Consider the following 70,010-nt stretch of genomic DNA (forward strand, 5'->3'; position numbering starts at 1 on the left):
CAGGTCGTGCTGGGCTCCCTGCACCCCCTGCAGCCCCCCTGAGCACGCGATCCTGGGGATCGTGCCCCTGCCTCCAGGCTGCCCCTGCAGGCTGTGGTGTTGCAACGCCCCAGTTCGAAAAGCCCTGGGTTAAAGAACAGTGGGTATGAAACAGAGTTAGAAAATTCCAAAGAGAAAATGGGAGAGAGGCAGAAGAAGAAACCTATAGAAAAATGGACCACAATAGCATCCTGCCTGGGGGCATCCAAATGTTTAGGTATAGCAACATCTCTGGGCAAAGAGCTGGCAACTAAGATGTGTCGGGGAGAGGATTTGGGTCCTGTGTCTCATAGTTAATTGTACTATTCAAAGTCATGGTTCAGATACAGACTTGGTCCAGTACTTGTTGGACAGGAGAAATGAGTGCCGCTCATCAAATGTTGCAAAATATTTATTTAAGATACTGTCGAGGCGTAAATTCCTCTGTATTTCTATGCCTGATCAGTGACTGATGGCTACCTTGAATGTTTTAATTTTGTTTTCTTGATGGATTGTTTATGCCAATAAAGGTGGAATGAATGACTATTCAAAGCCCTCATTCTCAGTGCTTCACAGCTAAGAATTTCAGGCCTCAAAAAGCTATGTCTAGGCAATCTCCAATCATGTTAATGAAGCTGGTGCTGGTACAGCTAATTAGCTGGAAGGGCCCTAGAGAAGCCACCTCAACAGATGGTTGCTGTATCTTTAAAGGTGGCAAGTCGCATTTGCAGCTGTGATGGAGGAGCCCTTCCTAAATCAACTTAAGCCATTTCTGCCCAACATTGCATATACGCAACAGGGATCAACTGGGTACACCTATGGGCTGGGTAAAAATGGGTTAATAAGGAGAGGAAAATGAACAGATCAAATACCTTGTCCTTTTAACTTCAATTTGCTTAACCCCACATAGTGCCAATTTATACAAAAAACAAAAGCTGCAAGCAAAATAAGTGACATTTACAACTACCAGGCTCACTCTGAAATCAGTTGCTCCAGCATCAAAATAAAGCTATTTCCTGGGCAAACTATGGAACAAGTTTACCAGTCTCAGCAACATGCTAGTCCCAAGCACTGCTGGCATAAGCTAGTTGAGTACACTGGTAAACCACCACCAGCAAGCCAAGCAATGTAATTATTACAATAATTGCCAAGGATTGTAAACTTGCTACTTTTATGCCACACTGCTATTTGGCATACAGACTGATTTCTAGCTGATCTCTATGGTCCTGGGAAGAGGGCTTGCAGCCCCCAAGGTGAACACAGTTAATGAAATCCCCATCCTTTGATTCTTAAAAAAGACAATGGAGCAAGCTGGCACAGCCGAGTGGCTAAGAGACAGAGCTGCACATCACAACTTCTCTGGTCTGAATCTTGCCACTGCCTGGAGCTCACTAGGTAGTCTCAAGGGGCAAGCCACTGTCTCTCAGCCTCAACATTCCCATGCGCAATATGGGGACAATAATCCTTACTTGACAGGTTGCTGAGAGGACATCAAGATAATACACGTGAAACACTTTGTATAGATAGAAAGTGCTACTCAGATGCTAAGTAGTCTTATTAGTTAAGCAGAATCCAGTAGCTGGTCCACAATGAAGAGCAATGAGCCCTTCATTATGTTTTGGTTTCTGTTTTGTTAAAAAAGATGATTAAGGGTTTATAAAATTGTGCAGGGTGTGGAAGATGTGGTGATGGCCACTGGCTTAGATGTCTTTAAAAAGAGAGGGAAATAGGGCTACTTTCCATGAATTTCAACACAATCCTATGCTGGTCAACTCAGAAGCAAGTCCCTCTGTGTTCAATGGGGCTTGCTCCCCTGGAAAGTGTGTATCGAATTGCGGCCTTAGTCTATTAGCCATGACAGCTAAAGGAAAACTCCAGTTGCAGACACAGTATGTCTCTGACTACTAGATGCAGGTGTGGGAGAAATCCGTGAGGGAGGGTTGTTGGCTTCATGCCCTGCTTGAGAGCCTGCTGTGCTAGATAGCCACAGATGGAAGTAGAAAGCTGGCTGAGGTAGACCCATGGTCTCAACCTACAGGGCTGTTTTGATGATCACCTGGGGCATCAAAGTCTGCAGGGAGTTCTGGCAGTGGATCCCTGCAAACAAACAAACAAACAAACGATTTTTTTTAAATGGCAGAGTAATACAGATTCATATAAATAATCCAACAATTATTTGCAGAATTCTGATCATGTTAACAGTCCATTCCTTCCCTGCAATAACAACTTCATAGCAGATGGCAATGACATAGTATTTCTTGTCTAGCAGATGACAGGACACAGAGCAAGGACTAATTCTGGAGGAGGAGGCAGATGCAGGCTGGGCAAACAGAAGCCATAGGTTAGAAGGCTTGGGGTCTGGTGGCATCCAGCAGGTACTCACTGTATAGTGGGCAGCAAGGGGAAGACTGGGAAGTTATGGTGTGATGCTTTGTGCAAGTCATCCCTGAGATGTGGGAAACTGATGTAAAGTAAGTCCTGTCTGAATGAACTATCTGGGTACCTCTTTCCAGATGAAAAAAAAGAATATAAGGATCCCATACCAGACTGCAGAGGATATATGGGGTTTCTTAAGAACCCATGTTTTACCCTTTCTCCAGGGAACTCAAGACATACAGGATTCTCCTCACCTGTTTTTTCCTCACAACAAATTCCAGGGTGAAGGGCGGTTGGAAAAACAGTGACTGGCCCAGGGTCACCTAGTAAGCTTTGCAGGATTTGGACTTGGGTCATTCCAAGGGAAGCCTGAGCCCCCATCTGCAATCAGAAGTGGTCAGCTCAGTGAAAAGGTTGGGTATCAGGCGTCATCCGAAAAGACCTAGGCAATAACATTCCCATCTCAGAAGGCACTAGGCCCAACTCTCAGACTCAGGGCCCAACTTTCCAGCACTGATGCAGCCATGCCAATGAGGTGTCCACAATATTCTGCAGTGGGGTGGAAGGACATGGAGGCCTTCTCAACATAACAAAGCATTTGTTTGCTTACCTCAGGGATGCATTGGCACTGGGAAGTTGGATAGGATTAGGCCCTTTGCAGCATATTTTGCAGAGTTATTGTAAGAATTACTGATTTACATGAAGCACTTCAAGAGCTTAGAAAAAGCAGCATCTGAATTGTGCAATGTTGACTTATTATGGTGGTTTTACTGATTTTTTTTTTTAATTTGTAAGCCACCCTGAGAGGTTGCCCTGTTGAGCAGGATATAAAATACATAGAGTATTAACTGCTGTTATTAAAATCTGCAGCTCATAAACAAAAGAGGAAAGCATGACTGACAGGTATGAATGGGCTGGCTTGGCTTGTTCTGATTTAAACTCATCAGTGTTTTCATCGGACAAAATCCTTGTTCCCAAATTATCATTTGGCACAGAAGATGTTTACTTGGAAGTCTCACTGAAGTCAATCCGCCTCACTTCCTAATAAGTGTATTTAGGGCTGCAGCTCACAAGCTGATTCCTATCTAGGTCTATTAGCTGCCTGTCACACCAGCTACAGCACAGGACTCCCCTACAGGTGCAATTCCACCACAGCTCAACTCTAAGCCAGGCTGCTGGAGAAGATGAGAGAGAGAACTAATTGCTGTCTGCCCCATGTGCTTCCTTTTATCAGCACACCAAGTTGGTGCAGGTGATTAAGGACTTCTGGTCTATTTCCTCCTTGGTTTGAAAAACCTCCCTTGAGAGAGCTCCATAATTACCAAGAAGGGCTTTCCCTGCCTGCCATCAAGGATCACATCACACTTGAAACATATGTCACTTTGGCGGATTTCAAGAAGGGGCAAACTCTGTGGCAGAGAAGGGAAAGAAAGGAGCCCTGAAACACACACACCTCAGGGCAATGATGAGGTGTCTTGAGACAATGATTGCCAGCACATGTCTCCTTTTCCTTTGCACCTTCACACACACACTTTCCCTCGGACATTGCCATATGATCCAAGCCCTGCACAGGTTCACTTAGAAGCAGGTTCCATTCCATTTCATAGGCATGACTCCAAATAAAGGTGCATTGTGCAGACTTACAATCATGTCTTTTTGGAGCCCCCCTGCTCCTCACTGATTATAAAAGAAAAAGATGCTATGACTCTAACCTACCTGAAAACCACCTCCTCTCCTGTGTGTGTGTGTAGGATGGCTGTCATTATTCAAAGGTACAAGGAGAACACTCTTGATATGCTCAGACAAATTTGTTGCAAGCTTCCAGAGCAGAGTGAAGACTATAGACTTTGAATTTCTAACAGCACAATCTACACACACACACACACACACACACCCTTTTTCTCATCCATTTTATGATGCAAACATGATAATTGCTTTCCCTGAATGGGATAATTGCTTTCCACCAACGGATATACATGGCTTTTATTTCATTTATTTATGTATTTATTTTTCACATTTTTATACTACCCTTCATCCAAGGAGCTCAGAGCCAAGTACATGGTTCCTTCCTTCCTTTTGTCCTCACAACAATCTGAGGGCAGGTGAGGCAAGACAGAATAGTGACTGGGCCAAGGTTACCTAGGAAGCTTTGTGGCTGAGCAGGGATTTGAACCTGGATCTTCCCACTCCCAAGTCCAACTCCCAAACCATGACTGTAATAGAATACAAAATACAGCAACCAGATAAACCCAATTCACAACCAAATCCATCATTCTTGGGGAGGGTGTCACCCTTTGAAATTTCTGGGACTTGTAGATATAAAGACAGGGGGCAGTGGGTAAGTGAGATGAACTGCTTTTTCCTAATGGTAAAGGCATAGGTGGTGGCTAACATGTATCTGGACTGCACCACTTCAAACTGCAGGTGCTCAAATAATGAAATACATCCATTTTTTCTTCCAAATTCCTGCACCTAGAAACATAACAAGCCAGGAAGAAAGGTTCTAGCCTAGCATGCCCTTTGTCATGCTAGTTTTCTAAATGAATGGTGTTGTGTTTTTTTTCTTCCCCCCTCCCACTCAGATGTGTGAGCCCTTACAGCCCAAACACAGAACTAGTTTTAAAAGTTTTTAATCCTACACACACTTACCTGGGAGTCAGTCCCACTGAATGCAATGGGATTTACTTCTGAGTAAACCCACCTAGGCTTGCACAGTAAGGCTGCAATCCAGTATGCCCTTCACTTGGGTGGAAGCTCCAGTGAACAGTGAGACTTACTCCCAAGTAAACTTGCACAAGCATGCACTGCCCCTCTCCTCATTGATTTCCACCCAAGCTCTAGCAGGGATGACATTCCACCTGGGTTTAGCCTATCCTTGCCTCAACATCCTGCCTCCTGCTGCCTGCCAGATCTTTGGATCAGGAGTCCACATTTCCTGATAATGAAGCAGCTTAAGCCATTTTTTCCCTATGTTGCATATAGGCAACAGGGATCCAACGTGGACACCTGTAGCTGGGCAGGAATGGGTTTAACTTTGCAATCAGAAACTTTTAAAACAAAACCAAGAAAGATGGTCCTTCCTACCAGCTCTCTCTCAAAAGAGACATATGCACTGGGTTACAATTTGTACCTCCCCTGAACTTTTTGATTGGAGTCTGGGTGGGAGGGGGGCTTTGACAAATCTGCCCAATGGAAATGCATTGCCCTGCAAAAGAGCTCAGTTTGTGTGCTCCCCCTCCCCATTAGAGGAGGACTCTCTGGCACAAAAAAACACAAGAGCCTTGTGGTACCTTCCAGACTGCACAAATTTCATGGGGGGGGGGCATGAGGTTTGGTGGAGTGGATCTCACTGCCAACACAAGCCTCTGCATGTCTACTCAGAAGTAAGGCCCACTGTGTTGGGGGGGACTTAGGGCACAATCCTATGCATGCCTAATCAGAAGTTATATTCTGTTCAGGGGGGCTTACTCCCTGGAAACTGTGGATAGGATCCCAGCCTCACTTCCAGGAAAGTGTGATTGCAGCCTGTGTTAGATGCATGAAGTGTTCTCTTAGTAGGGAGGGAAATGAGGGAAAACTGGAGCCAAGTGGCCATGAAAGGCAAGGGGATGCAGGTGGGTCTGTGTGTGGCAGTCCCTAGAGGAAAGGGCAAGAAGAATGGGCAATGGGCTGGTGAAGGCTGAACCACAGTCCATCTCAGATGCCCACTATCAAATCTTCTAAGCATCAAGACATTAACCCATTTCTGCCCCGCCCACATTGGATACCTGTTGCATATATGCAATGTTGGGCAGAAATGGCTTTGAAGGATGAGGATGATGATCACAAAAGTTCCTTCTTCTGTTTGCAAGCAACACAGAGCCCAAGCCTATGCATGTTCTACAAAGAAGTCTCATTATAGTCAATGGGGCTTACACACAGGCTGCAATCCTAGCCACACTTTCCTGGGAGTAAGCCCCATTGACTCAAGTGGGACTTACTTCTGAGTAGACCTGCACAGGCTTGGGGTCTTTTGTGATCCCCATCCTCATCCTAGCCACACTGCTGCAATCCTAGCCACACCTTCCTGGGAGTAAGCCCCACTGACTCAAGTGGGACGTACTTCTGAGTAGACCTGCATAGGAATGGGCTTTGTGCTGCTTGCAAACAGAAGAGGGGTCTTTTGTGATCCCCATCCTCATCCCTAAAAGCTGCAATCCTAGCCACACTTTCCTGGAAGTAAGCCCCATTGACTTACTTCCGAGTAGACCAGCCTAGGCTAGGGCTCGCAGCCTGTTGCACAGCCTAGTAGAGAAGCTGTTCTGACCCTGATCACTGATTCTCTCCTCACCCTGTGGCCCAGCTCGGATTACCCACCTGCTTCTGCTTTGCTCCTGCAAATCTCCCTCCTCCTGCGGGGTGGCTGCTGCTGGCCCGATGCTCCACCTCTTGTCACCCTTCCAAGGAGCAGCCAAGCCTCTCCAGGGAGCCAAGGCGGTTCTGCCGCTTCCCTTCCACCCTCCTCCTTAATGCATATTAATAGGAACGCATGCGCTGCCTGGCTGCTTCCCCCTCCTTCTGCTGTGGCCATGGGCTAGCTAGATGCAGCAGTCAGTTCAGTGGGGCTCCCAGCACAGGCGATCGCTTCCCTCTTTCCCTGGCTGGCTTTTTTTTTTTCTTGGATTGCTTTGTTGGCTTGTGCAAATTTTTTTTTTGGGGGGGTGGTCGCCTTATGTGTGCGTGTGCGTCGGGGGGGTGGGGAGGGGGTGATTGTGTGGCCTTGTGATCGAAAGGTGGGAAGTGATCTGCAAAGAAAGAAAGAGAGAGGAGGAGGAGGAGAAAAAAGAGACCAGAATAATAATCATTAATAACAATAAAAAAAAAAAGCCAAGCCAAGAGGGGGGAGAGGGAGGTCAAGGAGAATAAAAGGAGGCTGGGCTGCTTTGCATTGAAGACCGGGGCGCGATTGAAAAGCTTTTGAAAAGTGTTGTCTTCCACCCGTGCGTGCTTCCATTGGGGGAGTATATTAGAGCCGGACAGCGGCTTGCAAGAGCAGCAGCTTGGGAGCGTCTCTGAGCAAAGGGGACTCTGCAGGCAAGAGGCATGCTTTTACCAAGGAGACCTCAGCTCACGGAGTTCTCTTTAAGTCTTCTTCTTGCTCTCCTATGTTTGCGAGTCAAGGTACGTTGCAACCATCTCCTTTCACTCTCTCTCTCTCTCGAGCTTATATCTTTTTTAAAGCAGGCTCTCCATTGCACTTACTTTCCTCTCCCTCCTCAAGGCATCTCCCTCCCTGCAGAGGTACAATCCGTTTGCTGCGCTGATTTGTCTTGGAAGCAGTTTACTCCAGAGGAAGCCTCCCTCTGGAGTAGCCTACCTCTGGAAGCCACCCTCCAACAGCAAGGGAGGCTGCTCTTTCCACCACCCCCCCCCCCCACTGCCTCCTCTTTGAGGCTGCTTTCGTGGGAGTGAACCCCATTGACTATTATGGGACTTCTGAGTAGATATGCATGGGAGTGCGCAATCCTAGACACACTTTCCTGGGAGTGAGCTCCATTGAGCACAGTGGGATTTTAATTCTGAGTAGGCATGCATAGGATTGGGCTCTTAGGCTGCAATCCTAGTCACACTTTTCTGGCAGCGAGCTCCATTGAACACAGTGGGATTTTACTTCTGAGTAGGCATGCATTGGATTGGGCAATCCTATACATACTTTCCTGGGAGTGAGTTCCATTGAGCACAGTGGGATTGACTTCTAAATTGGTGTGCATAGGATTGGGCTCTCAGGCTGCAATCCTATACACACTTTCCTGGGAGTGAGCTCCAGTGTGCACTGTGGGACTGACTTCTAAGTAGGCATGCTTAGGATTGGGCTCTCAGGCTGCAATCCTATACACATTTTTCCTGGGAGGAAGCTCCCTTGAGCACAGTAGGGCTTTCTGAGTAGGCATGCATAGGATTGGGCTCTCAGTCTTTTTTTTTTTTTAATGAATTTTCTGTAACCAGATTTGAGTTGTAGCTGATAATTTCCCAAGGAATGCCCCCTCCCCTTGCAGATTGCTTTCTTTAAGGACCAACTTTGCAAGAACTTGTGCCTTTTGCTTCCCCCCCTTCTCCTCCCTCTACAGGAGCTCTTCTTTAGCTGACTTGAGAATGGTGTTTCAGTGATTGATAGTTTGCAGGGCTGCATCTGGCTTGATTAAAAGTTGTGGGTTTGGTCTGACTCTGTGTGTGTGTAAAAAATAGTGTTCTTGGGTTAAAAATAAGGTCTTTTTTAACTCGTGGAAGAGAAAGATAATACTAATTTCTTTGTTCCTGTAAATTAATTGCTCCCCCCTTTTGGTTATGGGGGGAGGGAAATGCCTATACTGTACTAGGGCTGTACTGTACTCTGTAAATTCTCTTTACCTGTTGAACTGGGTAATAGTTGAAGTCTTTGCACCATTTGTGCTTAAGTTGTTACTGCTCCCCTTCTTGCAGGCCATGTGCTAATGCTGTTCCTCTCTTTTTGGGGGCTTGGATTTTAACAGGTGACGCTAACATCAGGCCAGTTCGAGTTTGAGATCTTGTCCATGCAAAATGTCAATGGTGAATTGCAAAATGGGAATTGCTGTGATGGGACTCGAAACCCAGCTGATAGGAAATGCACCAGAGATGAGTGTGATACTTATTTTAAAGTTTGCCTGAAGGAGTATCAGTCCCGGGTTTCTGCTGGGGGCCCGTGCAGCTTTGGATCTGGATCTACACCTGTCATCGGTGGGAATACCTTCAATTTAAAATACAGTCGGAATAACGAAAAGAACCGGATTGTTCTCCCTTTCAGCTTTGCTTGGCCGGTGAGTCAGTAACTGAAGGCATCTTGCCCTAGTAGTGTGTGTGTGTCTTTATTCTGTGGGTTTGTCTGTACATGGGAGCTGGCTGCCTTGAGTGTTCCTGGCTTTTTTCTTATTAGTCTCAGTGTAAAATCTACTTTTGATGTAATTTCCCCACTCTCCATCTATCCCCAAAGATGGGCACAAACTTTTGCAACCTAGAAACATGCAGTTTGTCATGATTTTAGTTTAGGGGTGCTAGTCTTGAAACAATACAGAAACCTGAACAGGCGTTAGGCAAATCTGTGTATGTGTGAGAAAATATATACATGTGCCTGTCCCCTTGAGCATTAAAAGGTCACAAGTTCATGCTATTTATTTTATTTTTCTTCCCAATTAGTTCTCATGCCCAAGCAAAGGGGGAGGAGCTGTGCATTGAGATCCCTTGGTGAAATCTAGCTTACCAGAAAAGGGAGTGCTTGGGGAACCTCTTGCCCTGCCTAATGGGATCCCTGTGCTAATGGGAGTTCTTGGCTGTTTCTGGTGCCAGCTTTTCTGAGACTCTTGTTAACACTCTTTCTGCAATGCTTGGTAACCTCTACAAGCTAAATAAAGAGATGTGATGAGCCTTAACCAGCCACCTTGTTAACGTCCCATTCCCCACCCAGTAGTTCTGGACTGCCCGCAGACTTTCTTCTCCTGTGAACACTCGGTTGCTGGCAAAGCAAAGGCTACAGAGAGTTGGATCCAAGGCATCGTGTGTTCTTAGTTAGCCAAAACCAGCATAGCAAGTCTAGAATCTACACCCAAAAGCTAAGGTTGCATTCTGGACATTGTATGCCATGCATCAGGGAAGGTTTGTTCCTTAAGACAGTTGGTGATTGGCATAGTCCCAGGAGAGGTATTGCTCACAGATGATCCCATCTTCAGATGGGTCATGTGTTCACAACTGCACATAGTATTGTGGATTTAGTGTTTTTTGTTTATATATAGTGGAAGGCAAAGGAGAGTTGTTCTTCTGCAGAGCAGGAATATGCAGGTGAAGTTGGATAGCACACTTCAAAACTTTGACCCCAGTCAGATATATGGGATTCTGTGTAACATTCCTACTAAGCGTGGTGAGAATGGACAACCCAACTAGTTTGAATATTGAGAGGTGGGCTTGTGTTATTCTTGCAACAAAGGAGAACTCCCCCCTCATCTGTATGGAGGAGATGCACCTCTTGTGTCTCAAATGAATATTCATTCAAGATTGCATTTTCTTATTGGCTCTTGTTACTGAAGTAGAGCCCACAGAGATTTAGTGGGAGGGATATCAAAGTCCTTCCTTTTGATTCCAGCAATCCAGAGCTAGCCATATGCTCTGGTGCTGCCTCCTATCTGCCTCTCTAGCAAACATCAGCTTGTAATCCACTGCCTCTCTCTCTCTTTTGTTTCCCACCCCTACTGTTTTTTTAAGGGTGGAACAAAGTATACATATTTAAGGAGGTAGCATTACGAAGTACAACAGAGAAGCTCACAAAAGTATTCCCTGTTTTGGCATCAGGAGCTTTGTAGTTTTCCCCCCTTGCTTGGAATGAGATAACAGTTTTATCAACTATGCCATCAAAGGCATTAACAAAAAAAAGTTTTTGGAAAAATATGTGGTATTTGAAGTGTTGCCAATTGTTGTCATGCTTCTGTTATGGGTTTTGGCTCTCATATTACTATTGAAGGCAGGTTCATCTAGGATGTCTTGATGTATGAATCCAAGCAGTGAGCTCTGCCTAAAGCCGGCAGTAGCTTGTGCTTAGCTGAACAGCTGTTGAAAACTTCTTACGCTGAAGTTTCTTGGGCAAGGCTGCAATCCTGGGCACATTTACCTGTCAGTAAGCCCCTCTGAACACACTGTGGTTTGCTTAGGAGTAAGCATGTGTCCCCTTTTCCAAACATTGGCTTGGCTTCTGTCTGCCTTTTGTGGACATGATGTGTTGTCCTGTGACTTGTCTGTGAGGTGATTCGGAATGAGCTCTTAGTCTCCACATGTAACTTCACGAAGTGTGTTCGAAGGCTGCTGCCCGTTGCTTCACTTCTTATCTGTGTTGTGTTCTGCCTGACAAAGCGTTTTAATATTGAACTATTGTGATGACGCGTGTGTGAACAAAAGAATACGATCAGCAGCTTTGAGTTGGCGATGCACTCCTTCAAGGAATCTGATTCACCCTGTATATTAGGGTGAAGAGACATCACATTTTCCACAGGGCTCTGTAGTGTCCCGAGGGTTGGTTTGGTTTTTCCCTTCCTCACAAAAATGAGGAAGGACTGACTGGACACAGCTATTGTGTCATGACATAACTCGGTTGACATCTTTCCTTCTGAGCAAGTGCTTCTTACCCTTTTTAAAGTTTATCCTCTTCACCTTTCTGGTGCATTATTTTGCAGGGCATGTCCTAAGTCATGCAAGTAGAAAGAAATTTACACACTTCTAAATTCTCCATGAGTTGTGGCTGAGACTTGATTTTACCTAGTCAACTTAGTTTAGAGCCCAACCTATACATGTCTACTCAGAAGTAGGTCTCATTATAGTCAACAGAGCATACTCCCAGGTAAGTGTGCATATGATTGCAGCCTTGGTCTTGGTAGCTTCCAAGTTAACTTTTAGACTAGCCTTGTCTTGATTGAAGCCTAGTTAGTCTTGTCTTATTCATAGAAAACCCAAAAGTCCCCCTAATGCCAGAGCTCGACTAAACTCCACCCACTGCTCAGCAAGCCATAAGGATGACTCTCTTGACTCTCTGATGACTTTCTCTCCCTTCTGTAAACTAGAAGAAGCCTCCTGTGATCCGGCCCATTTAAGGATGGTCTTGCATCTTCTGTTTCCTTGTGAGTGCCTCCATATGCTCTCTGCAGAAAATAGTTTTGACACATTAATGTTGTGCAAACACACTTTCCCCAAACTAAATAAAGTGGAATTGACACTTTCTCAAGGAAATGGGAATGGGTTGGGTGTTTTTTGTTAAAACTTGAGGAGGAACTAGGCTTGGATGTGAAGTTTGGTGTTTTAATAACTTTCAGTGTCCTGGTTTTGATGTAACCCTTGTGAGTAATGGTTGTGGAGATGGAGGGCTGTAAATTTCCTTTAAGAGACTGGAGGTTTGAATCGGTTGCTAGGAAACGGGGCAGCGAACCAGCATGAAGAAAATAAAGGAGCCATCCAGAGGACCGCACCTGCAGGAACAGCTGAAATAATACAGAAAAATGCAATTGCATATTCAGAAAGCGTGACCAACTCTTTAACCAATGGGTACTCATCAAGGTAAAATGTCATGCAGACACTTATTCCATAACAGGAGGAATCTCTAGCTTTATTGTTCTTCAGCATGGCCAGCATCAGGCTGTCTGCCACAGTGCAAATTGATTCATGTGTGTCCAACCTGCCTTTCTGCACTTGAACCAGCTTCCCTTTAAGTTTTCAATGAGGGGGATACAAAATGTTTGCCTCCTTGTGCAAAAGGGGTTTCCAGGACAGGGTGTGAGAATAGTGCACAGTTTGACTTTTTCCAGTATGAATTACTTGGCATTGGATCTTTTAAAACTTTTTTAAAAAGTTTGTGTGGACACATATTGTTCCCTATCATAGGATCCAAATGTGTTGGTCTGCTGTGCATCTAATGAGGTGCTAAAACACCCCAACTGCTCTTTTGCAAATGGCACAAAATAGGAGCTCAGAATTTCCTGTGTGTTGAAGTGACTGGCCATATGCCTTTCAAAAAGAGGTTTGCTAGGCTGTTGGAAAGACTTATTTTGTTCTAAGATCCGCTGCTGAGGAAAACTCAAATCTTGCTGAGCTATGCTAGGCTTTTATTTGGAGACAGCCTTTCCAAAAGCCTTTTGTCTGATCTATCAAAGGGTCCCTGACCTAAGGAGGTGAAAAATGCTATCAGATTATCACTGAGCCTGTGAATGCTCGCCCATTCAGAGTTTGCAAGACTGGTCACTCCACTTAAAAGTAACTTTCTGAAAGTGAAATTTGTGGCGGCAAACTTGGAATTAATGGTGTCCGGGGAAAACCTGCCTCTGGTAAAGAATGAGTACATCGTGGGAAAAAGTGGTGTGGAATGTGAAAGTCGTAATGGTATTTTTAATGAGCCAGAGGGAGACTACAGTGGAGCAGATAATTGTTTGCATTAAGAGTTTGAAAAGTAACCAATTCTCCCAGTGTTGGATTGCAGCTCATTGGGTGAGGCTGATAATCCAGATTAGAGTGCATATATTTAAGTAATCTGGCTGTGATAATGTATTATACCCATGGCCATTAGCTGGAATGGGAATATGTGTGAATCTTTCACACTGGCACACTCTTTTCTCTTTCCCCAGATCTTATTACAGTCTGTTCTGTGCAGTACTAGGCATTCTGAAATCAAACAGCTTGGGTGTACCCACTTATGCCAAGGCTCAGACTGCTGGTTTTGGACAAACTCTGAAGGTCTACCTTGATTGAACTTGCACTATTCCTAGAATGTAGGTCAGTGCTGCCATCCTGTGTGTGCTTAACTTGAGCGAGTCCTACTGAGCACATTGACTCTTGAGTGAACAGAGTTGGGTCAGAAACCTTAAAACCTTTGTTCCTGTGTAGACTCTCCAGCAGCACTATCCTATGCATGTTTGCTTAGCAGTAAGTTTTGTTGTCTAGCGAGACTTACTCTTGGGTAAGCCTTACTAGACAGCATAGGTTTGTTAGCTGATGTTGCAATCCTGTACACGTTTTCCTGGCAGTAAACCCTGTTGAACACAATGAGACTTGCTTCTAAATAGATGTGCATAGGATTGCATTGTTAGTCAATGAGCTTGCTCTGGATGGGTGAAGCAAACCTGTATTTTTAGGCTTGCTGCTTCTTGCTTTAGCCACAGTACCGAAGTTTAAACTGAACAACAAAGAGGTGTGTGTACAAACTGTCTCTTTGTGGCATGAGATCTTGTAGGCAATGAGTTGATGGGAAGTGTATTTTGGGGTGGAGCATTGAGTTCTATGTTAAGGTCCACTGGAAAGATCTAATAGTGGGCCAAAACTGGCATAAGGTGTGCCAGTAATTAATTAAAGGAGGTAATTAAAGGAGCTCAATTAAATGGGGCATCGAGCCCCCTCTCCTCTCAACTTGGCCTGAGGTTTTTTTCTCAAGGCAAAAGACTATGGAGAAACCTCTTGTTCAGGCTTGCTGGATGCAAACCTGACTTCTTGCTTGGTTGGCTACTAGGTATTTGGTCTATTAACCTTGTCACCCTGTTGTAACTGGTGCATTTAATTATCAAAGCACTACTTTTAACAGGTAGAGAGGCTAAGTGCTGAGAATAGCGGGTAATCTCCTTGGTGCTGAGGAGTTTAGACCGACCACTGACATCCTGGCCTGCTCTTATTGTTTCCTGTTGGTACTGAAGGAGGATGAGAGAGAAACCTCCGGAGAAGACGGCCTTGTAACCAGATGAGGGGCTGATGTTAATAATAACGAAGCTCTGGAACCCCTTGCAGTTTGGATCTCTTTGTATGAGGAAAAAGTCTTTAAAAGAAGTGCCACAGTGGTTCTTCTTAAAACACTTTCTCCCCCCCCCCTTTTGTTTGCTTAAAGCACACCAGTTTGGTCATTCCAATAAATTGTAGCCCGGCCACCCAGACGGAGGCACCGGTGGCTAATATTAACCAATAACAATAGTGTGGCCATACTGACTGCAGGGAGGATTACAGAATATAATGGGGCCTATCCAAAAATAATGCTAATACAGGGCAAGCAACAGGAAGCAGCAGTAGACTCAGCAGAGCTTGGCTCCCGGACAAACCCATGGACTTGCTTTGCACAATGGCAACTTCAGCACATCATGCATTCACAGGATAGTCATTATTCCAGCAGGCTTGCCAGAACAGTGATCAGCTTGGTTTATTAGAGGCAGCGCGCACTCTCACTGTGGTGAGATGTGTCGTGTCCTCTCCTCTCCCATTTCTCCGCCCCCCCTTGGCAAAATGAGAGAGAAGGAAGCTGTGTTCGCTGATTTGAATTTTTGCTCCTTATTTTGAAAGGGAAATGGGAAAAAGCCTCTTCTCTCTTCCCCCCCCCCTCCCATATATGAAGAAGCTTATAGGACTGATTGGCCTTGAAGGAACAACTGTGGCACAAGCCCAATAAGATTGGTTTGGGAACTAGTCTCTCAACTTGCTGTTGTGACCTTTTTGGAGGACAGTCTGTGTAGGAGGTAGGGTGCCTGCCTAACGTATACAGCTCCCGAGTTATGTGTGCTTAGTCAGCATAGTGTAAACTTGGAAACCAAAAAAGGGGCAAAACTTTCAAACTGGTGGCCTTGTGATTCTGTTTTTGCTCCGAAAAACTGAGGCACCTGGATACTTGGCAGTGGCCCAATATTCAACCAAGTACTGTTGGTGCATCCTTTTTCTTCCCTGCCTCTTCTGACATGCCTACTCCACGAAACATGGCTAGAGATGTTTGTTTCCCATGAGTAAGATAGGTTTACAACACTTACTAGTATATGCAATGGGCCTACTCTGAGTAAAAAAAAATACTGTGTTGAAACTCCTCAGCATATGGCAGACTCCTGAACTTGAACCACTCTTCCCAACATGGATGACTCTGACTTGATTGCTATTGGTTGACTGACTATCAACTTGACTGCTATTGTCCTGAAGCTGGATACTATTGGGTCCCTTCTAAATGTCATAGATGCTGAAGGAGGAGAGAGCAGAAAGCCTTCTGTATTCCCCCCCATTGGTGACACTAAAGTGGTCCACATAGGGCACTGTTTATAAGAGGTTTTGGCTCATTGGTTTAGCGCTCCTTGTAAATTCTTTCTTCCCTGAATGAGAAATGAAACACTTCTGCAGTTTGGCACATGGTCCTACTGATAGACTCAGGGGCTCTCATCCAACTTCCTATTAGGTTGTGGTGAACATGGCTGCAGTGTTGATCTTGCCAGAGATGCATATACAGTCAAAAATAGTTGCTCTTGATTGCACTTGCCAATTATGTGGGGGAAAAAACCCTTGGTGCTAGAATTGCCCTTCCATCTGTGAGAGAGAAGTCCATGCATACAAAGGTCCTTCCTTCAAGAGGTGCTAGAAGAAGCATCTCAACATAGTAGCCACTCCCCCTGCAGCTTTTCTCCCTCAAGGCAGTCTTGGTGTGGATGGCAAATTCACTACTAGATTCAAATGTCTATCAGCGGTATATGCCACTCCTAGAATATGGAGAGAGAGAAGAGGAAGTGATTTTTGTGCCTTGAAAACCTCTTACTGTTTCTCCCAGTTTCCCAAGATTCGGGGAGCCGGCTGGCTGGTGCACAGAGCATGAGTGTTTACAACTCTCCCTCCCACACACACACCCATCTGTGGAAAATGCCTTAAAAGGCTTGAACTGCAACCCTAAAATAGGCAAAGCAATTTCATTGTACTGTATGGTCAAGGGAATGAAATCTGTATTTCTGCCACACACATGAAGGCCAGTGGAACATGATTCCTTTTACTAGTACTGCACTGCTGCTATTCTGATTCTGCTTTCAATAACTTGACCAGATCCAGCTCCAACTGGAATCTTTAGCCCATTGAACCGGGGGGGGGGGGAATGGTGAAGCAAGGGTTCAAGTAAGTACCTTGGAGTACAAGAAAGAAACGTGGGATATAAAGCTCTTAAAATATGGAAGTGGCACTTTTTCCAGCACATGCCCTGGCATTTAATAAGTTTGAGGGACAGATAAAATCTGCGAAGATTCTTCTAGGTCACTGCGATAGATGCTTTGAAACTGTGGGCCAGGCAGGGGCAACCCAAGTAGCAGGTAAGCACACTTTTGCAGAGAGCTAGAATATCAGGATTTGCCACATACATGCTCGTGCCTCATCTCCTAACAAGGGCCACACTTGAACCCAGGACCTTCAGATAAAATCTGTGCCACAAAGTACTGTAAAGCATTTTGGGGAGAACAAAACAAGGGTGAGGTGCGTGGGAATGAGAACCGCAGTCAGTGAGAGTCGGATTCAAGTCCTTGCTTTTCCCAGGCTCATGGAATGCAGTTGGGGCCACAGAGGTATGTGCCAATTGTAGAAAGGGGGAGTGGATTTCCATTAGATGACTTGAAAAAGGCTTGGTTTCAAGTTTGGGAAGGGGGCTGTGCTAGAATGATTTCCTGCCCGCTTGATTAAAAAATTCCATTTGATAGGAATTCTAGTGTGCTTAAACTTTTTCTGAATTAACTTGCGTATGTTTTTTTTCAGAGTGGAGTGCAATGTAACTGTTAACTGGTGGGTGAAGGGAATTCGCAACAGCACTGAATGCACACTTAAGAAGTTATTTAGTCCTGTTCCTCTGTGTGTTGGGGGGGGCGGGTGGCATGATTAGGAACCAGTCTGTCCAGGGGGGGGCATACTGGGATCCAATCTGTGTCCATGAAAGCCTATTGAGTATTTTGAGGTGGTCAGGGACGCACTGAGAACTGCTAGGTATCAAGGTAAAGGAGGTCTGGCAAATACTTTCTTTGATTTGTGTTGTGCTGTGTTCATACCCCCCAAGTGTTGTTGCTACTAAATTTTCATCACGTTTCTGCTTCCAGTGCCCAGGCTATGTTTCCCTGCAGGTAGGTTGGCCGACCTTAAACCACTCTTTCCAGTTGGGAGAACAGCAATGCCCCCCTGCCCTTTCTCCTTGCCAGCAGATGTACCTGCCATTTCCTTTCCCTTACAGTTTGCCACTGTGTGTTCACCTGGGATAGTTGGTACCTGCATTGCAGTGAAATGCATCTCTGCAGTGGGTAATAAAACATCCTTTCTGGCCCTGATAGAAAGTATGATTCTGGCACTCAATCCTTATGGGTATGTGTGGTGGCCATTTTACTACACATAGGCCTAGTTCCTGCTGAGGGAATAAACTTGCATCTGGTCTATACCGCTACTTTATATTCCATCTTTCAATAAATAATGGCAGTAGTTGCTAGGCAGCTAACAAAATACAAATGCAACTTGCAGTAAAATGGATTTGACAGTTTTAAATCCTTCTAGACGGATTTCAAATGCTATCCTTGGATTGCTCTGCTTTTTGTATGGAGCCTGGCAGAATAGATGCGTCTTTTCTCAAAGCAGAGGGGAGAGGAGCCTCCTGCATAGGAGGGCAGTGGGGGGGGGGCTGTCACAGTGAAGGCTGTGCCCTATATGCACAGTAAGGGCCAAATCCTATCCAACTTTCCAGTGTCGATGCAACCCAGAGATAAGGGAACAAGCATTCCTCACCTCGAGGAGGCTTCCATACCACCTCCCCACTACAGGATGCAGTGCACACACCCCTGGCACAGCAGCATCAGTACTGAATAGGATTGGGCCCCCAAGTCTTGTCTCATTCAGTGGCAGCACAGGGAGCAGAACTCCTGAAGACTTTGTAGGATGGGTAGATTTAATATGGCAGAACATTGGGCCCTCAGTACCTTTAAGGACAAACTACACATGGTGTTAAAGGTAACACCAGCACCTTGAACTGGACCTGGAAATGGATATGAAGCCAATGTAGTTCCTGCAAGATGGGAGTACTGTAGGTTGTGGCTCATTATCCACAGGGGTTCTGTTCCTGAGCCCCCAGTGGTTCAAAAAAAAAAAAAATGGGTGGATACCAAATCAGTGGAAAAATGACTTTAAAGACCCAAGTTTCTTGCTCCTCCATTGTCACCCCAGAATGCATTGGTATAGACACCATACTGCATTCAGCCGCTAGATGGGGTGAATAATGGAATGTCATGGAATGCAATTATAATTTAATAGCGCAAAGGTAGGAAATTGGATTTTGGTGCTTTTTTCCCCCTTGTTACAAGGCATTTAAAGGTAGACCCCAGAATCAGTGTTAAATCAGTGGATGCCAAGTCAGTGGATACTGAGGTTTGCATGTTTTTTTTAAAAAAATTTTTTTTCATATTTTTATACCGCCTTTCCTCCAAAGAGCTCAGGGCAGTGTACACAGCTGCTCCCCTCCCTTTGTCCTCACAACAACCCTGTGAGGTAGGGGAGGCTGGGAGAAAGTGACTGGCCCAAGGTCACCTAGGAAGCTTCATGGCTGAGGGGGGATTTGAACCTGGATCCTCCAGGTCTGAGTCCTGGAAGATCCTTTCCCCCCCCTCTCTCTCCCCCTTGGCTCTATCGGCAGTCTGGCTGGAGAATTCTAAACCTGTTGCAATCTCTGAGTAGTCTCCAGGGTCACAAGCCTCCTTGTGCACATTGCGGTAGTCCCTCCTACATGTGACCAAAGTAAGGTGTCTGTGGTCAGATCTTCCTTAAGAAAGCAGGACTGTAGCCTGCACACCAAGTGCCACTGGGCAGAACCCGCTATAGAGGCTTATATGACTGAATCCCACAACATTAGATAGCTCAGGGAAGTCTTTTGTATGGAGAAGCATTCAGTCATATGAGTGTGCATCTATAGGCTAAAGTTGTACAGCCTAGAGTACTTGAGTAAGAAATAGGCTGTGAAGAGAATGGCATGGTAACTTTAGGGGGTTCGTTCTGGCAGCAAACAAGTGTGGCATCCTTGTTGTGCATTGTCAAGACTTATTGACACATAGTATAGTGCTTTGGCTTGGAATAAAGCACAGAAGTCTGAGCCTTTCTTTCTTGCACCCCTTCTTACCCCTACCTAAGTTTCAGGCAAGAGTGGTGTTGTGTTTTTTGTGCGGGTTTTTTTTTGTGTGTGTGTTGGTGTTTTATTGAGCCCTTTCAGTGTCTCTGGCTAGCCTTCTGGTCAAGGTCAGATTTGCGGTAGTTAATTGGGTGTGACTCCCTCTCCAGGTTCGCTGCTGACTGTTGCCTAGTACCTTTTTAGTTTGATGGGATAAGATTCAGGATGTGGCATTCTTGTGTCTGACTAGTGTATTTATTCAGAGATGTGCAAGGGTCAGACATGGGCATGGGAAAAATTAAGCCTCTTCGTTGTATGCACGCATTCCTTGGATATCTTAATTGTTGATCTAGAGTGGGGATTGATGCGTACCCCTTAATCCTCAAACAACTCCTTGGTGCATGGTTTTCTGAGCCAGAAAACTATACTCGGGAGGGCTGGTTAAGAATGGGCAAATCTCCTGGTGTGTGTGTCTGTCATTGCAAAGGACTAGTCACCGAGAACAAGATCACTTTTTGCTGAGTCAAGTGGACTTGGCATGTTGGTGCGAAGAATGTGCAGGTTTTTGAGTCGACACAAAACCCTTGAGTTACATTTAAAGTTGTTGCCGGACTTGTTCTAGGATTCCTGATGAATGACACCCCAGTTGGCCAAAACAGACTGGCTATCTAATCTTGGAAAGTGATTTTTCTGGAACTAGCAAAGTTGTTTTGGGGGTTTTAAGAGACACCTTTTTTGCTAGAGCAGAGTCCTGTGTCGAACTGGAACATGGCGATGCAGGTATGTAATAACAGTAGTGCTTGCAGTAAATACTCAGCCTTGCCTTTTTCCCCTGGGGTGGGGTGTGCTAGTAAACAATGTTAAGAATGAGCAGGAACTGTTGCTATGCGTTGAAAGCAGACTATCTTCCAGAACGATTATGCAAGGCTAAAAGGAAAACATCCTCTTAACTGGAGGTAGCTTGAGTGACCATAATTGGGTCTTTGTTTTTCCGCGCAGAATGCTTCAAACTTGCTGTAACATGTTGGGGCTCTGTGCATTGACATAGGCTGGGAGTTGCTGCAATTAATCCCAGGTGGAAGGGTGCCTTGACAGGTAGAACTGCCTGTGAGTTAAGCTGAATGTATATTTATGTTGTGGCTCTGTCTTCATGCACTTTCAGCAGTATGTGTGGGGGGGGGGGGGAAGGAGGGTGTTTTTTTAGTCCAATGGCAACTCTTTTTTTTTCCTTTCAAAAAAAGTTGCATTTTGGTTGCGACTTGAGGAGAAGGCCTGTAATGTGGCAGTAACGAAATGTAGGAAAGCAAAAGGAGGTTTCGCCACTCATCGCAAGATGGGGCACGTGTCTCTGCTTGCTCAGCTTTTTGCTTACTTTTTGAGGCATTTTCCCACAGTTATCAGTGAACGAAATGGAATCCTTGTCTGCTTTCAATATGAAACATATTTAGGCTGCCGTCCAACACTGTGTCTATTTAAAAAAAAATAGAGGTTTTTTTCCCTCATTCAGAGGCTGCATGCTGAGCTAAGTCGTGAGAAATGAATTTGCTTTTTGACTCTTTAAAGAAGTCAGCCTTGTGCCTACACCTTGCACTTGTTTACTTTTCTTTCATGAAAGCTGGCTGTTTTCTAGTTCTGTTTAATTCTGTTCTGCCGTCCTTGCGAATGGATTGATAGCCAATTCTAACAGTGTCACTACGCATAAGGCATATTTAAACCTCCATGAGTCACAACTTTCTTTTTTTCTCTGCCTGATTAAGAGTCTTAAGTGTAATTTCCCTCCTCCCACATCCTGAAAAGCTACGGTGACCGAACTGTTACACCTGGTCACTGTAATATTTGGCACTTTCTCTTGAGGTGTTGGCTTGCGGAGTTGTATGATTGAGAAACCAGGTTTTCTGCGTTTGGTGTGTCTGCCTAAGTTTCTATCCCTCATGAGCCTTGTTGGGTTGCTTTGTTTTTAGAGAACAGTATTCAGCTGGGACAATCTTAAATCTTTGTGTGCCTTTTTCGAGCACTGCTAAAACCATAGCACTGAACTTGGAGAGTTTCATGGATGGGTAGTGATTGAGAGTACAGGATAGTATGCCAGTTGAAGTGCGTGCGCGTGCGCGTGCGTGTGCACGCATGTACGCAAAAGGATAATCTGGACTACATGTTGCATCTGGGTTAAAGGTGATGAGCTGCTATACCTGCTAGTCTGTAGTGACTGAGTTGCTGTATGAAAAAAATCAATTGCTAATAAATGCTAAAATGCTTTTGATCTTGGATTACTGGGGGTGTGCTTGTATTTCTGGCATTCCACTTTAAGTGACCTTAACCAAACACGGTTCTTATTTATTTATTTATTTTTTGGGAGCATTGCAGTGTGTTAGAACATATGGGAGCAGGAAAGGACCAATGTGGAAAGTGGATTGATTCCACCAGGTTTCTCCTTTCTTCTCTCCCCCCCCCCCCCCGGTTAGTAATGAAGGTGGTTTAAATGAAAACCATTGTGTATGTCAATGGTTACCGGCATTTAGGAGACCGTTTTGAGAAGCTTAATGAGGCTTTGAGTGTGCAGTAGTTCTGTTTCTTCCAAGCAGGTTTGCTGGAGTTGTACTTTTGCTTGCCTCCCCCCCACCCCACTTTGAGATTCATCAGTTTTTTTCCTCAGTTACCTGATACTTGTGGGAGCAGCAATGGCTTCTCGCAGACAAAGTGTTCAAAGGGGTGCTGAAAAGCAGTCTCTGGAGAGATTAGGATTCTGAAACTTGACAATGCAGCGCTAGCGACTCAGCTTGGCTTTCTGACTGGCAAGGATGATATTTTGTAAATGTGTCCCTGAAAATATATTTCTTTTTTTGCTTGTGCTCTGTGCCATTTTCTTCCTTGCCTAGTGCTTTACTTTAAAATCCCACTGAGTATGGCATCAACCAGTGGATGTTGAACTTCCTGCTTAAGTATGTAGGATGCATTAGCGATGACAAAGATAAGAGACCTTTCACCTCCAATTGCTTGAGTCAGACTGGATAAGTTGGCTTAGGCAGACTGGATAAGGTAGCTTAAGCAGCTGCAAGAGGATCACATTTGTCTCATCTGTAATCTATTGCCTATTTATGTTTAAAGGCGTACACAATCTTAATGAAAATCGCAATGCGTTTTCCCCACGTACCTTTTTAAAATGATGGTAACGCTGGTTGGGGAGGGGAATTTAAAAAGAAATTCTAACTAGTATTTGTTATGTTTTGCAGAGATCCTACACGTTGCTTGTTGAGGCCTGGGATTACAGTAACGACAGTGTTAGTAAGTATGCTCTCTCCTCTTTTCTTTCCCTTCTGAAATTTCTTGAATGGATAGTGCCAAGGGGCTATGCTTCCGCAGAGTTCCTGGATCCAAATGGGTCCTCCATGGAAAATGGGAGGGCGGCAGATGTTCAGCACATCTGTCTTGGCGTTGATTCCATGCCTGTAATGGAATCTGTTTTGTTCCCAGAACTCCTTGATGAGCTCTGTGTTGAGAGGATGTATGGGCAAATTGGCTAGCACAATGGGAACAACTTGGAACTTCTGGGGGTGAGGTTATAGTTTAGTGTTAGAGTACCTGCCTGGCATGCAGAAGGTCCCAGATTCCATTTCTGCCATCTCCAAGTAGGCCTGGGAAAGGGTCCCCCATCTGAAACCCTGAAGAACTACTCCTAGTCAGTGCACACAGTACTAAACTCGATCATGAATCTTATTTGGTATAAAGCAGCTTCACAAGTGTCATCTGTCAAATGATAGGTTCTCTTTCCTTGCTGATCCTGGACTTTGAGCAGAAAGGCCTCCCTACTTGGATAAGGAGTTTATTCACCTCGATGCAACCCCAACACTGTGGGTTAACACTTGCTAGTGAACTGTGGCTAGAACTGTGAGTTGCTGATAGTGAACATTTGCCAGGAGGTGAAGGTGAGGAAGTGTCTTGGAACTTTGCTGGAGTATCTTTCATTTTGGGGTCAGAAGCTGAACTTCATAGGTGCATCTTAGGGCAAGTGAAGTTCTGTTGGTGGTCCTCTGGCAAGGATTATGGAGGATGTCCATACGCCATAGATATCAGAAGTGTCCTCCAGTAACCTCTAACTTAAGCCACAGTGATGGTATTTAAGTTGCATCTGCCTATGGGATTATGACTGAAAATTTTTCAGCCCATATACTGTTTCCCCAAAGGGCTTCAAATGGCACAAATGTTGCAGAAATGAATGGGGCTTACAGAGTCGTCTTTGTCTTGGACGTGAACCATCCCATGATACTTTCTGCATGCAGTTGTGTCTCACATAAATGGCAGTTCATGGATGCACTTGCAGTACTGACAACTAGCTAAGCAGGGTCAGGCCTGGTTAGTACTTGGATGGGAGACTGCCTGGGAATACTGGGTGCTGTAGGCTTATACCATAGTCTTCGAGATTGAAGGTTGCCAACCATTGAGCCTGTGGAGGATGTTGTGGCAGATAACTGATGTCTGAAATTATACTTGAAAGTATCTGGTTAGAGATCCAAACTAGCTATTTAATGAGGATTGCCTCTTACAGAGGCATTCCTTGCGCCCTGCAACCTGTATCGCTTGCCAAAGTCATAGAATCAAATTCAAAGAACTGTGAAATTTGGAAACCCTCACGATCTATGCTTGGTAAAAGATTTCATAAGTATGTATTTATCATGTGGAAACTTCATGGTGTTGTGAAACTTGCCATATATCTTGCATTTTGGCTTGGATGCCAAAATAAACTGCTTTCTGACTCTAGTTGCTGCTGGAATACTTTTTGCCATACTTGCTAAAATGGTGTGATGGTACTGTTGAACTGAAATTCTTCAGGTCCCCACCCAAATGAGAGCTCGAGTGTTCAACTTTTGTAGGCTGCTGGTGTAATGGCAGCATAGGTCCCTGTGCTAAGATGGAAGTCGGAGTGGCTTAATGAAAACCTGAATTCATCAGTTTGTAACTCATGCAACTCTCTAAGGGCACAATCCTAACCAACTTTTCAGCACTGACCTAGCTGCAGTGCAGCCCAAGGTAAGGAAACAAACATGCCCTTACCTTGAGGAGGCACCCTTGACTGCATTGCATCCCCACTGCACGATGCAGTGCACACCACATTGGTACAGCTACGTCCATGCTGGAAAGTTGGTTAGGCTGCAATCCTGTCCACCCTTTCTGGTATTCAAGCCCTATTGAATACAGTAAGACTAAACATCTGAACGGATATGCATAGGATTGTGCCCGACAAAATAGCACTGTCTGTGTTGACCAGGATATGTTAATTGAACAGATAGGAAGCTGTGGGCCTTAACAGTAGTAACGAGCGTTTCACATCTGTGAATGGAGATGAAACGTGATCCTCTTCCTTTAGATGGATCTCTGTACCCTCTTGATTAGTGCCATCCTTGCACATGATAAAATACACTTGGTTCTGGAACCTCTTCTTGCAGCATTGTGAAAAAACTGTTTTCTTGATGAAACTACCCTCTCATTAGGTGCATCTTATTTAAGGATCTTTCAGATCTGCTCTAAATGGTCTCTGGCAGCTCCATCCCATGAGGGAGAGGAAAGTATTTTACAGGTGATGCTGACTGGAACTCTGAGAAAATGCTTTTCTCTTTTTTGAAAGGAAGCTCTTGTTTGCTGGAGGATCCCAGTTCTTTTCATTTTGAGTCTGGTACTATCTCTGCTTTGAATAGATCTCATCTTTATTTCATGAAACAGAATTTCCAAGACTGCACAAAGAATCCTTTATTTGCTCTAACATTCTGGAAGAAGAGTTGACTTCCAACAAAAATGTCAAGATGCGTTTTCTTGAACAACATGTTTGACCAAGTTCAGAAGAGGAATTGCACATGCTCGTGATTAAGCTTTGCAATAGATTTCAGCATTGTAGATTTTAATTGAATTGCATAAGAAACTCGCACAATGAATACTACTTAGCATGTTGCTTATTTGCCAATGGTAAACTCTTATTGTGTCACACAGAACTACAATGAATAGGTTTAGAATAGAATTCTCTGTGTTCTTTTCTTTGTCTGGAAGAATAAAGTGACATAAGTTCTTAAAAAGTTAAGCCACATTATTCGTTTTGAACAAAGAAAAGCTCTAAAAAGGGCACATACCTTTCACCATAGAAATATGAATTGTTCATAGACATACCTCTGTATTGTTTAGCATGTGAACTTTGCTCCATCTCCCAGAGCTTAAATTGGATAAAGGATTAAAAAAGCAGATAAAAAGTGTGCTATTTAAGATGGCCAGTTAGACCTAAATATGTAATGGATATCAAAACACCAGCACCAAAAACCCAAGTCAGAAAAATCCCCATTGGATCATGCTATCTAGTCCAGCACAAAACTTTCAATAGTTGCCAACCAGATGTTCTGCTTGTAGGTTTCCCAGGAGTGGCCACCCACCCCAACTATGAATGTTGACTTGTTCAGGCCTTGGCAAACTTTGAAACAGAGGAAGTTTTCATATTTCAGGACAGCCAATAAGAACATCTCCTGTCCAGACATGGCACATGAATGTCATCTTCCCTATCTCCTCCTTAATGGTTCTTTGAGGATGTGGCTGGAAGCAGAGGTAGTGGATCCTCTTCAGAATGATACCCAAGCGCGTTTATTAGTCTTTGGCAGCTGGTGACTGTAGAATAAAATATTGCTCAGAGCACTGCCTTCAGGCATGCTCCAGTCTCACTTTCAGGCATGAACTGCCTGGAAAAACAGCAGATCAAACACTGACTGAAGTCTTGCCCATCTCTGCTGGCTCCTACTGCTGCCATTGTCTCCTACCCACCATTCAATGCCTCTGGTACTGGCTGGGAAACGTGCAGAGGCAGTGGTAGTGAATGATGGATTGGGGAAGGGCATGGCTTCAGCCGGTGCCAGATTAGCTGCTGGTATGTCTTAACAGTTCAGGCACGAACCTGGCAGAAGGGTACACTTGGCGTTCTCTTGGCCTTGCAACTGTCTTCAGACTTGAATTGCATAGGGGCTTCAGGAAGGTTAAGAAGAGGCAGTTGCTTTGTTCTGCTTTTGGAGGAGGAACTTTGTGACTGTGTTCTGTCTGCATCACCTCTGGAGGCCGTTAAAGGGCTTTGTTTTGCCAAATTATTTTTCCACTGGTAGCATAGCATTGTCACAGAATGGAGTCTTGACCAAGATGAAATACTTCATGGTTGGAGTATCCCCGCTGCTTCATCCCAAGGGAGCAAGTCTGTTTTGTAAGGGTTTGGAAGCGACATCATTCTCCTAGCAAAGGTTAAGGTGACCCAACTGGCTTGCAGTGGTTTGTGGCCAGGACCAACCACAGAGGGGGTGGGGTTCTACAGTGGCCTTCCCAGGCTCCTCTTTTCACCCAAGAGAGGTATTCCACATATCTTTTGTTAATGCAAGTGGGCCTTAGTGCTCTCAGTTCCTGTATTAGCCCAAGCAGCTTGCCAAAGGTGGGGGCACATCCTCTGCTAACCTGGGTGAGATACCTGGCCTTCCTCTCTCTCCTGCCTCGTCCCCCCCTCCCGTTGGGTCCTCTCTGCACTCTCTCTCCTCCTTTCCTGTGTCTTCCCTTGGTTCTCATCTTCTTCCTGGTCCTGTCTCTGTCCTTCTTAAATAAAGTCTGTCCCAGATTTATTCAAATGCTGTGTAGCCTGCTTTTCCCTCTGGATCAGGGGTGCCAAAACCCCAGCCTGGGGGCCACTTGTGGCCCCTGGGGGCTCCCAGTCAGGCCCTCGGAGAGCCCCCAGTCTCCAATGAACCACTGGCCCTCTGGAGACCTGCTGGAGCTTGTGCTGGCCCGATGCAACTGCTCTCAGCATAAGGACGACTGTTCAACCTCTCACAGGAGCTGTGGAACGAGGGCTCCCTCCTCTGCTTGCTGTGTCATGTCTGTGTTGCAGCAGCGGCAGCAAAGGAAAGGCCGACCTTGCTTTGTGCAAGGCCTTTTATAGGCCTTGAGCTATTGCAAGGCCTTCTTTCATTCATGTAAGTTCCATCTCTAATATATTCATTTATGTAAATTCAAATTTTAAATGTAAATTCTTTTTTTATTCCTGGCCCCCAGCAGAATGTCAGAGAGATGATGTGGCCCTCCTGATAAAATGTTTGGACACCTCTGCTCTGGATAAACAGAGGGCTTAAATCAGTATACAACCCATAGGAGCAAAAAATGTGAACAAATGATAAAATAAAAACTTAAACAAAATACAACCACGTGCTCTGTATCTGCCCGCTGCTGTTGTCTTTCCTCTTTGCTTCTCACCGGCTTTCTCACTTGGATTGCTTTGTACATCTTTCCTCCCTGACCCAGTCTCTCTAGCCTTTTCTTGCCCCTCTCCGCCCCAGCTAGAAACTGCTGCCGCACTTTGCATCTTGGATGGCAGTGATCTCATGCAGGGGATATTGTTGGGCTTCGGGACCAGAGACCTGCCATGCACAACAGCTCTGGTTGATGGGGCTTGCCATGAACTTTTTTTAACTGTGCTATACCTGGACTTCATTGTTGCGTGGTTGGCAACCTTCAGTCTCGAAAGACTATGGCAGGGGTGCTCACACTTTTTTGGCTCGAGAGCTACTTTGAAACCCAGCAAGGCCCGGAGATCTACCAGAGTTTTTTTTACAATGTTCGCGTCATCATAACATATAACATTTATGTATACAATGTATGTTGGTGTACCTTGAGCCCCACTGAGTATAACAGGACTTACTCCTGAGTAGACATGCCTAGGATTAGGCTGTGAGGCTGCAATCCTAGCCACACTTACCTGGGAGTAAGCCCCATTGAGTACAATGGGCCTTACTCCCGGCGTTTCCTCCCAGAGGCACCTGAAGGGGGGGGGGTCGGCACTCCGCGAACTACTCATTTTGCTTCGCGATCTACCGGTAGATCGCGATCCACCTATTGAGCACCCCTGGACTATGGTATAAGCCTACAGCACCCAGTATTCCCAGGTGGTCTCCCATCCAAGTACTAACCAGGCCTGACCATGGTTAGCTTCCAAGCAACTGTTACCCTGCACATGCCCAATCTTGTCTGATCTTGGAAGCTAACCATGGTCAGGCCTGGTTAGTACTTGGATGGGAGACCGCCTGGGAATACCGGGTGCTGTAGGCTTATAGCATAGTCTTTCGAGACTGGAGGTTGCCAACCATTGTTGCATTGCTTCTTCATAGTATTTAGAAGAACCAGTGGAATAATACTCTCTGGTGGTGACCATGGTTTTGTAGGAGTGGTGTTTTCTCTTGGAGCATATACCACTTGGCCCTGAACTTTAAGGTGATGATCACATGTTAGCAACCATCTGTAGCAAAATACGGGGGGGGGGTGTAGCTGCAAATCCGTATCTGGATTCACTTATCCATGGATTGGGTCTGTGGTCGTCACCCCCCCACACACACACACACACCCTGGCAGCGAGGGAAGCTTGTGGATACCAGGGCACACCTGTATCTTGAAATGTGCCAGAGTTTCTTCAAGAAGTGAAATTGAAGCATTATCTCATGATGGTTGTTGTACCCACCCCCCTCTAGTAGCTTTAGAAGTTGAAATCTAGTAAGAATTGGAGACTAGGGGCATCTGTTTTCATGAACAAAAGTATTCTGCAGTCAGATGAATATCTGTATTCATAAATAAATCATGTATTTGTGTTAAAGGCTCTTGAAGGTGTGCTGCTTTACTGTTACGTGTTGATTCTTAGCAGCCCTTTAAACTCAGGTGCTTGTAAATCCTTCTCATGAAAAGTTGCCATGAGGATAGTGGGAGACTAAAAAAAAAATCCAATTTCTGAAAATTGGGGGGCACTTTGACTAGGTTCTCACCAGGTCTTGGCCTGGGAATATTCAATATTCAACTAATATTCAAGGATCAACTCTGTGAAATGGTAATGGTGCTCTGTGAATGATTAAGAGTCTCTTTGCATGTGTATGAAGTAGCTTTTCATAACTGATAAACAATGTCCTAATTCCACATATGATATTGGAAAAGAGTCTTCTGGGGAAACTGAGAACCACTATGGCCAAAAGGTTTTGGATTGGTGTACTTGGGGCATTGCTTTGGATATAGAAAGGCCAGTATGCTATTGTTAGTTAAAAATCTCTGGCGGCTGAGCTGAATCTTTTCCCAGGACCTTGGAACGCTGCAGTCAGAGTATGCAGCACTGGACTGGGATTGGACTGATGGATAGATAGATAAATGGGCTTCACATGTGAGTGTATGTACTTGGCCATTCTTTTCTCACCATTCTGTTCTCAAAGTAGCAATTGCCATTGAATTACATGCACTCTTCATTCTTTTGTCTTTGCAGTACTCGCTCTGCTTTTCCAAAACACTGAACTGGTACTTTGTACAGAGTCTGTTCCCAATCTAGTTCAGCCTCTCTGTCATCAGAGAATAGAAATAATAGTTAATATTGCATCACATGATTAGTCTTATTGTGGTTTCTGTGGATCTTGACTTGCAGAAGTAATCTGAATGGACTTGCAGATGCGCTTGGCCAAAAATATCCCAGGATTCATATACTTGAGAATAACTTTCTTCCCCATCCCCGCCCTTCCATTCCTAATTGAATCTTCCCTTTCGATTGGGAACTTGTGGTTCCTGCTTGGACAATGGGAAGAGTAAAATCACTTTCTCTCTAAGCTGGCAGATTTTCCTTTTGCACTGTCTGCCGCCATGGGATTGCTAGTCATTAACCTTCCATCTTTGTGGCCCGGTAATGGCAGGTTTGTAGAGCTTTGAACTAATTTCCTTTTTGGTTAATGTGTGCTGCCAAGATGGGAGGCGGGAGAGGGAGCGTAGTATATGTGGAAAATCATGCTAAAACTGGTTGCAAGAGCCATGCCTCGTGCTGCAGACTGGGCCCACTTTTTTTGGTCTGTTTTCTTGCCACGTGATTCCTCTCAATTCCTTCTGGGCCAAGGTTTGTGTGAAGCTACGTCAGCCCTCACGCAACTGCTCATACTTACTGTTCTGGTGGCAGAGCTAGGAAATGAAGCATGCAGGCAAGTTGTATTGTGTCCTCAATACCCTGAACCAGGATGAAACCAAAGGCCAGAGCAGCCCCATCTGGCTTTCATGTGTGAATTCTCCTTGGAAGTACATCCTTTCTTAGGGAAAGAGAACATGCAGCCATGACTACTTCTTAAAAAGAACTATTTGGTGAGGTTTGAGAATTGTATCCTGAATACGACTTCTCTGTGATGCATGGGATTCCCTTCCCCCATTTTTATTATTTCCATAGAGCTTAAGCCCATATCAAGGAAGGCCCATAGCTCTATGGTGGAGTGCATATTTTGCATGTAGAAGATCCCAAATTCAGTCCCAGTCCCTGAATCAATAGGCTTCCTGGTAGTCGGACGAGAAAAACATGTGCCTGTGACCTTGGGGAGTTGCTGCCAGTCACTGCAGACAACATTTCTTTCTTTAGCTGTCTAAACTGTTTGTTGAAAAGCAGTATATATATATTAATCTAGGCTAGGTGGACCAGTGATCTGACTGGGTAGAAGCAGCATTATATGTTCATCTGGGATCTTGTGATATTGGAAAGGGTCCCAAAGTCTGCCACAGTCTGGGAATCTTCTTGGTTCGGCGACTCGGCTGGATTGTGTAGGAGCGCAATGTTCATTACACGATATGACCAAGATAAGGAGCAAAGTCTTGTCTATCAGCACAGGTATTCTTGAACCTGGGACCAAACTTCCGAGATTCCTTATAGTGTCTCAATTGGGTTTAATATTTTTATAGCAGCTCTGCCCTGCTGCTTGTGTATACCCAAGCACTGTTTCTAGCTAGTATGTATGTTTTCCTTTTTTTCTCTCTCCTGGTTTTCTTCTTGTTTGATGGGGCGGGAGGGGGGCTCTTGCGTAGTGTCTACAAGCACCTTTTGGATGTTTTATGATAGATTTTCAGCCGGCAGTCGAGCACTGCTAGTGAGCAAGTCATAAGGCAGTGTCAGATCATTGAAGTCGCGAGACTGTCCTACAAAGTGAAATACCGCAGATGTATACCATGTTCCAAGCAAATGTGAAATATTAGGATTTTCAGGGATAATGTAGCTGCTCAGGGTCTCTTAAAAAAAACAAAAACTGAGAAGGAAGAGATGCCTAGAATCAAACTTCTCAGGTCAGAGGAAACGGACATGTGAAAACCAGTATCTAACATCCACAGAAGTTTCTTAAATGTACCGATTCTAAAAAAGGATCATCTTTTACATGGTGCCACGTGTCATTGCTTTGCTCAGAAGGGTGAGCGTTTCTCGCTTATACCTGCCTGTCTAGAAATTTTTGGCACTAGCCTGTCAAGAATAAATAGGCTATTGCAACACAGCTACTGTGTATGGCCTGAGGGCTTTATAAACACTATGCGAAAGGACACCATATGAATAGATGAATCATCGGAGCCAAGTGTAGAGCATAACAATTGGAGCAACTCTGCTGCCATTTGAACCTTTTTGAATTGTATGTCATGAGTCTGTCTTTAGTTTGGAGTTTTTTCTTCCACTGAAAGTTATGGGGGAGAGTTTCCATACAGGCTGTGCTTTGGTGAAACCTCTTGCCTTCAAGGTGGCCGAGAGACAGTTTTGAGATAGTAATGACTAGTAGTACTCTTTATCCGCTCTTTGCACCTTCAAAGTAGTCCTATATAAATAACCCTGCTGATGATTCAGCTATCTTGCTATTTAGATAAATTTGGCAGCTCTTAGCTTGTGCCTGCCTTATGTAAGGTTTCTTATAAACTATCCCTGCTCACTAGCAAGCAACAGATCAGTGGCTTTCTGCAAGTGTGTGCAGAGTGAAATGGGGGTGTGTGTTTGTTCCGAATGATAGTGTACACACAGTGCAGTGGTTGCTGCATTACATAGAAGTGATACCTGTATGGGTGGGTGGTTGTATTTGTGTGAGAAAAAGCCCCAAGCTTGGAAAAGGATCCAGGTTTCCTGTGATGACTACAGGCTTATCCATCAGGCAGCCCTGAACTTCCAACTGTAGTTGCAACACTCTTACATTTTCTGTCTATAATGCTGGTTACCTTTCTGTCAGTGTAGATGGGGAGCAGCTTTGCAGTGAGATGTGCAAGTGCTTCTTCTGATTTGTGTGTTTCTTTTTTGTGTGTCTCTCTTTAAAAGATGCCGATAGCATTATAGAGAAAGCCTCTCACTCTGGTATGATCAACCCAAGCCGGCAGTGGCAGCCTTTGAAGCAAAATGCAGGCGTGGCTCACTTTGAGTACCAGATCCGGGTCACTTGTGATGAACACTACTATGGCTTTGGCTGCAATAAGTTCTGTCGACCGAGAGATGACTTCTTTGGGCACTACACCTGTGATCAGAATGGCAACAAAACTTGCCTGGAAGGCTGGATGGGCCTTGACTGCAACAAAGGTTTGTGATTTATCTGTGTGTGTGTATTCTGTGACTGATCTGCTTCCTTGGTTGGCCTTTGAATTCTAGGGGGCAGAGATTCATGTTTGTCAGGTTTCAGCTTGCCTGAAAAATCTGAACAGGACAGTTAACCAACCACTGGGATGAGTTAGTTATTTTACTATACCCCTACGTGAGGTGGGTCTATGTCTAGTGAATCCTATTGGAGGCCATGAATACACTTCTCAGCAACTCTAAAGACCTCTGGTGTTGGACCTGGGAAGCACCCATGCCTGAGGCCATAGAAGCCTGCTGCCAGGCAGGGCAGACAACAATGGTCTGAGTTGCAATAAGGTAATGATCTGGAATGGTCTGAGTTGCAATAAGGTAATGATGAATATTCAGCAGGGAGCAATTAGGATACACTTCAAAGCAGGAACAAGCAAGGTTTCCTTTTTAATACTCAGGTGACAACTGATACACAGTTGATTGTATTTGTTCTGTCTGCTCTCATTTGCAGTGATGGTATCAGTGCATCATAAATAATAACCTTGAACTATAGACATTGATGATATGTCTTAAGTGCTAGATCGGTTGCCATTATAATGTGTGGGCGGCTGTGTTGATACAAAAGCCAGTCAGCTGCCTCTTAAAGAGAACAAAAACACTCTTGAGGAAGTGGGAGGGCTCTTGCTTGTAGCATTAAAATAAGAAATGGAGAATATGACTAAGGACTCATGTCTTTTAAAAAAAATTCCTTTCTGAGTCGATACAAGACCTTTGATAGGGACCACGGTGTGATCCCTTATAATAGCTTACTAGAATTGCTGTCATGAGGCATTACCTACCTCAGTTTCTTTTCCAGTAGACTTGATACAAGGGACCTGTTTTAAACCTTGGCTTTGGTAGGATTACAGGGCTAGCTGAAGATTAAAACATTCCCACGAGGGTGAGGGTCCAGGAAAGGGCCTGTGCTGTTCAAACCCCCTCATCTAATGTTTCCCTTTTCTTTTCTCTCCACAGCCATCTGTCGTCAGGGTTGTAGCCCCAAACATGGGTCCTGCAAGATTCCTGGAGAGTGCAGGTAAATGAAACACAACTCCTTAGCCATGGGGAGGTGTACAGATTAAGCATGGGGCAAGCAATGACAGCAGGAGTAAGTGTCTCTTGCTCTGCATTCTTGACATTAAGTTCGTGTTCTTCATACCAGTCTTGGTGAGGTAAAGTGTAAACATACCAGAGGCTTCTCTTTGGGGAGTTTGCTTGCTGTAAAATACCAGCGCTTGTAAATCAAGTATGGAGGCAAAGGGACAAAATGCACTGAATGTTTTGTAATGAGCTGTGGCGAAGTTCTTCATAGTGTGTGTGTGTGTGTGTGTGTAATCTGCTGATCAAGGCATTTTCCTGTAGTACGTATAATTACACGACTGCTTTCACCCCTCCCCTCAGCTTTTCCCATCAATAGGCAAAAGTCAAACATTCTTTAGAATAGGATTAATGCAATCTCTTGGTTCCTCTGCTGTTGGGAGCCAGACTTGAGAGTGATGAGAGGTTAATAGCTGGGATGGAATCTTGTCCGTAGATACTGATGAAGGCAGTGTTTTGCCGTCATCCTTTGAAGTCTCTCTTCTGTGCTGGCCAACAGACAAGGAAAAAACTGTGTGCGTATTGCCAAGCAATTTAAGTGTTCTTCTGGAAATCCAAGAATTATGGCACACTCTTTCAGTATTTCTAATATTAGTAGTGGGTTTCTCTCTGATACTTGGGGTGAGGTTGCTGGGTGTCAGGACACACATGTATGCTTTTGTTTCTTAAAGATTTTTGTTAAAACAAACAGGTGTAGAACCGGGGGGGGGGGCTCATGACCCAGGAAACACTATCATCTACGTCTTTTATAAGATACGAGACTCCAACATTGTTGGGGTGAATAGGACTGAAGCCAGCCTGCTCTAGTATAGTAGATAATGTGGGAAAGGGTCCAATGACACCAGTGTTTCATTCTCACTTGTCAAATATAAACCAAAGTTAATATGAAGGTGCATGTCTTTCTCAAACCTGGCTGCTTTATTGTACTCCTTTACATCCAGTTCTGGAGTTTGTTTGTTCGTTCTTTGTGATGGTGAGTTCTGCAGATTGGAGTGATGGCTGACTCCACTATCACTCTGATTAAATATGAAGCTCTGGTATCGTGTGTGTAAATAAGAAAAAATTAGTCGGGATGGAGACTTGCCCACTCTTTTAATATATAAATGCTCTATTAAGCCACATAACCAGTTCAGCTCAAGATCTTTCATAAATTGTTGGGGTAGAGGCAGTAAATTACAGTAGGGGTTTTGAATTCAGGGCAGCTTTATGCATTCTGTGATTAGGTGTACTGGGGGGGAATCTTTTGCATGCATACTTCACAAGTGTTATAAGCGTGTTTCACACACATGTACGATTCAGATATAGTCCAGGATCTGGAATATTCACTTAATAACAAACATGTGTGTGTTGCCCCAACCCACGATTGGCTATGAAATGGTCCTTAAGACAAGGATGGTGTTAACAATCCGACTAGCCCCAGCATTTGAAGGCATGTTGTTTTTATGGCTTTATCTGTCTAGGCAGCATTGGGCTAAGTTGGGCGGTGGCATTTGCTCCATTTTGGCTGGACTGGATCCCAAAAAGCCTATGAACCAAAGCTGCAAAAGATTTGTGCTTCTGTCATCCAGCTAAAAGTGCCTTACGGGGTTTGCCCACATTCTTTGCTAGCCAGAACAACAGGCTTTGTTTCAAGAGTTCAAGCCTTACTCTGTGTCTCACCTCCCACTCGCTGCCCAGACATGCACTAGTGCCCTTATTTACTTAAGGTGCAATTTTCCCACACTTCTTTCGCATAGTCCTCCACCAGTGTAGTTATCCTTCCTGATACCCCCCAGCCTCAATTATATCCTCTTGGACTTGAGGAAACAAGATTATAATTCTATTTCCATTAAATTGGGATGAGTCATCTGAAACGTTACAAATCCTGCAGAGTTTAAAAATAAAACTCCACCAAAGCTGCTCAGCTGCAAAACTTTAATGTTTAGAGGTATCTCTCTCCCCCCCCCCCCTCATTTTAGAAGCAGCTTGGAGCAAAAGATACATTCTGGTAAAATGAAATGGATGTGGATCTGTTTGCCAACCACATGAGAATGTGACTCTGCATGTAGTATTAATCTGGAAAGGCATAATGAATTATTTTGCTACTGTTAGGGCTGCTGGGGTTTTCTGAAATTTGGCTGTTGCTGGCTTTTGGAATGGGTTTGTCTACATAGAACTTGCCTGTCCTCGGCAAGTAAAGTCAGGTTGCTGGAGATCTTGTAAAGAGAGTGAAAGTGGGTGGGTGGTTTAGCTCCTTGATCTCTGAGTAGTGCCTGTTGCAGTGGCTACCAAGGCTCAGCTTGTCTATTCTGGGTGCTTTTTACACAGAAATCACTTAATATGTACAGGTCTGTAGAAGTTTGCAATACGAAACCAAATTGATCTTTGTCTGCTTCATGGTTTCTATATCTCAAAGACTCTGTCTTCTCCAGCGGTGTGTTGCTTGTAATATTTTGTTGCCCTCAGTTTATCAGAGACATCAAAACAAACCGGCAAATGCTTTGAACAGAGCCTCTCTCATAGCTGATTTTTTTAATTAATTAGGGGAGTGGTTGGAGGTTTTTAGATGAAGTGTTAAAACTTACTGCTTGCTGTAGGTGATTAGCCCTTGGACAGATCCTTATCGCTTTTCCCATGACAAGGATTTGCTGGGCAGAGAATAGGGTGCGTTTTTTTTGGTGCGTTTTGTTGTTTTTGAAAATTGAAAGCCTAACTGACTGGGATGGAAAAGGTTTATTTTGGTAATCTAGGGCCAGCTTAGTGAGTAATTGCAGCTGATGACTCGTTCCCAGGTCTGGGGAATGAAATGCGCTTTCAGTCAACCCATGATTTCACGCTTTTGGCTCCTCTCCTTCCTCAATATTTTAAAATAAAATGGCAGCCTCTCAATCTGGAATGCATTCAGAACTGGAGATCTGTCTCAATGCCCCATACGTGTGTTTGCATTTGTTGGGGGAGGGTGGGCTTCTTGGCTATTGGATTACTCTCTGCTTGCTTTGTGTTATTACATCAAATTAGTTTCTTTAGCTAAATTGGGACTTTAAAACACACATTCAGCACTTGAGCCAAACTCGAGATAAAATCACCTTGGGTCTGGGTTTGCTGTGTTCCACTACATCTGGAGAAGAAAACGTTGCGTTTAAAAAAGGGAACATGAGCAGATGGCAAATGCTGCAATGTATGTCCAGCTTAGTATATTATAAAAATGGAAACATCAGCAGTAGTGTGACTGCGGCCCCAGATAATATCTTCTAAAAGAAGATGCTTCTCTTCCCCTCCCCCCCCACCAATCTCACTATTGCATAGAAAAGAGCAGTTTACAGTTCGTTGACGTGTCAGGCAAAGGAGGCTCTGGTTCACTGGACTACGTGGTTTGTTTGCCATTCTGCTGAAGTGTTTCAAAACCCTTATATTCATGAAGATCCTTGGAGAATCCATTGTTCCTCCTGGCCCTCTCTTCTCTCCCCCTACCCATTTGTCAAAGCCCAGAGATTGATCTATAGTGTGCACCCACCCTCCCTGCCTCCCCTCCATTTTGTATGGGTTCAGAATAGCTTATTATTGTCTTCAATGGCACCACACTAGGCCTCCCACAACAGTTAATTCTTTTGTCAGAGGTTGGCTTTAGAGACCTTGGCAAATGTGCTAAAACTGCTGGTTTGCAATCGACCACCAAATAGGTGGTTTAAAAAACAAACAAATGCACAGCCCTCCAAGCTAGGGATTTTGAGTCACTGGTGCTTTATTTTTGCGGTAGTAATTCCCTACTCTTGTTTCTTTGAAGGTGTCAGTATGGCTGGCAAGGCCAGTACTGCGATAAGTGCATTCCACACCCGGGCTGTGTCCATGGCACTTGCAATGAACCATGGCAGTGTCTCTGTGAAACCAACTGGGGTGGCCAGTTCTGCAATAAAGGTATGCTAAAACCATTGGGGAGCCAAGTGTAAAACATTATGAAGGCTGGGTCAATGTGATTGAGGGTGGTGATGGGAGTAGGGCACGCACCAAGAAAATCCTCTTTGTAACTTGCTCTTTGCTCCCTTGTCTCTGTTGGAGGCTTGTGGCGTTGTCGAGTGCATAAAGCCTCCAGTATGCACCCTTTGGCTCTCTCTTGACACATTCCTGTTGTGTTGCAGATCTGAACTACTGTGGCACTCGCCCACCTTGTTTGAACGGAGGGACCTGCAGCAACACTGGCCCTGACAAATATCAGTGTTCCTGTCCAGAGGGTTACTCAGGACAGAATTGCGAAATTGGTAAGCCCTTAGCCAATTGCAAATGTACCATGGCCTTTTGGTTGTGTGATCTAGGGTATGCCAGGTATACTACAGGAGATGGGTAGGAGGGCGACAGTATCTTTAATAAGAATGGCGATGAAACAATTGCTTGCTCAACCTTTTAGCCAACTGCTTCATGTTGCATTTGATCACTGCCTTCGCGGGAAGGGGGTGGGGAATAGGATATCGTGCCTTGAGTTCTTGGTTGGATGTTGAAGCGAAAAACTTAAGTGGTGTCTTTGTATGTGACTTGCCTGTGTAGTATGTGAACCCACTCAATTTCAAAAACACTTGCATGATAACTGGCAGTCCTCTCCAGATACTTAGTGTATTGCCCCTTAAATCTGACGTTCAGGAGAATAGTGCAATTGGTAGGAAATGTGGCAGCTGTGACAAGCAAGTAGGAGTTGCTTGCTGTGGTGAAAGTTAATGGCCTCTTGATCAGAGAAATGACTCTCCACTGCTGAACTGATTTAAACAGAGCAGCATGAGAACTGGGCAGAGTGGTATTTCAGCCAAGCTCTGGGACTTTGATCAGGTGGCTGAAGTGATTGGGTGATAGCGCTTATTGCTTGCCTTGGCTAAGTGGATGGGGTCTTTCTCTTGCTGCAGCGGAACACGCCTGTCTTTCGGATCCGTGCCACAATGGGGGAAGCTGCCATGAAACGTCTACAGGATTTGAATGTGTCTGTGCCCCTGGCTGGGCAGCGCCAACTTGTACACTCAGTAAGTTAACTAGAATTTCCGACAACCAGAGCTTTAGAATCCATCAAACAGAATTGTTCTTGAGCTTTGCAAATGTGACCTGTGCAAGTTTGCACAAATGTGATGTGCAAATGTGACCATCTGACTGGTCACTACTGTGAGAATATTGAACTGTGCTGGCAGCTACTGACTTGAAAAGTTGTCCTCAATTTCTGCCACTTCGAATTCTCTGGAATGCACACTGGGTGCCCAGATTCTTTCTGATCTCAAGATGCTATACATGTATCTTGTGACTATAAAAACATGTCTTGTATGATGCTCTTAAAAATTGTGTGTGCTTTGTAGTCTTGTGCAATTCTCCTCACTGAGCACTCAGAGTTGGGTCATTGGTTCCAACCTCTATACAGATGAGAAACTGGAGAGGAGGAAGCCTGGCTTGGACTGAGTCACCGCTCAGCACTGCCTGATGTTTGAATAGTCTTATGTAATGCCAGCATCCTTCAAAGGCTATTGGGCCTGAATGTTAAATGGGAAGCGGATGCAGGCACTTGAAGTTCCTTATGCTGACTAATGTTAATACTGGTTGCTTTTGTTCTGGAAGCACAGTTCTGCATCTGACCCAGGCACCTCTGAGGTTTGATTCAGAATAGGATCTTTTGGAAGCCCATCTTCCTGCAGCCACTTACTTTCCCAAATCGAAAACTTAGTGGAGAGGTATTCACTGCAGTCCTAAGTCTTGGTATTTGAGGTTTGGATACAGATGTGCATCGTCACAACAGTGTTCCATTCCACATCAGGAAGCATAGGAATTGCATTTTTCCCATGGTTCCCCACATTGGTTCCCATGGTTCCCCACATTGGTAGACTCTGTGGGCCTAGAGCCTGAGACCTGTGGCTGCCCCCAAACCCTCTCTGCTGCTGTCCTCCCTTTTTCTTGGTAAAGAGAATAGTTCTGAAGAGGATGGACAGCAGGGATTGGTGATAGGGAATTCCTTGGTTAAAGCAAGTGCAGTTAGGCCCATTCAGAATCAAGCTGAGGGGATCTCTGCCATCAGTAGCTCTGATGGTGCAGTAAGTGGTCTGTGAGTGCTTTCGTGATTGGCCGTATTTTGTGAACAGCGAACTAGCCACCTCTTTGAAGCGATATAAAATTGCCTACTGCTTTCTTCTAAGGCAGGGGTGTTGCACATAAGACCCAAGGGACGAATGCGCCCCCCCAGAAGCAATTTATCTGCCCCCTGTTATAATTGAGCTCTCTCAGCTTGAAAATATGAACAAGATTTGCGCACTCTTTTGTCATTTGTAGCAGATGAGTTCCTACTCAAGAACAAAGTGCTTATTTCAGGCCATAGTCTTACTTAATGTCACTTCTGGCCCTCAGGAAGTGCCATTGCATGCTTTTCAGCTCACACTGAAACAAATTTGACACCTCTGTTCTAAGGTTTCTGTGTTGATGAACGAATGCCATCCGTGTGAATGCTGAAAAGTATTTGAAGAAATCAAAGCGCATGGTTTTGTTTCAGTTTACGAAATGCAGTTGCACTCAGTTTAACAATGTTAAGTCTGCCTACAGTGATTGCAAGGAAAGAAATGGAAACCAAGCGGGGAGGAATAACTTACTATAAAAGACCAGGTCTCTCACTTTGTTGTTTTAGCATGTTGGGTGACTGTGTCATCTCTCTTGGTAGATATTGATGACTGTTCTCCAAACCCCTGTGGCCATGGAGGAACTTGCCAGGATCTAGTTGATGGGTTTAAATGTATTTGCCCACCTCAGTGGACTGGAAAAACGTGTCAGATCGGTAAGTATAAGCTGCAGGTTTATAGCATTAAAAAAAAAAAAGCAACTGAAGAACTGGCCTGCAGAGGCTTTGGCTGTGGAGACACCTCTGATTGCAGGCTTTGCTCTCTGGAAAAGATTCTTATTCAAACCAAATGGGCAGCTACAACTGGCCCAGTAAGTTGTCCTACAGGTTGTTGTCCCACCTGTTGTCCTACAGGTGTTGAATTGTCTTTACCTTGAATTACCAGAATTGGGAACATTTATATTTTTAAACCCCAGATTGTTGTGGTTTCAGCTTATGGAAATGGGCCATTAATTCCTAAGTCGCTTGAACTGCTTGTTCAATCCCATTGTTGTGGTCCTCAGTCAGGGTATTCAGGGAACTTCTCCTCCCCTATGAGAGCATGTTGATGGGTAGTTCTAACCTATGTAGGTAGAACCAGGGGAAAGTGGCTACTGTGCAGGTAGCACTGCATGATATAAGGGGGTGACCTTGAATATGTGTCTTGGAACCGCTTGCTCTTGCCTTCTGTTTAAACAGCAGAAGTGTTCCTGCATGCTGCTCTTGGATTTGGGCAGTGGAATATGGGTAAAGTTTAGATGTGACGCCTGCAAGCCAGTTCAGATATCTTCATGTGGTGTTTTTTTTATTCTGTGGTGTAACTTTGCCATTCCCAGAGAATCAGCCCCACAAAGAAACTGGTCCAGCCTGATACAGTCTCGGCGTTCCAGATGCTCTTTCTGAGGCTGTAGTGTCCCGTGTTTGTTCTTAGTTGTTACAGTCTCAGAAGCAGCTTCCAGGAGACAGTGACTGTATCTGCGGAGGTGCCAAGTTATGTCATAACATTTCCATGTAGTCAAGATGGCACAGAAGAACATCTAAGTACCTGGCCTCTAGAAGAGGGCCACAGATTTGGGAACATTCTTGTTTGCCTTAAAATAAAAAGGGGAGCAGGACCTCACAGCCTGTTTCTGAGGCACAGAAGTAACCTTTAGAGCAATTCTTTCCCCATTCTCCTAACTGCTAACATGGGAAGTAGCCCCTGGTATCTCAAGTTTGGCAACAGCTTCTATAAGTTCATGGTATCTGTTGCGATGCATCCCTTGCTGATGCTTCCTCCAGTGCTTTTGCTGCCTCTTTTGCCAACCTTTGTCCTCCCTTTTCATCCTTGTGGGAAAGTTGCTCCATCTCCCCAGTCATGTTAACTCCTTCAGACTAGGGAGTTCACAGTTATCTTTCAAAATGTGAATGGTTTTGGCTCTCTGCATTCTCTAGGACCAAGCAGTGGCACATCCCTGGAAACTCTGAAATTCTCCAGTTCGCTTGCCACCTTCTCCCCCATCACTGTATTTAAAAATTGCGCTTAGCTTGTGACTTAGTTCCAACAACACACCGTAATTGGGAAGGAATCAGAAGGTCCTTCAGTGACTGACATTTTCCTTTTTCTTTCTTTCTTTATCTTGTTAATCCATTCTGTAGCAAACTTTCATTGATTTCTTTTTAAAAAAAAATAAGAGGATTGCTTATTTCCCCTCTTACAGTTAGTCTGCTGTTAACATTGTGCAATTCAATTTCTCTTTTCAGATGCGAATGAATGTGAGGGTAAACCTTGTCTCAATGCCAACTCCTGCAGGAACCTGATTGGCAGCTACTATTGTGACTGCATTGCTGGCTGGTCTGGCCAGAATTGTGATATCGGTAAGTGTGTGCCGGTAACTATGACTTCTTGAGTCTCTAAGACAAAGTGTCACTCTGTGTTGCAACACAAACACCAAGTATGAGGCATAGCTTTTTGGCATTGGCCAGCAAGGGAGGTGGGCAGCAGCTGATGTTTTGAGAAAGGGAGTAGTCTGTCAGGCATGAATAAGAGGCAATTTTTATCAAACCCATTAGTCTACAACGCAGCTATATTCAGATAAGGTGACTTGAAACAATGATGTGAAGTTTCAACTGAACTCCACTGGAAGAATTGCTGAAGGTTCCCACCCATTATAATAACCTTATCTGGAGGAAAGCATGCAGGAAACTTGACAAAGGGTTTATCTAGGGAGAGAGTTACAGAGCCACTTGAATTCTTTCTCTTGGCTTTGAATGGATGTGGCCTTCTGCAGGCAGGCTAACTGTGTGATCTCTGTGTTTTCTTTATTTATTTGCAGATATTGATGACTGTCTAGGACAATGTCAGAATGGAGGAACTTGTAGGGTATGTTGCGTGTAGCTAATATAAAGCAGGGGGTGGTCTGGTTGTTTTTTTAATAAATGCATAAATAAACAAGGTACCCTGTTGCATCTAGTGTTCCCCCAGAGAGGAGATCTTAACCCAAGCTGCTGTTCTTTCTCCTCCTCTTTCCCCACCCCCTGACTTGGGGCGGGGGGTGTGTGTGTCTAAAATCAAAATCTTGTTCATTGCATTAGGCATGGAAAGGCCTTAGGCTTGTGGAATCTACTTTTAGGTGGTAGTAGAACAAGGTTGACCAATGGGAGCTACCTGCAGAGTAGTAACAGGTGGGGGTAGAGCCAGTAATCTGCAGCACTCTATAGAATGACTTGCATACACAAGTACAAATGTAAATCATGTTGCTATAGCTTGGTAATTCTACCAGTTTAATTTAAAGGAAAACCAGTTACTTCTACTGTTAAAGCAGTTGGTATCCCTTGCTGATCTATTGCAAGTCATCCAGCCATCTTCCTTCTGCTGGCCCCTGGGTTGCACCTTGCACAACACGTACAAGCTTTGTATCTGTTGAAGGTGTCTAATGGTCATGCGTTCCTTTCGCCCTTTTCCCTTTTAGGATTTGGTTAATGGTTATCGATGTGTCTGTCCACCTGGCTATGCAGGGGACCACTGTGAGAGAGACATCAATGAATGTGCAAGCAACCCTTGTTTGAATGGGGGTCACTGCCAAGATGAAATCAATGGATTCCAATGTTTCTGCCCTGCTGGATTCTCGGGAAATGTCTGTCAGGTGAGGGCTGGTGAAATGCAAGCACCAGATAAAAGCACCTAGCTGTGCTTTCTCTGGAACCGGTGTACTGAATACCCTGTATTCAGTAAGCTGTGCTATGGGCATATTTTTTCATACCTCTGCTCTGAGTGCGTGGGGTTGAGTGGAGGGGGGAGGTCCTTGTTTAAAGAGTTCACACGTTTTAAATTAAGTTGCACTCTATCAAACTTCTGCATGCTGCCCGATAACCTCACCCCCCCCCCAAAAAAAATTGGTGCATGTTGTATTATGTATGTTGTACACAAGTAATTGAGGTAGCAGATAAAAAGGTCAGATTCTGTAGTGTTTCCTGCTTGTGGTAGTGGGAAGAGTAATAATAAACCCTTTGTTTTATGCTGATTCTCTGTTCTGACTTTCTTTTTTTCTCCCAAAACTATTGCATCTAGTTGGACGTGGATTATTGTGAACCCAACCCTTGCCAGAACGGGGCCCAGTGCTTCAATTATGAGAATGATTATTTCTGCAGCAACTGTCCTGAAGATTATGAAGGAAAGAACTGCTCCCACCTGAAAGATCACTGCCGCTCTACTCCATGCGAAGGTATCTTTAGAATGCCCTGTCGCAATATCAAGGGCGCACATTAAAAATTTCTGGGACCCGCTCGTTCCCTTGGAATGGCTAGGAACTGTGGCTCCCAGTTATGAGCGTATTCTGGTTTAGTACATTGAGGAATGAGATCTTGCATCTGTCCAACACTTGGGAATTTAATATATTCAGTTTTCGAGCTTCACTGCTATGTGATAGATGCTACTTGGCTTGGATGGATGCTTTGAATTTGACCATCGGGCATCCAGGGTCAGACAAATCTGTTCAATCATTCAGGAATGACCTTTAATGAAAAGGAAAAATGGAATATCAAGACGCAAAGCCTTGCTGGAAATCTGTGGGGGTAGAATATAATTTTTCATGGACTCGCCCGATCTGTGTCTTCCATGCTCTATTATTAGCCCCAGCCAATTTTTTTTTTGCGCTTTCTTGTGTCCCAGAACTCGATTTGAAGGAAGTGGAAATGTCAAAGATTTATCAGACTAATCCTTTGTCTTTTTGTAAACTAAAGTGGGTCCTTCTGGCATTGACTGTGCCACCAGCATGCTAATGGGACACCAGGCTTAAATTAAAAAATCTGTTGAAAAATTGACATTTTATTTATTTCCCTTTAGTGAGTACAACTTATTGTCCTCCTTAATCTGTTGTAAAATGTGGGGCTTTTTGAGAACCTGGAAGCTTTTCATCTCTCCTTGATAGGAACTCATTGAAAAGCTGGAATGCATTGGAGGGAGGGATTCTCGATATGCGGAGGGAGGGCAGGCATAAATTTTTGTGTGTGTAGGAACAAGCTTCCTATTCCTTTACACTAGAAACCAGGTCCAACTAAGGCATTTGTGGAAACCTCCTGTGCTGTCTGTTAGTGTGGGGAGGTGCTTAGTTTATAGTCATGGGCATATCTCTCTCTCTCTCTCTCTCTCTCTCTCTCTCTCTCTCTCTCTCTCTCTCTCTCTCTGTGTGTGTGTTTTAATCCATCAGTAGCTTCCTAGAATCCTACTGGACTGCCAGGTGCTGTGTAAGGTGCTGCATCTGTTTATCAATCACACACTCAATAGTCAGCATTTTGTACTGCCCCAGTCCAGTCCCTTCTTTCTCCAGTGTTAGAATGTGCCCTCACAAGGTGAAGAAAGGTGTTCTGTAAAGCCTCCTGATGCTCATGAGTGCATCCCCCTTTCTTCATCCCCCTTTCTTCAAATGAAACCTGGAGTGTCTCGGCAAAGGCTCACCTTTTGATGCTGTTTTCCTCTTGTGCAGTCATTGACAGCTGTACGGTAGCAGTGTCCTCCAACAGCACACCTGAAGGGGTCCGCTACATCTCTTCCAATGTCTGTGGCCCGCATGGCAAATGCAAGAGCCAGGCCGGAGGCAAGTTCACCTGCGAATGCAATAAAGGCTTCACCGGCACCTACTGTCACGAAAGTAAGATTTTAAGAGTGTTTGCCCCCCCCCCTTTTTTTGAGTGGAGATTTATAGCTGTGTCAAGTTCAATAGAAAAAGAAACTTCTTTGTCTTTGGAAGCAAAGGGCTGGCTACTGGGCACAAAAATTCTTTTTGGACTGCTCTGGACTCCGTCCCTCTGTTGAGAAAACTGAGACTGATGTTCTTTCAGCCTTGGGGAAGCTCAGTTTTAAGAGGCCTCTGCCCTTGAATGCGTAACTCTTTTATCAATTGTAGCATTTTAATATGCTATGTACAAAAGGCCTTTAGAAGTGTATGGTAAATTTACATTGGAGTGTTACGGCCAGTCTTAAGCTCGCTTCAAAGCATACTGAGATATTACAAGTCAGTTTGTTTTTATTAGCCTGGCCCACTTTATATCTCTTGGGAAAGGGGCCGTAGCTGCTTAGGAGAACGCATGTCTGCCTTTGCGTGCAGAAGGTCCCAGGGTTAATCCCTGGCATCCCTAGTTAAAGAATCTCAGCTAGCAGGCCTGGGAAAGATTTTCCTGAGACCCTTGAGAGCTGCTGCCAAAATAGATGAGAGTGCTAGGGTACTATGGACAAACAGTCTGACTTTGTATGCTCAGTTTGCCCAAGACCTTCTGTCAAAATAGGTAGAAATAAGATGTGTAGCTTTTTAGGGTGTGTTTGCGTGCATTTCCCCCCTTCCTTATGTCTTTTCTTAACTTACTGCAGACATCAACGATTGTGAGAGCAATCCATGCAAGAATGGTGGCACGTGCATTGATGGCATCAACTCCTACAAATGCATTTGTAGTGATGGATGGGAAGGCACCTTCTGTGAAGCAAGTAAGCCTATCTTATTCCTCTAGCTGAAGAGGCTGTGATGGACCTGTCAGTACTGGGCGGGGGGAGGGGGCTTTCATGCTGTTTTGAAGAGGCTTTCCACTTTTATCACCGTTCAGGGCGCAGTGTTGAAGCATAGTTCTCAAAAGAAGCAGGCGTGTGCTTAGTTAAAGGAAGAATATGCATTTTCTCAAGGAATACGACACCTGATGTCTGCTTTTTGGACCTTGATTTGGACCACAGGCAGACTACCGTACCTCTGCTCTTTGCTGCATTTGGAGTCTTTGCAGCATGAGTGGTGTGCCCCCAAACCTCTGTCCGCGTTGGTGATGGATGAATCTCTTTTTCCAGCTGGAATTGGATTTGGCAAATTGAATTATGGTCAGTTTCCCCAATATGGAAGGAAAGATGATTCCAACACCCAACCTCCCCTCACAAGCTCTCTTAACCTGCTCTGTCACCCTGGTTCTGCTTATCTAGTTTGACAGTGGTGGCAGCAGTCTTACCAGTCTCACAGGAAGGGATAGGAGCTGTCCAGTGACTGTTAGATGTGCTGCAGCAGTATCCCAGGAAATGCCATTTTCCTAGAGCACCCAAGTTGTTTATGTTGGGCACCCTAGATGCTGCGATTCCAGGGCTCTTGCAGAGGTGGAAGAACGTCTTTGGGTCTAATATTTTTCTCTTACAACACACTAGTACAAGATGTAGCCCTTCCATGATCAAAAGCCTTCCTGTTGGATCCAACCCCAAGCATTTTACATTGTCTATACTTGCATGCAAAGGAAGGCATTTGTACTCTAACGGTGGTGAGCAACAGAATCTAGAGAATCACTTGACTTTTTTTTCCTCCTTTGATCTTGCTTTCCTTATACCAGAGTCAAAAGTGAGAATGCTGTTAACTTAAGCCATCTAACGTTTTGCCCTGTAATACTGAAAATATTTTTTAAAGCGGAAAACCGGTTGTATAGTCAGGGGATCATGCGTTAGTCCTTCCCTGCTTGTGAACTGAGATCAGAACCTCTAAGGCAGCGATTTTTCAACCAGTGTGCCGTGGCACATTGGTGTGCCTACCTCAAATGGTCCACAAGTGTGCCGTGGAAGTTGGAGGCATGTGAGCCCCTTTCTGGCAGCATGGTGCGCCTTGTCAAATGTTCAAAAACTGAAGGTGAGCCCTGAATTTTAGCACCTTGTCAATGAGCCCTGAGATGATAAAGGTTGAAAATCGCTGCTCTAAGAGGGTGGGCAGTCTATTAACCAACAAGAGTGCCACTGAATAAATAGCCTGAAGATTTGAAATCCTATTATGTATATTAAATCCTAGGTATCTCCCTTTTTAGCCCTTGTTCCATCATTCAGTAACTGGGAATGCTGTAACCAGGTAAATGGGCAAGAGGAGCATGCTGGCTTACTGCAGAGCCACTATGTTCTAGAGCCGCACACCCTTCTCATCCCTTGATTCCATGCTGTTGTCTTTGAACAAATGAACTCGGGGATGCTAAGGGGCTATGGAGCATGTCGATGCTGGGTTGGGGTTGGCCAGTGCGTTCTCCTTTCCCCCTTACCTGGGTACATAATGGCTGAACAGGATCTATAACAGCTGAGCACGTCTAACGAAGAATGAATTTAAGAAGCTGTGAAGGCAATATCTTGCATGTGTGTGTTTGTTATGAGACAACCGTGTTTCTCTGATATATCTGCTTTTAGCAGCTCTTTCTCTGCAGTGCCTCAAGAAAGCAGAAGAGAGTATGAACTACTAGCCTTTGGCCTTGAAGCAGTATAATTACGTAATAAGGCCTTCTTTGCTTTCAGCTTAACTGGTATATTTTGTTCCAGGGAAACTGCAGTGGTGTTTATTGGCAGGAAAAACTGAAAGTGAGCAGTGGGGTAGAATGCAGAATAAACATGATAATGTCAGTGGTGGCATTAAGATCTTCAAGCACTTAATCCTGGCCTGAGACTGGAGGCCAAAAAGAGGGACAGAACATGCATGTGGATAAAGTTGGCTCTGAAATGTGTCATAGTTTCTGTGAGTGCTGCTTTTTAAATTGCCTGTCTTCCCATGTCTTGCAGATATTAACGACTGCAGTAAAAACCCTTGCCACAATGGAGGGACATGTCGAGATTTGGTCAATGATTTCTTTTGTGAATGTAAAAATGGCTGGAAAGGAAAGACTTGCCACTCACGTGAGTTGGTGTCTGTGTTTGCTTCTTGAGGATGCCCTACTTTGGTGATGGTGCCAAAGTTCATAATTGCTCTGTTTGGTAAATGAACTAGACAGGCTTGTAAGGCTTGCCTGTGTTTTCAAATAGAGCCCCATTTGCCCCCCTCCCTCCTTGGATCTTCCCAAAATGCTGGCTGTGATTCTGCAAGTGTGGTGTCAGCATTGGGCGCATCAGGCACCCAAAGCCAGCTGCTTGGTAGGCAGACTCATGGAAGCTATTAAATGCGACTAGCACAGTGTGCTGTGACAACTCCAAATGCTGACGTGCCATTTAGCAAGCAGTACCGTGCTGTGTGGACAAAGAAACTGAAGAAATGCCCAAGCCTGCTTGCACTCTAGCATTTCCCTTCTCCGCAATATTACTTATGCATGCGCTGTCAAACCATCTCGGGCTCCCAAGGACCAGTGATAACAATGAACCTATAAGCTGTACTGCTGGCATATGTGAATCAGCATCATGAATTGGCAGCTATGGTCTTCAGAGATTTCTTCAGAGATTGTGCAGAGCCTTACAGTGGTGGCTCTGGAGTGCTTGGTGGTGAAGTAATCACCGAGATCTGGAGAACAAAGCCACACAGGGCTGTAGTTCCAGCTGCTCTGCTTACAGGGAAGGCTGGTTAGGAGATTTTTTTTTTTTTCTAAAGCTTGCAGAAAGTTTGGAAATACTGAGCCAACTCTAAATTGCGCTGATGGCAGTTCCCTGTTGCTGATCCTTGTTTGAACCTTCCGCAGGAGACAGCCAGTGTGACGAAGCCACTTGCAATAATGGAGGGACATGTTGTGATGAGGGAGATACCTTCAAGTGCATGTGCCCTGCAGGCTGGGAAGGAGCCACTTGCAACATAGGTAAGTGTCTGTGATCTGCAATGACTGAGCATTTAACTGCATTTTTGAGAATTTAGTGGCAAGCATTTTGTTTCTGTCTTACAGCCAGGAATAGCAGCTGCCTGCCAAACCCCTGTTACAATGGTGGTACTTGTGTCGTTAGTGGAGATTCTTTTACATGCGTCTGCAAAGAAGGCTGGGAAGGACCGACTTGCACTCAGAGTAAGCTTCTTGTGCCCGAGCTCTTCCCAAACAGTATTTGATGAGAAAACTGGTGTTTTGGTTGCCCTCTGGGATTTGAGATTGAAACCAGAAGGGGAAAGCTGTTTGATGTGGGGTTTTAGCATCACCTGAATCATTTGGCTTTAATGACACTGTGGGACGGAGCTCTGACCTGGGCATGAGAAAGTTGCAAATGAGATAAGTGGAGACAGATGTGGACTGGTTCACACTGCTGCTTCCCCTGCAGCCACGCTGCGGCTACTCTTCTTTCTCTCCAGCAGTAGCCTCCACCTGTTTTAATGCTATTTTCTTCTGGATGGAGTTCTCATCCAGAAGAAAAGTGTCGTACAAGGATTGCCTTCTCATGTGCATGTTGGGTTTTGTAGTCTAGCTAAAATGCATTTGGGAAAGGGGTTTGCAGAAATCCCATGGTTAGGCAGAGAATTCAGTTTTGCTGAGATTTGTGGGTTTTAACATGCATCTCTTGCATTTTTTTATCTCTGCAGATACCAATGATTGCAACCCACACCCTTGGTAAGCAGCATGACCTGGGATTGAACTGGGCTTTTGACGATTTCTCTGTGCCCCAAGCATTTTGATTATATATTAAGGCTGTATCTTGGCTGGGAATGGCACTTGTTTGGCTTGAGGGAGCTTTTTGGGTAGAAATTTGGCGGGGCAGGGGATTGAAAAGTAAAAAAAAAAAATGCGTGTACATTTTATTTCCTGGATCTTTTAATTATTTCTGTGGATCTTCTATCCAGTGCTCATTCCCCCTCCTCATCAAACCTCCATTCTATTTAACTCAGTTCACTTGTTTCTCCTCCAACAAATAAGATATTGAAGGCCCAGATCCTATCCAACCTTCCAGCTCCAATGCTGATGCAATACATCCCCAAGCTCAGGGAACAAACATCCCCTGATCTTGAGGAGACCTCTGTGACTCTTCTCCCACTGCAGGAGGCAGCAAAGTCCCTTGCTGTGGCTGCATCAGTACTGGCAAATTGGATAGGATTGGGCTCTGAGTTTAATTCTTCCATCTCATCAGGTTACACATCTGAGTATTTATATTAAAGTTAAAGTAATACAATCATAGTGGTTCCTTCTGTAAGGTTTATGGGTCTTCTCCTCCTTTATAAATGTCACCATGCATTTTTGAAAGAGGGAGGAGCTCATACTGCACTGAATGAACAAAGATATTTTCTCTTCCCTCGGCAGCTATAATAGTGGAACGTGTGTGGATGGAGACAACTGGTATCGTTGTGAGTGTGCTCCAGGTTTTGCAGGCCCAGACTGCAGGATAAGTACGTGTTGCAATGATTCCACCTAATGTAATATTTGAACTGGATGTATAAAATATTGCTAATTTGCAAGTCTCCCCATCTGTATTGCTTGGCCATGGCCTGACACAGAATCTGCTCAAATCAAAGAGATTCCCTTGGAAATCTCTGCCCCCCAGTCATATGTCACCAATTTTATGGAAGCCTCCTTGAAACTAGTAGGGCCAGCCAGTTAGAACTCACTTTAGCCCTTCTGAGACTTGTTGACACAGCTTCCTTTTCTGTATTAGCCTTCCAAGGAGTCTCAGGTGATTCTGAAACCATCTCTTTATGTCTTTTCATCTGAGGGGCGACTTCCTGTGAAGTGGAAGTACTCAAAATAAAGTGTGTTGTAATCAGTAATCATTTCTACCATCAGATCCTGAGATGGTGTAAATGCTTCCCTGTAATTATTATTAAATTACAGGTAGGAGGACACTTGCACTTAAAGCAATAAAAAAAGTCAGCCAGGAAAATAGAGTGCCATTCATGCCAGCAGTGAAAGTGGAGATGGTTGCTATGTTGGAAGGGTATATATGGATTTGACCCTTCAGCATAAGTCAGTGGTAGAAAGTGTGCTTTTCATTGAAAAGGTCCCAGGTTTAATCTCTTGCATCTCCATTGAGATCTCAGGTGGAAGGCTACTAGGAAAGGCCGTTGCTTAAGCTGGCATAGACAGCTGAACCAGTGGTCTCACTTCCTGTCCTTAAGCAAAGGAACATATGTTCATCAACAACAGCATGTGACTTTGGGTTTGGAGATTCAGAAAAGCTGTGTGGTCTTGGGTACTAACTTATTTAAAATGAATGAATACACTTTGAGCAAAGGTCACAACTTCAGGTAAAATGTTCATGGTACATTCATGTAGCCTGTGATAATGAATTGTCTGGGCTTTCCCCTTTCTTGCACACCCAGATATCAATGAATGCCAATCTGCACCCTGTGCTTTTGGCGCCACATGCGTCGATGAAATCAACGGGTACCGTTGTATCTGTCCACCTGGTCGCAGTGGTCCAAGATGCCAAGAAGGTACGCTCCAGCCAAATAGTTTACATGGAGGTGGTAGTGGCAATATTTATATATAATAAGCATTTAAATGTATGTTTATCAAAGTGCCCTCCTGTCCCTTTCGAGTACCTGTGTGGCACAATAGGTGCTAATGTTAGTTGGCAGAACTTGATGTCACCTTTTGCCATTTGCAGTCTCTGGCATGTTTTTGCTTTTCCCTATTCAGTGCATAGAAAGAAAAGTGAGAGTGTGCAGCATTGTTAAAGATCTAGAGAATTGCAGCATTTTTCAGTACTGGAGCTAAAGGCACATAGAAGGCATCTTACAGTTCTCTTTAAATCTCCCACTGTCTCTAGTGTCTCCCATGTCATTTGGGGGTTCAAGTGTCTGCCTGTGCAAATCCCTTAACTGTGTTCTTCTGTCTTCACCTTTCAGTTTCAGGAAGGCCTTGTATAGCCAGTGGGCATGTTATTCCAGATGGCTCTAAATGGGATGACGAATGCAATAGCTGTCAGTGTTTGAATGGAAAGGTCACTTGTTCAAAGGTAAATCCTAAATCTTTTCAACTATCTTGTTTGCATGGAAGTGAAACAAAGAGCCCAGCACCAATTGTGTTTTATGTATTCTAGGTCTGGTGTGGTCCAAAGCCTTGTCAGATAACCACCAAAGGTCACACTGAATGTCCCTCAGGCCACACCTGCCACCCAATTAAAGATGACCACTGCTTCGTGCATCCTTGTGATAACTTGGGTGAATGTTGGCCTTCAAATCAACAGCCAGTGAAAACCACATGCAGTTCTGACTCTTATTATCAGGACAACTGTGCTAACATCACGTTCACTTTTAACAAAGAGATGATGATGCCAGTAAGTAATACTTCTCTCTTATGGGGGGGGGGAAGTTTAGCTCTGTGATACAGCACATATTTTGTGTGCTGAAAGTCCCAGGTTCAGTCCCCAGCATCTTCGGGTAGAGGTACTATCTGGAGATGCTAAATCTCCAGCGTCAGGTCTGTAATCTCTGGAGAGCCACTTTGGTCATTGCAGGCAACACTTTGCTAGATGGACTGGTGGTCGGAGTTGATATAACAAGCTACTTGGTTTATCGTTGGATAGAGGCCTGTATTTTGCAAAGAAGGCAGACAGCTCAGAGCAGCAAGTACCTAGTGAACCTGCCTGTAATGTATAACCTGACTAATATCCACAGTCTGAAAGAGAATGTATAAAGGCTTTTATTTCTTCACTGCATTTTTATATTACCCTGGGTAGCACTTGTGAGCCATCTCGGCATATCCCCTCATCAATCCTGTGAAGTTGGCTAGGGTAAAAGACTTGATTTTCTTGTTCACCCATAAAGCTTTTTAAGTGATCTTTGGCATCATCGTGTCTTTCCCATACCCAAACCAAACTCAAGGCTTCTTTACAGAGAACACTTTTTGAATGCACACTTAAAAATGAAGACTGTGATTGCAACACACTCAACAAGCACACTTCATGAAGATGCATTATTGGAGGAACTGTGATTGGGTGCGTCCCCTAAATGAGTGTTTAACTGGCAGAAAACCTGAGCTTGCCTTTGTCTGAAATGGCCCTCGCTCTTTCCAGTGATTCTGTACCTCCTTGCCAAATGGCAATATGGTTTCTGCTAGAATGGAAAGATGAGGTGTGTCACATAGTTGGCAGCCATGTATAATCCTCCCACATTCTCATAGGCGTACCTGTGTTTTCTTACAGGGTCTTACTACTGAGCATATCTGTAATGAGCTGAGGAATCTGAGTATCTTGAAGAATGTCTCTGTCGAGTATTCCATCTACATCACCTGTGAACCATCCCACCTGGCAAACAATGAAATTCACGTTGCAATTGTAAGTATTGCTTTTCGTCGCACATTGTCAAATGGCACAGCTTACTGCTGTTGAGTTATGTGACTAGGAGAGGGTATTTGTTTGACATTCCAGCTGCAGAGGGGATGGTCAAGCTCTCCCTTTTGTGTTGATACAATGTAATTAATTATTTGCAGCTCTGACAGGTTTTAACCACCTTGAGCTTATTAATGGACTGGCAAAGTATACATTTAAAAAAGTAATTGGTGCAGATGCTGCCTTAAATGAAGTGATATTTTCTTATGGAAGGCTGGCTTATCTGTGTAATTGATAGGCTTGATGCTGGCACTGAATAATGAATGGTTCCTTTTTCTGCACATCTGTACTGGTAGAAGTGCTTGCTTTTTCTGTCTTGGGTTTGGGCCAAATGAGTTTTATTCTGTACTCTTCTGAAAGCTGTTTAATCCTCTCTGCAGGTTATATTTTAAAAAGTATGTTGTCCCTAATAGTAAACTGTAACTTTTTCTCCTCCTAGTCTGCAGAAGATATCCAGGAGGAAGACAACCCAATAAAAGAAATAACTGATAAAATTATTGATCTTGTCAGCAAGCGTGATGGAAATAGCACACTTATTGCAGCAGTTGCAGAAGTCCGGGTCCAGAAGCGACCAATTAAAAACAAAACAGGTAAGCCTTTGAACAAAGGAGGATAAATGACTGGGTCATTTTCCCTTAGTAAAAGTTCTTGTGTGTATACAACATTTGATTTAAAAACTAACTTTATAACTATTTGCTTATATAGGAAGATGTTTGTTTGTACTTTAATGAGTGGCTTGAAATGACTCATGCTTCCAGCCTGCTGTAAATGTTGAAATTTGTTTGTCATAGTGTCAATGACTTTATTATTTTGGAAGCGTAAAATTGAAATGATGCCATGGGGAGAGTAGATGCGGTTCTCTCTATATGTGAGCAAGGAGAGTTAACACTTACAAACAAATGCCATCCCTTGGCTGAGATAGTCTGGATGGTCCTAGTCCAGTGCTCCCAAACTAAGCCATGACTTCCTGGGGTGCCACAGAAACCATCCAGGGGAGCCACAGAATCTGCATGGAAAAACCCACAGCGCTATACAATGTATGATTGGATTGTAACTCTAATGCGGAGATGCAGCCAATGGCCCAATAGGTCAAGGGAGCTGCCAGTCAAAAAAAAGTTTGGGAACCACTGCCCTAGTCTGTTTCCTAGTCCCATTAGGACACGTCAACAGTCTTTTAAAGCAAAATATCAAAATCAGAAATCAGGGTGTGGAGCTAGTTACTGCTGAGATGAGGAAGATCCTCCATGCTTCAGATCCTTTATTTCACACCGTCAACCCCGAAGCAATCATCTCTATATAGCTTTGTTATAAATTTGAGAAAGAATATGCCTCCCTTAAGTGGCTGGAGTGGTGTGTCTTTTTTCCTTATAGCAAACGAAAATGGTAGCATTGAGCAACTTTGGAGGCATGTTAATGGGTGTGATTTGTCTTCCAGATTTCTTAGTTCCGTTGCTGAGCTCCGTTTTGACCGTGGCTTGGATCTGTTGCCTGGTAACGGCCTTTTACTGGTGCATTCGGAAGCGCCGAAAGCAGAGTAGTCGTACCAACACGGCGTCTGATGACAACACCACCAATAACGTGAGAGAGCAGTTGAACCAGATCAAGAACCCCATCGAGAAGCACGGCGCCAACGCTGTGCCCATCAAAGACTATGAAAACAAGAACTCGAAAATTGCCAAAATAAGGACACACAACTCCGAGGTGGAGGAAGACGACATGGACAAGCACCAGCAGAAAACCCGCTTTGCCAAGCAGGCAACGTACACTCTGGTAGACAGAGACGAAAAGCCACCCAACAGCACTCCCACAAAACATCCAAACTGGACAAACAAACAAGACAACCGGGACTTGGAAAGTGCACAAAGTCTAAACCGAATGGAATACATTGTATAGCAGACAGCAGGTGCTGCTGGGCAGGGCCTTTACCTATCAAATCAAGGCAACTCGGAGCTTGTAGTTCTTAAAACAGTTGTGTAATATTTTGAGTCTAAGGCTATTATTTGCTTAGGATCCCTGTGTTAATTTAAGTTTTGACAAGCTGGCTTACACTGGCAATGATAGTTGCTGTGGTTGGCTGGATGACCAAGGGCTGCATTTCACATCTATGCAAAACTAGTCAAAAGTGCCCCAGGGTCAATTCAGCTGCAGCTGATGCATCCCAGAAAGGTTTCAGAAGGTCTTGTGCAGCTTTATTTAGCTTTCTTCCTGTAGCAAAATCTTTTTTTCCTGATTTATACAGTCTTAGGGGGGAAAAAAATATGCATTTTATTTATTTATTGAATTAGAATTCTTTTGTATATTGGTTTTATGGTGACGTACAACTAGTTCTGTATTTGAAAGTGCCTTTGCAGCTCAGAACCACAGCAACTATCAAAAAAAAGTTTATTTATTTTTTTATTGTATTTTTTGTTTTGTTTGGGGGGGACAGAGGGAGGGGACGGGGGGACTTCTTGTCAGCCGTTGCTGGTAAAAAAATGAAGAATTGAGAGGAAAATGTGTCAAAAGTAGAAGTTTGTATAGTTATGTAAATAATTCTTTTTTATTAATCACTGTGTATATTTGATTTATTAACTTAATAATCAAGAGCCTTAAATATCATTCCTTTTTTATTTATATGTATGTGTTTAGAGTTGAAGGTTTTTTCATAGCATTGTAAGCTTATGGCTTCTTTACTTTTTGACTTATTTTTGTTGTTACATGTTGCCTACATGCCAAAATCTAAGGTGTTCTGAAAATCAGTTGTTTTTTTTTAAACCATAGGATGGGCTTTCACGCCTTGATGCTGGCTATTTGTACAAAATGTCAAATGCGTGTTGTCTGGATTTTTGTTTTTTTTTTTGGAAAACACCTTCCATAGTATCACTTAAGACTTATTTTGTTAAGTACCAGCTGAGGCAGTTTAGAACTAGATTAGAATTTTTCTGGGCTGCTTTAGACAAGGGTTTGGGAAAGAAAGGATGACAGGCAGATAATCTGCTACAAAGCAGTTTAAGGGAACACAAAGGAGCTATAAACTTCTGTAGATGAAATGTGAGAGATGTGAGTGGTTGCATGTAATTAAAAATATCGAATTAGTGTGTGAAGTTGGAAGCACCGAAATCTTATTTTGTAAACTCTTGATTTTTTTCTTTCCACCATGAGTAGGTAATGCTGAACCACTTGTAGATTTGATTTCTTTTCTTTGTAATCTACTGTATTTAGAAAGTATTCTAATAAGCTAGTTGTTGAATACTTGAACAGTAGAATGTCCAGTAAGATCACTGTGTAGGTTTGCCATAGATTCCACTGCCCGCCTTAAAAAAAAAGACAAAGTGAGGAAATCAAAGTGCTATTACAAAGTTGGAAGATCAAAAAATATGAAAAGGCTTAAAACTTGGTAATCTCAATGGGTTGACCACTGAGATCGTGAGGCTATCTTGTATGGTAATATTAGTGTTACATGAACATTAAAAATACATCTCTGATGTGTTATTCCTGGCAATAAATCTTGAAAAAATATTTATTAAATTTTTTTTGTATAAAAACGGCGTGAAGATTGAACTTCATTGAGATGCTTCCAACTTGAAAGTCATCCAACAGCATCTTTCTCTCTCTTAGTGGGAGTAGCTACAGTCTAGAACAGGGGTAGGCGATGTGCAGCGATGGACCCATAAAGCCAGCCTTTGATTTGTATGGTTGGCGAGATATGAGGCCTACTCCTGGTCCAGAATGGGAGCTTCTAGGGCTATAAACTTGAATTGGCTGACTCTGGAGTATTCTTGCGTAAGTGAACAAGGCTGCTTCAGTGTAACTATACTGAAAATCAGTTTTGGAAGCGATGGTGGTTAAAGCTCTATTTCATTGTAATACAAACAATTGTTTTTTTAGGGTTTTTTATTATTACCCAGCAAGCTTGCACATGAAAAGAGCAAATGGAAATGGCCTCCATTTCTGTCTCTAGTGGCCTTCAACCTGGTTTCTCAATAGTCTTGCAGCTTGAGGACAACTTATTATATGAGTGTTTTATCTTCCAGCATAGAACTCTAGGTATAGTATACAGGTGGTATCCAAGCACTTGGCTTCAGCAAGGTTGGTGTATTATTTGCTTTGGGACCATGCCCTGGGATTGTACTGTAAGGATTTATTCATGTGGCCATGCTCTTGAACTAAAAATCCCCAACTCCAGCCAGTGCATACTGTATTATGATGGGAAGTGCTGGGCTCTGCCATTACAAGAGTGTTTGAGCTTCTCCCTTCCAAATGCCTGTTCCTGGCCTTGAAGCTTCACTTGGTGTATCTGAACTAATTCTGCAATTTTGAACAAAGCCGCACTGAGGACAATTTCTAACTTCAGCCCTCTCCATTCCTGTTGCACACGCATGGAATTAAGAATTGTGATGGGTAGCAATCTTGGCACCAAGATTGCTACCAAGGTCATGGAGTTTTGAATTTCTAAAGATGGTCGCCTGCTCTCCTTTGCCATTCTGGTGCATCGTCTGCATGTTCATCCTGCTTGCTCAAAGATTAAGGCCAAAGTCAGGTTGAACCATTAAGAAGTAAAGGCAGGCCAAGCATGTAGGCTTAGTCTGAAAGGTTACACATGACTCTGTATACTGTTGAAAATTTTTGAAAAGCTTGCTTTCAGTGTCGCTTGGAATGACTAAATGTTGTGAAAATATTGAAGCAGAGAGTCTGCATGCGAGATAAGCAAGAAGTATGCAATGCATTGGAAATGGCTTGGGCTTCCTTTTCAAGTGTTCATTCAGTACTGTCATAGTGCCCAATGAGAGTTCCCCAAGTAACATTTTGTTGAATTATTTCTACTGTATTTCTCCTTTTTGTTTCTACTGATAATCCATTTTAATACCTGAACACTTAGGGACTTCCGTGCTTTATACCAGTGGCATTCAAAGTTACAACCACTACGTGCCCGGGATGGGGTCCCCATCCACAATATGCGTTGCTGGTGCAGAATACTCAAACTAGTATTCACTATCCGAGCTCTTAAATGCAACAGCTTTCACTTAAACAAGCTTACCTATAAGAACAGCCCCACTGGATCAGGCCATAGGCCCATCTAGTCCAGCTTCCTGTATCTCACAGCGGCCCGCCAAATGCCCCAGGGAGCACACCAGATAACAAGAGACCTCATCCTGGTGCCCTCCCTTGCATCTGGCATTCTGGCATAACCCATTTCTAAAATCAGGAGGTTGCGCATACACATCATGGCTTGTACCCCGTAATGGATTTTTCCTCCAGAAACTTGTCCAATCCCCTTTTAAAGGCGTCTATGCTAGACGCCAGCACCACATCCTGCGGCAAGGAGTTCCACAGACCAACCACACGCTGAGTAAAGAAATATTTTCTTTTGTCTGTCCTAACCCGCCCAACACTCAATTTTAGTGTTTACCTGTTCTGTTTCAGTCAAAACAATATTGCCACCCCATTCTTTGTAAATATTGAATGAGTTTTGAAGGAGGACAGTTGGGGGGGGGGAAGGAGAGAAGATGTTTTTAACCATTTCCCTTGTACCATTTTGGCCATGGACAGCCCTATTGTGAGCTGCCCAGCTAGCGGGGCAGTACTGAAAATGGCTGCTGCTGCATCCAGCGTGCCCCAGGCAGTTCCCACTGCTGCCTCAGGAGAAGGATACTCTTGTCCCTTTCCCCCAGGTAAAGCGAGTAGCCCTGCACAGGGGCTACTCAATTCTATGAAGACAGGGAGGCTCAGGATCCAGTGGAGCTTCCCACCTCCCCGCTGCCAGGCAGTCTGTGCAACTGCTGAGTGGCAGAGCTCCACTGGCACTAGCCCAGCACTGGATTACTGCTGGCACTTCATCAGTGCTAGGGCCTGCAAACATGCCTTATGGCATGTTTGCAACAGTGCGTGCCAGCGGTGAGCCGACACGCACCGAATAGGATTGGGCCCTAACACTTCCATCTCCCCTTAAAGCTGCTGAGTAGACAAAGATGGGCCCAGTATGTACACCAATCTCTTATTCTTCAAGTGGGGGGTAGCAGCCAATTGATCATGACGTTGAAAAGGGTGCTTGAGGGGCATAAAATGCTCCTGAAAACTTCCACCTCTTTCCATTTAGTAATTCCACTGCTATGATTTTCCCTTTTGTGGCAGTTTTTTTTTTCAGTCTGTGTGTTCCTAGCCAACTGGGGATTAGTTGTGCTACTCATAGATCTCCAGGAGGACATCGCTAAGGGAATTTTGCTCATTCCAAAAGGTGGAAGGAATGTATACCTGTGTTGCCAATCCTGTTTGGGGGATGCACCTTTTGAGCCATCCTGAATAATGGCCCCATTTCAGCTGGGCTTTAGTGATGCTAAGTTCAGCAGGGACTAGTGCGGTAATGCTACCTCTTAACATTGAATTGTAACACCTAGAGCTCACTATGCAAACCGTCAGTCAATGTATCTGCTTGAAGAAAAGGGACTACACTTGCAAAATACCCAGAATGTTGTTCAAACAATTTAGATTACTTTCCCTTTGGCTTAAGTCAGTTTCCATGCGTCCTCCATAGTAAACAAGCTTCAATTCTGTGATGTATGGGAGGCCTCTTGGTGTGTTTCCTGGCTGGCTTGGGATCTGAATATTAGACAAGGAACAAACTAAAAATGCTCTGCTCACAGTATAGCACTAGGACAGCAGTCTACAAACTGTGGCCCATGGTTGACCTGAGGATCACATCTGGACACTGCAGTGCCAGAGCCTTACCATTCTGGTGTGATGTGACCCATTTTTGCACCATGACTTTCCAGAGCTTTGGGCCGAGCAGCTGCTTCTGCTGCCAACAGAAGCCACTGCATTCTGATTTCCCAGCAAAGCTCTGCAAAGGCATGGTGCGAAAATGGGTTGTTTTACACCTGAATGGCTCAACCACCATGACTGGATGTGATCATTGGGTGCACTGGAGCCTGTCCATGGGCTGAAGTTTGGATGTCGCTGTGCTAGGATGAATCTCTCAGGAAAAGTTTTCAAGGTTTGGTAAAGAGAGTTGTGTTAAGACTGAAACAGAGCAATCAAATGGAATGCATTTCTATTATGTATGTGAGCTGCTGGAGCTGCTGGGCGTGACTCTTGGATTTTAATTATTCCAAGTGTTCCTATGTCATCCCACAAACATTTCTTTGGATAGCTCTATTTCCTATGGAAATGCTGTTGGGCTTAAGGACCATAGGCATAGCTTCACTCCATCTGCTTGAATAGGTAAGTCCTAGCTTTGTTCTTTCCTCCTGATAGTATCTGCCCTAGTCACAAAGACTGTTCATTTCATGGCTGCCTCCTGCTCCAGGTTCAAACAAACCAATTAGACATAATTAGGCCTAACATGGTGACAAATAGTGCTTACACAGTGTGGACTAAGCAGAAAGTCCGTGAAGCTTTCACAAAAACTTGCTGGCTTTGTAAATGTCAAGGTTTTGAATTAGGATATTTGCACCATTTCTGTTTTGCTTGTGGTGCAATGAGCAAGTGCTTCTTACTCCCTTCTTACACAAATGTGTTTCCCTTCTGCAAAGAGGATTCCCTGAGACACTTTGAAATCAGTGCAATTGCTGAAAGATGGCATGGTCAAGCAGGCTTGTCATTGGCCGAGTCCACCAAGAGCCTAGCCAGGCCAGCTGTGCCAGTCAAAGTCTACCTGAGCACTTGGGATGCCCAAGTGGTTATAAAATATCTAATAGGATGGGACAATGTCATAATCAATCCTAGGATTTAGATTCAAGCCCTGGATGCTTGTCATGGTACAGGCTTGGCTCTTTCATAGAAAACAGCTGCTTGTGGTCAAAAGTTCTCATTTAGGTCTATGGATCAGAGAGATATAAGGGGCCCCTTTGAACCGAGACTGGCATAAGTACAGTTGGAGAGCTGGATGCATTAGGGAAGAATTTTGCTTTTCAGTTTACCTGTAATCACTGGCTTGTATTTTTGCTGTGATCTGCAGCTGGGTACTGCCAACACCCAAGCCATTTTCCAGGCCTGCTCATTTTATTCTTTCCTCTGTAGTCTCCAACTCCACCTCTAATAAACTCTTTTTACATGTTAACACTTACAGCCCTCTGGTTGGTTGAACTTGATCAGAGCTTTTCCTGTCCTGCTTGACAATGGAGACATGACTGGTGAGGTTTTCAGGGAATTCCTTACATCAGGGGTTTTCAACCTTTTTTTGTGCCACAACCCCAACACGTAATGAGACTAGGGACTTACTGCAGATCCCACACCTTCCCAGGACCCAATTTACCCAACCTCCCACCCCAGTTCAACCCACCCACTTTGTTTCCCCCTATTGTCTTCACAACAACCCTGTGAGGTAGCAACTTGAACAGGGCCAGACAGTGAACAGAGGCTGTGCACGATGGTTATATAAAGAATTCAGTTTTGATAAGGCAGTCCTATTATCAGATTGGATCCAAGCCATCTCTTGCATGGGCTTTGTGACTCCATTGGGGTTGTAACCCACCGGTTGAAGAACACAGCTCTACTGAACAGGAAAGCAGGCTTTTGAGGATGGTTGCATTGATCGTATGGGGGCAGGTATAGCCGGCTGGCTACAGAAATATCCTGGCCTGCATGTCTCTGAAATTTCTTCATCATAAATAGGGCACCAGCCTCAGTTTCCCCTTCTGCATCACCTTATAGTTTCATTCTGAGATAAGCACTGCAAACAGTTTTGCTCTCTTAAAAGGCCACAGTGCCATTACATAACCTTCAAGAGACCAAAAGGCGATTCACAGTTGCAAGTGTGCTACAAGAACATTTCCAAACAAACCAGAATTCTGAAATATGAAACTACTATTGCGGCTCGTAGTTTCCACTGCAGCAGAACTGGGAAGGGGAAGACTGTTTCAAATTAAGGAACACATTTCTGCTTTGTTTATCTGGGTGGGAATTGCATCTTGCCATTTCACAGGATCCTCAGCTGGAAAAGACACCCAGGGACTGTTGACAGGAGAGGCCTCACACAAAATAATGAGTGTTTGTGCTTTGGATAATGATTCATCCAAAGGCTGGAAAAAGTTTGCTTCTAGAGTTACTTCATAAACAAAACTTGTTTTCTATCAACATTGTTCTTGTGAAATCCAGTCTATTCCTCCGGGCCAAAACTCACCTATCCAAAAGGGTTTTATTTACTCTTGAGCCAAATAGGGCAACTTCATATGTGCCTCACACCCAGTTTAATTGCGATTCCTAGCCAATCCCAGGGGCTCTGTGTGAATATAATGGGTAGAACGAGACAATGACACACACCAAAATGAAGTAGATCACAAGCTTGCCCACTATGTCACCCTGCTGATATTAACAGGGCTGCCACAGAGAAAATTCCGGTTGGTGAGCATGTGTGCTTGAGGATCTAACCTGAACAACATGGGGTGGTGCTGTAAGAAGGGCATTGTCAGTTGATTCATGAGCACATGAGGGGATATAAGGACAAAGAATTCCCAGAAATGGAGGCCCAAGCTGAATAGGTGAAACCTCGCAAGTTGAGTACTACGCAGAACACAACAGAGCTTGGTTTAAATGCGCCTTCCCCCCCAGACTTTATTTATTTAAAAGAGAGTCAGGATGGTGTTAGTGGCTTGGGAGTCGGACTTAAACCTGGGAGAGCCAGGTTCAAAATCCCTGCTCAGCCATGAAACTTCCTGGGTGACCTTTGGTCAGTCACTCCCTCTCAGCCTCAAACATCTCAGAATTGTTGTGAGGGCAAAAGAAACCATTGCCCTGAGCTCCTTTGGAAGGAGGGCGGTATAAAAATGTGAAGAATAAATAAAAGAGCCCCCTACCACTTTTACTATGCTCAAAGCAGTGTACAATTAAAAATTAAGAAGTAAAAATACAATTGATAAAAAGATTTACATAAAAACTTAAGAATAAAACCATCGTGTAGTAGGAGACATGCGGCTGTATTGCTACCATAAAAACCAGCTGGGTTTTTAAATCTCGTTCAATTTCTGGTGCTCTGAAACCAGTGCGTGATGGCAGAGGTCTGCTCTAGAGAGTAAATGAAACAAACGCCTCTGCATGTGTACAAAATGTACTTTCCTCACCACTAAGTGGCCACAGTCAGCACACTCAGAGTTACAATTAAGAGTAAAGAATATAGGCGCAAGGAAGTGACCTCCAGCAGGTGACTTGCTTAACTCATTTTTGTCTGGCCCACATGTGTACCACATGTGTTGCATGTATGCAACGTTGGGCAGAAATGGCTTAAACCATTTCTTGTTCAACATTAGCTGCTGGAGTACCCGAGTTTCTGTGATCTGGTCTGCTAGTGAGATCTTTACCATTCTTTGTTTTGTGGTGAAGCTCTTTTAACTCCATTAATCAAAGGCCTGAAGAATCACAATTAATCCAAGATGTTCTCATCGCTGGGGGAAGTTCAGTTCTTCAGTGAACCTTTATTTCCACATTTCATGCAAGCAAAAGGTCAGCTGCGGTCATCAGCTAGGAGAGCAGCTCTTTTTGGGAGGCTGATGATTAAAATTATGCTTTGCCTACACTGTCAAGTTTAATTCTTTCCCAAGCACAGACCAAATGAAGGGAATTGGCAGGGATTCCCACCACAGCTTTTGACCAAGCTCATGGCCTTTGGGGTGGGGTGGGGAAACAGCAGCATTTATTCCAGTTTCCCATTGGAACATATTGCTTTCCACAGCAAAGGTATTCATAAATGATGCTCTCCTCTTTGGCCCCTGTAGCAAAGGAAAGCTTGCCATGGTCAACAGGACTTCACACAGTCAATCAGCCTGTAAAGGGCAAAGGTCAACCTCAAACCCAATACAATGTTACAAACACCACCAAACTGCTATAATAATGCTGGGCAGGAGGTCTGGTCTAGAGGGTAGAGCCTCCATTTGCCTGAAGATTAACATCCACAAGGTCGCCAGTTCGAGGCCACCGGCACCGTGCGACCTTGAAGCAGCTGGCAAGCTGCAGCTGAGCTGTTCCATCTGCTCGGAGCGTGGGAGGATGGAGGCCAGAATGTTAAACCAGATCGGAGTGTAACAGCTCGAATGTGGTGGTTCTTGAAAGAGAGAACCTTCTTTCAATTTGTAAAAATCCCTGCGTGGATTTAATAAGCCTGCCTATGTAAACCGCCTTGAATAAAGTCTTGAATAAAGACCAAGAAAGGCGGTATATAAATACTGTATATTATTATTATTATTATAATAAGTGAGCCAACCCTCCATTCCCCCTCTGCAACTCATAGTTCAGCTCACCCACCTGTCCTGCTGCCATTACGATGCAAGTGCCCACACAGAGCTGCTAGAGTATGAACACATCTAGTAAAAGCATCGGGACATGGGGGAAGCTGCTGGAAGTCATGGAGGAGGGAGGGCACACAAATGCAGGGCTTCCATTTCCAACATTAGTCCCATGTTCTCTGTATCATACAACTCCACCCAACACGTTTCAACAAATCTAGAAAATGTGCCTTCAAAGTTGTCATGGATTTGATTAGCATGATGACCTTATTGAAATTCATCATTGCTGGGGGCACTTTGCGTTTCAGAGATGGAGAAGCATTTGTGGTATTAGAAAGATAACTGTAAAGCACTTGAAGTACCAACAGTGATAAATAATAGACCGACCTTCTGAATCCACCATCCTCTAATCCAGAGTTTTGTGTGACTGGGAAAGTGTCAGCTGCTTCTAGCCACACTAATGTTTTTTGCCTGTCAAATGGTTGGCAACCTTCAGTCTCGAAAGACTATGGTATAAGCCTACAGCACCCGGGATTCCCAGGCGGTCTCCCATCCAAGTACTAACCAGGCCTGACCCTGCTTAGCTTCCAAGATCAGACGAGATCAGGCATGTGCAGGGTAACAGCTGCTGCCTGTCATCAGCATGGCTTTACCAGTGGCTCCCCTTCCTCCTCCCTCAAGAACAGGCATGTCACACCACCACGCGTTGGGGGCTCTTACTTGTTAGAGCTATAGTTGTCTTTCCTCACCACTCAGTCTCTGGTAGCTAGAAAGCCTCCCTCCTAATCATCATAATTTCACAATGATTTCTTCTTGTTGGAATTAGGGTGCAACACCATCTGCAGGACTCCAGAGGGCTGTGTACTATCTAGTCACCTGAGACCATCTACCTGTCCTTCTCTGTGGTTCTTGCAGGAGGTGTGCTCCCTTCATTTCCTTCCGCACTCCTTCCTCACACATATTTTTCTCTCCAGACACCAAAAGGAGAAGGATGTCTTGTGCCAAGACTCCTTGCCTGGCAGGTCATTCTCATCATACTTGTACACACAGGAAACAGCCTTAGGGTTTCCTGTTCCTAAAGTGTTAAAGCCTCTGATCCTAACCAGAAGATGCCTGTAATCTACTATGAACTGTAAGTAAAGGAAAGCTTACCCAAGCCTCCACTCCTCTGTGTTTTATTGGTAGCACTAGCCTGGGTGGTGGGAGATAGCCTTTTACCATAGGAAGGGGGCCTTTCACTGATCATTTTGCTAACTTCCCCTGTCCTTTTCCCAATACTTCTTCCCTATTCGAACCACTAACCCTCAGGAAGAATGTGCTACCTCCCTGGAACAGAATCCATGTAGCTGTTTTCTCCCTGGACACCATTTAACCAGGGACACAAGTTCCCTGGACACCATTTAACCAACCAACTCAAAACAACACTCAAGGGATTCGCAAATTCAACAACTCACAAACCCCATTTTAATACTGGGGTTATACATATAAAATATGTATAAATTTAATACATTTAATATGTTAATACAAACGGCATAAAACAGCTTTCCTTCAATTTCCAAAACACTCATCATACGCATGTCACCACACCATACTAACGGAAAAGTGAAGTATGTGAATAGACTCACAACCTACGACACGTGACCCTTGAAGTTTGGAGACTTCAAAGTGAGATCATGATCTATTTCGTACAGCACAAAAGAAGTCTCAGAAACACAAACATGTATAACTCACTTTCATCACTGGCTTAAGTTACTGTTGCTTTCCATAGCCCTCAGCACGTGACACAAGGGGCTATGAAGTCATATTTTCAACTAGCTATTCTAAAAAATAAGCATTGAAGAAAAGCCTAAGGGTAATCCTGGGGATCCAGAAGTATTCCAATACCTGTTGCATATATTGATATTAATCTTTTCCAGCAACTACTACACCATACTTCATCTCTCTTGTGAAAAGGTCAAACCATTCCCTTTCCCTCCATCCTTTCAGCCCTGCAACCTCTGGAGTAGTTGCTCCTATCACTCATGAACATGTTAAACTGTGGGGGAAGATTTAACTAAAGAAAGATTCTAAACGCAATATTTTCAGTCACAAGCAACCTTTTGTAAAGGTTGGATGCTTGAAACGTTCAGTAGGAACGGATTGGCGGCTGGTTCAGGAGGTGACCTTATGGTTATCCAAGCATGTGGTACACATTATGTCCAACAACCTCTTGGTACCCAAAATCTCAATCACCCAAAGCAAGTCATGTGACCAAAATATACCACAGGGATATACTGTACTGCGCAGCTAACAAACAGGCCACTTGAACCATTCCTCATAAACACAAGCCGTAGTTTGATATGTCCCCGCTAACCTTTTCAAAAGTGAATTGGAAGACTGGGTTGCCAGTTTGCCAAAAGTGACTTGGTTTCTCCAGTGTTTTTATTTTGTTTTTTCTCAGATGGATGAGTGTTAAGCTCAGGTCTGTTGGCACTGGGCCCCATCTTCCTCCTCCTCCTCATTTTTCATGAACGCAACTGGAAGTGACTCAAAAGTCATTGCTGGAGCCATTTCTGAGGCCTGCAAAGGTGGGTCGCGTTGCTGCCCCCTAAGGATAAGGTGGTTCACAGCCCTGGTAAGTTTGAGAATAGCTGCTCTACATTTCAGATTAAATGAAGTTTAAATGGAAGAATGATTATTCTTCCAGAGTACTTCTAGCTCTGGTCAACTCACTAGTTTCACACACTGAGTGACTAATGCCAGCAACAATGAAAGAGACCCATATATGAAGTACATATTGTATCAACATTCCTTTTGTTTTAAAGTAAAAAAGGATGGCAATGGTGGCTATGTTGCTCAGACTGATACAGTTATTATGAAGTGTGTGTGTTTTTAAATCGCAACCATATGCTCTTGATGCAAACTTTTTATGGGGGGGGGGAGGGGATGCTATTTCATCCTAAATATACCCAAAAACATCCTTCTGAGCCTTGCTGAGAATCTCCCTCACTGAGATCTGAAATGCCCTCTGTGGTCATCTGATGAACAGTTCAGGTGACTGGTTTTCCAATAGCCAGGAATAGAGTTCTAGCAGATTTTGGAACAAGAAGTGACAGACCACCCAATGAGTCACACAACCTGGCTCTTGGTCATGGTGATGAAAGTGAAGGAATCTAGAGTTTGGAAACCTTTCCAAGGAGCATTCAAAACGGTGAAGAGGAGATTCAGATCCACCTTAATGACTGCAGAAAGAGAACAAGAGTTTCAGCATTATTGGCGCGCGCGCACACACACACACAGGTGTCACAAGCTGTTCTGATGGCTAGTAAAACAGCAATTAGTTATAGACAAAATAAATAATATACAAATTGATTTTGTCAGTTGAACTTTAATAGCTTACAAAGCAAAGGACAGAATAAATGAGAACAGTGGCACTCAAACTGTTTACCACCACAACCCGCTTTGTCAGTCATGGAGGACACTTTGCACTCCAAAATGCCTTGTGGTTTACAGGTCATGCCCCAAAATGCAAGACTGCAAGACATTCTAGGGCACAATGCAGCCAACAAAGTGGGTCGTGTGCTGGCACCACCCAGAAGCCACAAGGCATTCTGGGACCCAGAATGCCTTCCAGCTTCCAGATCATGCCAACCCTGCGATCTACCAGAAATGGGGTCACAACCCACAGTTTGAGAACTGCTAAACTAGGTTTAACTTCTGAATCTGGGCTGCTTTGAACTATTTGTACCAATTGCTCCAGAACTGACTTTTTCGATGGATTATATATTGCTCCAATTGCTCACAGACCTTATTGTTAAAAAATGTAGCTGTTAGGATATATATCAAACATGTATTTTTCAGCAACGTTCTTCATTCAGAGTGCTGCTAATTGGTGCTTTACAAGTACCTCAGATGCCTTGCTATCCCTGTTGCCTGCAATCAGGGAAAATGGATAATTTCCCAAAATGAATGTTTGCTCTGGAAGAGTCAAGGTTCCCCGGAGCCAAACTAAAGTTCACAAGGCCCTGACCCTAAACATAATAAAACCGTAGTTCTCAGACACTCCTCTTATGGAAATATCGGGACCAACCACAATGAGGTGACATACCCTGCTGAATAATGCTTGACGCCTACTCGTCCAAAAGTAGCATTGCTGTACATGAAGGCTTCATCTAGACCAGTGGTTCCCAAACTGGTGGGTCATGACTGGCTTATGCCCCTTTAAGGGGTTGGAGGGGGGAAAGTAGCAAAATGATCCCAAGGATCATGCTGCTGCCAGAGGCAGGAGGGGGGTTTTCTACTTACCTGCAGCCAGCGCTACAGTCCTTGGGGGGGCCAGGAGGATTGGGGAGTCCTCCAAAGCGCACCCCCTGTCTGCAAATGTGTAAAAAAAAGTGGGTTGGTTTTCATGGTGAAACCAGAAGTGCCCATTTTTCTTTTTTTAGTTTTGCAGGCACGGGGAGCCTTGCAGAGTGCTC

The 70,010-nt window shown here is 44.2% G+C and overlaps 1 protein-coding gene and 1 pseudogene across 1 annotated transcript; one reads left to right on the forward strand and one right to left on the reverse strand.

Moving 5' to 3' along the window:
* Nucleotides 1-7,241: 7,241 nt before the first annotated feature.
* JAG1 (jagged canonical Notch ligand 1) lies at nt 7,242-56,334 on the forward strand. Its single transcript, XM_066638960.1, has 26 exons — nt 7,242-7,554; nt 8,904-9,209; nt 23,041-23,092; nt 32,925-33,179; nt 34,182-34,242; nt 38,068-38,198; nt 38,420-38,539; nt 39,173-39,286; nt 40,954-41,067; nt 42,634-42,747; nt 43,206-43,252; nt 43,842-44,015; nt 44,441-44,594; nt 45,855-46,019; nt 46,736-46,849; nt 48,917-49,030; nt 49,801-49,914; nt 49,999-50,115; nt 50,622-50,649; nt 51,334-51,419; nt 52,350-52,463; nt 52,878-52,987; nt 53,072-53,308; nt 54,176-54,307; nt 54,801-54,951; nt 55,797-56,334. The coding sequence occupies exons 1-26, from the start codon at nt 7,477-7,479 to the stop codon at nt 56,252-56,254; spliced, it is 3,660 nt and encodes a 1,219-aa protein (XP_066495057.1). The 5' UTR covers nt 7,242-7,476; the 3' UTR covers nt 56,255-56,334.
* Nucleotides 56,335-66,069: 9,735 nt separating this feature from the next.
* LOC136638134 (5S ribosomal RNA) lies at nt 66,070-66,186 on the reverse strand (annotated as a pseudogene).
* Nucleotides 66,187-70,010: the final 3,824 nt, after the last annotated feature.

This window comes from Tiliqua scincoides, chromosome 1 (genome assembly GCF_035046505.1).
Source record: "Tiliqua scincoides isolate rTilSci1 chromosome 1, rTilSci1.hap2, whole genome shotgun sequence".
In the NCBI taxonomy this organism is placed as follows: domain Eukaryota; kingdom Metazoa; phylum Chordata; class Lepidosauria; order Squamata; family Scincidae; genus Tiliqua; species Tiliqua scincoides.

Bases quoted from the DNA above. Each gene is read 5' to 3' on its own strand.
- JAG1 (XM_066638960.1), top strand. From the start codon at position 7,477: ATGCTTTTACCAAGGAGACCTCAGCTCACGGAGTTCTCTTTAAGTCTT. The intron at 23,093-32,924 runs GTAAGTATGCTC...TCTCTTTAAAAG, and splicing joins TTACAGTAACGACAGTGTTA to ATGCCGATAGCATTATAGAG. The intron at 34,243-38,067 runs GTAAATGAAACA...GTTTCTTTGAAG, and splicing joins AAGATTCCTGGAGAGTGCAG to GTGTCAGTATGGCTGGCAAG.